At 31.7% G+C, this 72,089-nt stretch overlaps 4 protein-coding genes and 1 pseudogene across 4 annotated transcripts; 4 read left to right on the plus strand and 1 right to left on the minus strand.

The window, feature by feature from the left end:
* Window positions 1–13,581: 13,581 nt before the first annotated feature.
* On the plus strand, window positions 13,582–15,068 carry LOC129310734 (uncharacterized). The gene is made up of 2 exons (XM_054952653.1): window positions 13,582–14,169; window positions 14,265–15,068. Exons 1-2 carry the CDS (start codon window positions 13,582–13,584, stop codon window positions 15,066–15,068), a joined length of 1,392 nt encoding a protein of 463 aa, XP_054808628.1.
* Window positions 15,069–17,062: 1,994 nt separating this feature from the next.
* On the minus strand, window positions 17,063–20,032 carry LOC129310735 (uncharacterized). The gene is made up of 8 exons (XM_054952654.1): window positions 19,811–20,032; window positions 19,105–19,716; window positions 18,826–19,023; window positions 18,352–18,747; window positions 17,669–17,986; window positions 17,476–17,579; window positions 17,297–17,387; window positions 17,063–17,212 (listed from the first exon to the last, which is right to left on the minus strand). The coding sequence occupies exons 1-8, from the start codon at window positions 20,030–20,032 to the stop codon at window positions 17,063–17,065; spliced, it is 2,091 nt and encodes a 696-aa protein (XP_054808629.1).
* Window positions 20,033–27,697: 7,665 nt separating this feature from the next.
* On the plus strand, window positions 27,698–32,647 carry LOC129312176 (geraniol 8-hydroxylase-like). Its single transcript, XM_054954799.1, is given in 4 exon segments — window positions 27,698–28,458; window positions 30,364–30,497; window positions 30,500–30,622; window positions 32,022–32,647. Coding segments are annotated over 4 exon segments (1,572 nt in total). The 5' UTR covers window positions 27,698–27,764; the 3' UTR covers window positions 32,643–32,647.
* Window positions 32,648–61,058: 28,411 nt separating this feature from the next.
* On the plus strand, window positions 61,059–67,554 carry LOC129310736 (carnosic acid synthase-like; annotated as a pseudogene).
* On the plus strand, window positions 67,285–67,842 carry LOC129310737 (carnosic acid synthase-like). Its single transcript, XM_054952655.1, has one exon. The coding sequence runs from the start codon at window positions 67,285–67,287 to the stop codon at window positions 67,840–67,842; it is 558 nt and encodes a 185-aa protein (XP_054808630.1).
* Window positions 67,843–72,089: the final 4,247 nt, after the last annotated feature.

Consider the following 72,089-nt stretch of genomic DNA (forward strand, 5'->3'; position numbering starts at 1 on the left):
AAATACAATGATTAATACATGTTATAGATTAAAACCTTTTTCCCATTTTATCAATTCAAAATCATTTAACTTTTAAATCACACAACATGTAGTATCAAATTTACTTTTGAAAGCAATTTGCAAATAGTTTAATAAACTAATAAATAGAATGAATTATCAAGTTATCTCTATACTTTCATTACCAAAAAGGGTTACCCATGGTACCTTTTGTTCTTTTAACTTTAAATTGCTTAATAAACACTTGAGCCATAACAATTTACAAAGTTAAACACTATATATCAAATTTCCAAACTTGCACAATCATTTATTAGCATGATTATGCAAATCTAAACTTCTAACTCTTATCATAAGATAATTCTAAGTCGTAATCAATCTCTATACCCTCTCTATAATGTCTGCTAACTCCCATAATATCAATGTAGGACTTGTCACACTTTAAAACCTTCCAACTAAACTAAACCAAAGCCTAAAAACTCCACTAACTACCATTAAACTAGTTACAAACCCTTAATTTAATTTTCAATAACCTTTTTACTGCTATTAAGACAAAAATCAACCCTTTAAAACCTTACAATTAAGTTTCTCTATATCTCAAACTAAGAGAAAATAAGGTAGAATAGGAGAGTAAGAATGTACTAAGCTTACTTGGTAGACAATACATTAAAACAAACTCCCAAGTAGCTATAAATCCTTGCCCTAACAAAGCTTCCTTTTCTTCTTCTCCCTTATAAATCTTTTTCCCCTTTTCCTCTCTTTTTCTCAAGTTGATTCCTATGCCATGCTACAATGCGTGGCACAATATGAGCCACTTCTCACTCTAGCTCACCTACTCGATCTTGGATAGATGTACCTCCGTGTGATCTTGTTCAAGCAACTACCCAAGGACTTGAAATGTCAATTCACAGTCCAAAATCACAATCAAATTAATTAATCCACAAATTTACTAATTTATTCTTGATCAGTAATTAGTTTCTATTTAGGATGTCACAATACTCATCTTAAATTTTCTCAAGTCCAAATATATACACATGCCATAATGTCAATCATTTCATAATTTACTAATTTACATGTGATGTAAGGTATAGTTGGATTATCAATTTTAGAGCCATTTGAAGTACAAGTCAAATTTAGGCGATGAAGTTTAATGAGATGTTCAAGGAATTGAAGAAGATTGGTTCAGTTCTTTTGTAACAATTTATTTGATGGGAGTTTTTGAATGTTGTCATTAGATTATTTGAAAGAAAGACATATCAATTGTGGAAGCTTTGATTGGAACAATCCCAAGGTTAATGAGAAATTAGAGCAAAAGCAAGAATTAGAAGGTAGCAACTTAATCTTTTCCCTTGCATATGATTTTATCCTTGATTATGGTATGATTTATTTGAATTTTTGATGTCATGTGATATGAGTTGCTAAATGTTTCATATGAAGTTCTTCCATAGTACTATGATATGCATTTATGTCATCAAGTTCAGTAGTAAGTACATTGAATAACATGTCATAGTTGTTAGTTATGTTCAATGTTTAAATGGGTCATGCTATGTGTAATGATTATGTTGCAACTGATACTTTATGTCTCACTCCCAATTACTAACTATGTTATGTGAAAAGATAACAAGAACTCAAAGAAGTTCATGGCACTAGATTGCCAAGTTAAAGACTTATATTTTAAATCATATGTAAATTTATTTGAAATATGTAAATTCAATAAAAAACAATATTATGCATTCTTGATATGTCTAGAGTGATAAAGCATGATTTGAAGCTTTAGAAATCCCTTAGAGCTATGATTTATACAAATAAGTATCAAGCTATTTTGATGCAGGATTTTCTAGAAGTCTATTATTGTTCCATTAAAATGTTTATAGCAAATGGATTCTTTTGACCTTGATATTTTGTATGCATAATCTAGACATCATAAGCTCTCTAAAAAGTTCAAAATCAAATCAATTGGATCTCTATATCTTAAGTTATTAATTTTCCACAAGAAGGGTCAGTATCAGTCTTGAAAACAGAGCAACCTTAGGGAATGTATTTACTATACCATTTGTCTCCATTAAAGTTTTGTTTCTTATTTTTATCTTGTAGAGAATTTGTAAAGGTTTACAATAAGCCAAGAATCATATCAAAATCAATTTTTTAGAGTGAGTTATGAAGTTTTAAAGTTAAGGTATAGAGTTTGTCTAAGAAACAGAGCAACTATAGAAAAGCAACAGACTGTATTGTTTATCACAAGCAAAGGCCACAAATTTTTTTTTTGGTAAAGGATTCAATATTTTTCAATATAATTTTATATCATTATCATATGAAATTTCTAGATTTTGTTATGATTTTTCAAAGTTCAGCAAAAAAATTATGGACTTACTAAAGGAACAATAACCTAATGATTAATTTATAGATTTTAAGTTATGGGCTTCAATTTGTATTTTTTTTCTGAACCATATTACTCCAAATTACACAGGAAAAGAGTTAAAAGTGAGGTTTTGATAGTTGTCAAAATTTAAATGGATACTTGTTGATAAAGAAATAACACTTTTACAATTAAGCCTATCCTATTAGTTTTGTAACTTGTTAAATACCATGTGGATTGTCGTTAATTTCAAATTAGTTATTGTCAAAATCTAAATGGATACTTGTTGATGAAAGACTAACATTTGTATAATTAAGCTCATCTTATCAATTTTTCTAGCTCGTTAAAACTTAAATAAATTGTTATTAATTTTGAATAAGTTATTGTCAAAACCTTAATGGATATTTATTGATGATGTTGGAGATTGGCACTCCTTAGCATCAATCATGTGATGTTAGAGTAACGACACCTCAATTTATGTATGATAGGGGGAAACCATAGTTTGGAAGTGGAATAGGACGCCTTTGGCTAGGTGATCTTACTATTAAAGGTGAGCTCGAGCCATTATGAATTTGCACTTGGTCCAATAGAGCCTATGGTTTCAATTAAGGTGATATGGAGGCTTGGAAGGTGGAATGATCATGCTAGAGTAGAAATGAATCATAATTTTTAAAAAGAATATGTTGATTATGCTAAACGAATATTTTTGCATATATTAGTTTTACTTGCTTATAGTCATGCATGTTAATTGATAGATGTAAATTATTTTATTACTAAGATATTTATCTCACCCCGTGGTTATATTTTATACATGAGGGCTCTGGTTAGGGTAAGGGAAAGAAAGGGACCACCAAGGACTGAGGGCTATGTTTATATAGCTCTCTTACCTTATTATTTTAGTTTTGTAATGAATATGTCATGCAAATTATGCCAACTTAGGATTTCATACATATTTTAAATCACTTGTATAAGAATTGTGAAATGTGTGCATCTCAACCCATAATTGATGTATTTGTAATTAAATAAATGTGAACGACCAAAAAACTAGTACAAGTAATGTTGATATAATGCTGTGCGTATGAAAATGACCATAATTTGATATTGAGAATTAGATTGTTCCCTTTGAATTCATTGTAGAAATGGGAGATTTGATGGTCATTTTATGTTTGGGTTGTGATTGTTGTGGTATAATTGAGTGATCAGGTTATGTGTGGTTCATTTGAGTTGGTCAAAGTGATCTAAGGGCTATTGGCACTAAGTTATGAGTTTTTTATACCTTTATGTGTGTTATGGGTTGAAAATGAACCATTTTACATTTAGGTATCCAACTTTTAAATAGTTAATTATTTAGGTGTGAGACTAGATTCAATAATTAAGGGCTTGAAGAGCTATGAGTGGATACTTGAATCACTCATTTTGGATCTCAAACAGCAAAATGGTGTGCTCCAATATTGGATATGGAATGCTATCATGACAAATGTTTGCTATCATAATAGCAACGACGTGCTGTGACACATCTCACAGTAAGAACTATTGGTTCTCTGTGCCGTCCACCTTGGCAGATCGTGGTTTTGTTGGGCATGTTTAAATGCCTCTTTTAGGGCTTATTTGATGTGTTATTTGACCCCTTTTCCTTCTACTATCTTATTTAACTTATTTTAAACTATGATTTGAGCTCAAATGGCTTTTCAAAAAAGGTTTTCCCTAGCATCCCAATATTTTAAACTATTACTTCCAAATCCTTGGGTTATGATCACTTTTCTTAAGGATTTATAAATTTTGGTTATCACAATGATGTGTAAAAGTGTTGTCTTAGTAATGTCAAGGCAGGCATTAGATCTAATCTCTAAGCAATCACTTAAGACTTTTCTACTATAACACAAGCTTAAGTGGGTTCTTGCCACCACAATATAACTACAAGTTTAGTTTGGACATTTGTAAGTCTTTATATAACTCACTTCATTAGTGAGCTTCTTTTTCCAAGAGAATAACTTTTCTTAATTACTAAGGAAATCTTTCCCTCTCATTTACAATAATTTAAAATATGTAAATCACTCAATTCAAACTCTCCCTAAAAGTAATGATGAGTACAATAAAGCTCTAATACTTAAATAATGAAAATATAGATGATATTGGCTCAAGAACAATGATTTTCATATAATAAGAGTAATATTATAACATTCTAAATCTCAATCCAAAGAACTAGCTGCTAATTAGGGTAAATTAGTAATTAGTGGATTGATTATGGTTTTAGGTGTTGAGTTGTGTGAAGTCCCTGCACAATCCAAACTTCACCATTTGAATCACACACATCACAATACAATCACGATATAATATCAGAGTAATAACCCTCGATTCATTTTCGAAACACGGGATCTCAACTTCATAAAACATATGTTGAAATAAGAGGACTAATAAAAGCATAAACCTAATTCAATGACTAAAAGAGGCACAATATCTCTCCCTTAGAAAAGTGCAATACATTGTGGCTCACACTACTATGGGCCATAGCATGTGATACAAAGCTACAACTCTATTCTTCTCTATGTCATGCGCCTCAACGTGGCACACAATGTGCTACGGCACATATGATAACAATTTTTACTGTTATATGATAGCTCAAAAGACAAACATCCATCGCGCCCCATTTCCACATCTAACATCTGATTAGAGTGATTCAAGTACCCTCACAACATATTATATCTAATGAGATAAATTTAAACTTGATTCAATGTGGTCTGATCTAAAATTGGATACTTAGGTGTAAAAAGTTACTTTTTCTTTCAAAACTCACATCCTAAGTGCTTAATTTTCATTTCTTGTCTCATTAGGCTACTTTGAGTCTTAAACTAAGTCCAAAAAGACTACATACACCTGATTGACACTTTTAATCACATAAATCACAATAATTACTTAATTTGACCCTCAACGCCACATTACACACTTGTGGACTTATATGAGGCATAATACATACAACACATATTCACATAGACTTGTTTCACTTTTAATCACCTGACTCTTACATATGAGGCTCTACCTCACCATATGGTCAAGAATCACAACATACTCGACTCTTCCAAATAGGGCTTAGCCTTACCATTTGTGTCAAATTCTCATATATACACATAATTTCACAATCGATCAAATTCAATTAAAATAGGGTAGAAATGAAGCTTAGGGCTATATGATACTTACCTAATAAATCATTAGTTGAAGGAAACTCCCAAGCTTTAGATATTGCAAGCCCTAGCAAAGCAAAAGGCCTCCTCTTCAAACACATTTTCCTTCCTTTCCTTTTTGGTTTCATGAGCTATGACTTAGCTCTTAAGTAAAAATTTGTACCATGTACCACAGCGCATATAGCTTCCATCGTGGCGCATGGCATAATGAGGCCAATCTCAATTGTGCTTTCGTGTTTCACCATAAATTGTTGTTCTACCCTTCAATCCTATTAACATAACATTCAAACAATATAAAATACCAACTCAACATCCAAACCATAGTCAATCTACTAATTATTAATTTATCCCTAATTAGCAACCAGTTCCTTAGCTTGAAATCTAGGATGTTACAATTCTCCCCTCCTTTAAAGGAATTTTTCCCCCTAAATTCAATGCAACTACAAACTCATCTCATGAAAACAAATGAGCTTACTACTTCCTAATACTCTCCTCGGTCTCCTACATCACGTCATCAGGAGCCATTCCTCATCAAAACACCTTAACCAATTGGATATTCTTATTATGCAATTATTTCTCTTTGACATCTACTATCCAATCTAGCTTTGTCCAATATGTAAGATTCTCCTGAAGTTCTATCTCTTTTAGCTCAATCACACGAGATGGATCTAATTAATACTTCTTCAACTATGACATATGAAACACATCATATATCCCAGATAATGCCAAAGGCAAAGTAATCCTGTATGCTGCAAGACCTATTCTACTTAAAATTTGATACAATCCTATATATCGAGGCAATAACTTCTTAGCTCGCATAGATCTACCACTACCGATCAATGGAAAAACCTAGACAGACACATGATCTCCCATTTTAAATTCTAATAGTCAACATCGCTTATCAACTTAACTCTTCTAACAACTCTGGGTAGTAAGAAGCCTCTGCCGGATAAGTCTAATCTTTTCTATGGTCAAATCCATAATATCTAGACCCATCACACTTCTTTCACTCAACTCAACCCAGCACAAAGGCGATTTACACTTCCTCTATTGTAATGCCTCATACGGTGTCATCTAAATACTTGAGTGAAACATGTTATTGTAGGAAAACTCGGCCAAAGGCAAATGGCTATCCCAACTACCTTTCTATTCAAGGGCACATCATCTAAGCATATCCTCTAAAGTTAGTATTGTGCGCTCGCTCTGCCCATCAGTTTGTGGATGATAAGAGGTACTAAACCTCAACTTAGTAGCCATAGCTCTTTGTAATGCTCCCTACAACCTTAAAGTAAATTAGGGATCTCGATCTGAGACCATGTCCTTTAGTACATCGTGCAGTCTTACCACCTCTTTCATGTATACCTCTGCATACTTTTCTATACTACAGGTAGTCATAACTGGCAAAAAGTATACTGACTTTGTCAACCAATCCATAATAACCCACATAATGTCATATCCTGATTGAGTCCTCGATAGACCAAACACAGTGTGTTGAGATGGTGTCCTATTTCTTTTGAGGAATCTTTAGTGGTTATAGCATCCCTATCGATTTGTAATGCTCAATCTTCATGTTTTGACATGTAAAGCATTGGCTCACAAACTTGCTAACATCCCGTTTCATGCCTTGCCACCACCAATGCTTCTACATGTCATAGTACATCTTAGTCACACTAAGATATATCATATAGGACTGGCAAACCCTATAGTGACATGCCAGGGCACAAAAAGCCCTTCTCTAACAACTCCTTAAGCTGCTTCTTGGGCTTCACCAATTCTGAAGGAGCCACTCGGTGCTTTTAAAATAGGCTCAATATCAAGTACTAAATTAATGGAGAACTCCACTTCTCGCTCTGGTGGCAAACTCGATACCTCATTCGCAAACACCTCAAGAAACTCGTTCATTACCTGAATCTCATCAATATTACTATTGCCACTACCTTCAATTGTAGAGAATACTACATAGGCTTGACAACCTTAAAAAACTAACCTTTCAACTTGAACTACTGACAATAACCTTGGCTCACCGGTAGTTGTTGTGGAAACCACAGTTGGCATCGCATATAAACTAGTAGTAATATCATCTTTCTAGCTCAATTTAGAGTAGCATTATTCCCTACTAACTAGTCCATTCTAATGATCACATCTAATCCTTAAATAGGAATCAAGATTAGATCTATCACTAAAGTCTTGCCCTCAAAGCACAACTTGATTTCCTTGCACACCTTATTGGTCTTATCTAGTAATCCAAAGGGTGTAGACACCTTAACAACATAAGACAACCCATGCATAAGAAATTTTAATTCTTCACAAAGTCATGTGATATAAATGAATGAGTAGCTCTCGAGTCAAATAAAGCCTTAACTCTTTACTCACGAATAAAAATTATACTTGTGATTAAATTTGATGCTGTCTAAGCCTTCTCCCAGGTAACTGTGTACACTCAACCTAGCACTATTAATCATTTCTTATAAGTGCTCGATTCCTAAAGCATTTCTTCACAAAGTGACCTATGCCACCATAAATGTAGCATGCCTAGCACCTTCAAGGATGGTTCTTTCTACATATTGCACACACGAGAAAGCATGCAGTGCTCACGCGAGATGTAAGGTCAATAGTGATCTGACTCGATTGCTGTAGAGCTCTAGAATCTCTAGCCCCACTAAACCCCCTACCCTAGCCAATTATTCCCAGAGACTATAATCCTCTACCGACAACCCTCCTGCTTAAGAATCTTAAACCACTAGCACTAAAACTATTCTTCTTTGATATTCCTCCAGTTAGGCCTAATAGAGTGGAAAACTATCCATAATTATTTCTTCTCTTCTCGAAATCTACCTTTCAACCCCGTCTTGCAGTTATACAAAGTCTGTTGCAGGTTTCCTCATAAGTAGCTCTCCTAGTAAGGTAATATATCTTTTATATTTAGGTCACATCTTTTTAATCAACCTCTTAGCTCTTTATTTAGTGTCATCCCTTTCGTGCTGGTAAGACATGAACTTGGAAAGCTAGTTAAACTTCTTTATAAAAGCTTCTTCATCCATATATTCCTACTAAAAGCATAGAATTCTACTTCCTTCTCATCTTGAAATGCCGTAGGGAAATGATAATTAAAGAACCTTTCTTTAAATTGCTCCCAATTGAGTCAATTACCACCAGAGGGTCTTATCGAATGCCACCAATGTTTGGCATCCTCTATTAATTGCACTATAGCCAATACTACTTTCTGCTCAAAGGAACACGAAGTAACCTTGAAGATAGTCTCCATCCTCTCAACCCAGTTCTCTGCATCCCCTCTCTCATGTTACCATTAAAGGTTGGAAAATTCAACCATGAAAAAGTTCTCTAAACTCAATCCATGAGAATCTCTTGATCTTCCCTATCGGTCACTAGCCTACTCCTTAAAGCATAGCAGGTTGTTGGCCTACTCAACTATATCTCAAATTGCTGCTTAGATTCTAACCTATCTTTAGTCTCAGGCCTTGCCTCTTTCTCTGGCCTCGGCTCCTCGTGATCCCTATTACGATTCAGGGTATATGGTCAACTAGACTTCATTGAATGTCTAGCATTACTTTCAGCATTCATGCCATAATCGAGTCATTACCCTAAGGCTATTTCAATGGCACCTTTGGATCTTGCACATCTGAGACATTTTCTTACTAAAATAATAAAAAATAAAATGAAAATTAATAAATAAAAATTAATTCAAAAATTCCCAAACTTATTCCTTAATATGAGTCTTCAATTAGAAAAATTTAAATAGAAATCTAATCCCTAAATGTGTGCTTTGATTTGAAATATTAAAAATCAAATAAAATTAATCATAAATTATGATTTGTTGGGATTCAACCATTAAGAATGGAAGCCTTAATTTTCATCTATAAAAGGGAGAGGAATGTGGTGGATTGAGAGAGAGAGAGAGAGAGAGAGAGAGAGAAGAGATCTTAAGAATAGAGTTTGTTGAAAAGGTAAGGAATATTTTTTCTTGCATCATCCTCACTCATGATAATATGAGGTTAGAGATGACCTAAATAGGATAATATCAATTATTCATTATTCTATAATACTCTAAGGAAAGCCAATCCTCTCGTACTTGTGATGACATATGTGATCCTCAAAAGTGTTAAAGGTTGAAGGGTATAGGATTAATAATGATTTAAATTATCCTTTTGATTTCTATTTTCCTCCTTCGAAAATTCTTGTATGCCATATATACGTCTTATTGGTTCCTTTCTTTTCTCACTCATTCTTTATTTTATTTTTTTCTTCTTTATCACCTTCCCCACCTCTAAATCTAATTTTACCAATGTGTATCAATCACTTATGTGTGTGTCTTGTATGTGCATGCCTCCTTCTCTATATGTATATATTTGTATGTGCTTCTCATTCCTCTCTCCTTTTAGTTTTACTTCAATATTCCCTTCATTAATTTTGCTTCCTTTATCTTCTTATTTTTTCCCTCTCGTTTCCTTTCTGTTTTCCCCCTTCCACCTCTCAATCAGCTTTAACCATAAGTATTTAAATCAATTTTTTTCCTCTATACCAAGTGTGGCCTTTCATTCGTGTAGGTAGAAGAAGAGAAAATAATATATATATATATTTTTTTTCTAACATGCACACACACACAAAAGTACATGTTTTGACCATTCACTTCTTTTGTCTGTTGCCTATAGCATAAAGATTGAAATATTCCTCAAGATTGTTACAAAAGGTGTCCCAAAGGTTTGATCCCTTGTTTTCTTTCTTTTCTTTTCATTTTTTTAGAGCCACTTATACTATTGTACCCTCCTTTAACACACACTACACCAATATTTGATTTGAGACTTTTGTATATGTGTTTTTTTCTAGTCATACTATATGAGATTTTTAGAGTCTCCAAAGGTAACTAATCAATTGGCATGTAGTGTGTGGCAGTAGGTTGCCTCAAGCATAATAATCATGGTACTTAACTTGATTTGTTTAAAATCCATTTAAAAACAACAACAAGAAGAAGAAGATATTTTTTGTTATAAATGAATAGAATGAAAAATAATTTCTACGCCGTATGAGGTTTTGAAAGCTCCACATATATAAAATACATTAGTTTATGTGTGAGATTTTTAGAATCTTCACATGAATTTCAATCTAATTTAAAAAAAACCATTTCTCATATAAGAGAATAATTCTTTTTTATAAATTAAAAGATACAAATCCAATTAAAAACTTTTAAAAAAATAAAAAATTTATTTCATAAAAAATGCTAACAAATTGACATACATTTTTACTCTTGAACTACATGAGTTTTGATTCCTCCAAAAGGTACGTAGGTCTTAGGATCTTATTTTAGGTCAAGTTCAACTTGTACATAAATAATATTTTTTATTTAATTTTCTTCTTCTTTTCTTTTTATTGTTTTTGTTTTGTTAAGGATAATTAAATTTCATTTTAGGTCATATTAATTTTGTTTAGTCAACTTAGAGTAACCATTCTTATAGATAAGTGATGTGAGATGCCTAATATTTTCCCTACATATAATCAACTTCCAAACCCTATTTTGGTTGTTGTAGACCATTTTTTAATAGGTTTCCACAATTATCCTTTTAAAATTTTGGTTATGACTCCTACATTTATTGATTTCCCTTTTTATGGAGATCGCAATCGAAGTGCAATAACATGTAAATTTTTTTTATAGATTATTTGTTTCATAATAAACTTTTGTTATTAATATTATTAATATAGTAAAATTTACTTGTCTTAATTTAATTAGATAAAATATATTAGATATGTAAGAATAAATATATAAGTCTTACCATTTATACAAATAATTAGGTTAGATTTCTTAGAACATGTGGGAGTGGACCAATAAACGTTGGTCAAATTGGTGATGATTTAATATATAACTTACAAGTTTGTAAGATCAAACTCTATTATAAATGTGAGGACCTTGTTAGTATGCTATTTGTAAATATTTTTATAAGTGTTCTTTGAGGCTAGAGATATATCCTCACTCTCACTCACCTACACTTTAGTTGAAAATTTTTCATTAAAAAAATGAAAAATAGAAGAAGTTGTAAGCAACTTTTCAATTCAGTTCATGCAAGTGCTTCTATATTACATCTTTTTCAAATCGAAAATGCCAATTACATTGTACACAACAAATTCTAATTAAATCCACCAGTACACACTAAATAATTTGCCTCCTTATATTATATTTGTTGATAAGGTTTTATCTACAATCAATTAAATTCAATGCCCATCAGTTTCGTTCGTTCATTGAACTGAATAAAATGTCGATGAATTCCACGGAAACTTTCAATCTCCCTTATTCATAAATAAATCATGCTACAAGTCATAACAATTTCTGTATAAAGTGCCATAAATACCATTTGCTTTAAAAATATTATTATTATTAATAGTAATATTAAATAGGAAATGCATATTAAGTGTCATGCATAAATAGAAAAATATATTTTTGGAATTTCATGAATATATCAAAATGTATCTATAGTTAAATTAAGACATGTGGATCTTCTATATATAATTTATTCTATAACAAATTCATGTTATTAATACTATTATGGGTAAAGGGTTATTTTTTATCTCTAAAGCGTACATGAAAGATCAATAAAGACCCTACTCAACTTGAAATTATTTCGGGAAAATGACAATTAAGTCCCAAAAGACCAATTTTATACCAGTTAAGTCCCAACAAATTCTAAAAGGCCAATCAAGTCCCATGTTATTTTTCCCCAATCAGAATTACAAAGGAAATGATGAAAATGCCCCTATGAGTAAATATAACATGTACACTCATCATCTCCAACATTTCCCTCCCGATTTGTCTCTTTGCCGCCATTAATGAGAGGTGCATGTAAGAGGTGGAGCTGTATGTTGAAGAGTACCCATTCCTGAAACAGAGTTATGCTTGGAAGAGGTGGAGTTGTCTTAATTATTGACTCAAGAAAGCTTAAGGTTTTGTGCTGGTGCATGTAGACAGGTTTTTTTTTTTTTTTGCAAATCCTTTCATCTGAACAAAAAGGTTTACTCCATGAAGGTCTAATTTCTTGCAAAATGGCTTTGGTAAGGAAAAAGATGGAACGGTTTTCTGCAACTGAACATGAAAGAAATTTTTTTATTTGACGTTATAAAATATTTGGCATGAAGATTCGACATTTTGCAACTGAAAGTGTAAGAAATTATCATCGAGTGTCCATATTTTAAGATGGAACACTGTCACTATTTGACTGATGCGAAAATCACTTATGTCAAAAGTAACTTGTTTCTAAGTGATATATTATTACATTTTATTTTGTTTCTTGTAGGTTGATATTATTGGGTACGATGGAAAGTAGTTGTGTAAAGGAAATTTTTTGTTATTTTCATTTTGGTGGAGATATTGTAAAAGATATGCATGGGACAATGCGTTATGATGGGGGGAGCTGTAATGGAAGAATGATTAGAGAAGGAATGTCTCTTGAAGGACTTGTTAGATTGATTTCATCATGCTTAAATTGTAATTTAAATGGAATAGAGTTGAAGTACAAAGTAAAATTTGATTGCAATGCTCTTTTAGACCTTAAAGATGATGAAGGGATAAATCAATTAATGAAATTGAATGATAATTTTGCTCATGTGTACATAATTGGGAAGATACAGCAAAGTACAGAGGCAATAAGAGATTCAACTGATGGGTAAGTTTTTTTAATAGTTGCATAATTAATATTATGCTAATATAAATATGGATGGTAGTAATAAACATGATTTAAATGAAAATGCAGAGTAGGATGTTCAGCTGAGAATTCACATGCTACACAAGATCTTGAAGTTCTACCATGTGCAATACAAAGTATCCCAACACCAATGCCTGAGCTAAATGCAATAAAGTGGAAGGATTTGCTAGTAGGACTTGGGCAAATTTTTGCGAGTGCTGATAATTGTAGACAAGCAATCTACAAGTATAGTATTGCACACGAGTTTGAATATAAATTTGTGAAGAACAACACAAATAAAATAATTTCAGTTTGCAAGGCAAAAGGATGTCAATGGAAGATAACAGCATATTCATTAAGGAAGTCTATGCCCTTACTTCGTGTAACAACTTTCAAGAATGAGCACTTACATTCTGCCCAAGAAGACCTTGAAGTTTCTTACAGTACAAGGTGCACACTGACTTCGTCTATAATTGATGACATAGTAAGGTCTAATGTGGAAAAAAGACCCAATGAAATCAAAGCTAACATATATAGAGACTATGGCATAAGTCTAACTTATCGTCAAGCTTTAAGAGCGAAAGAGAGGGCATTGGTGGAAATAAATGGGCTTCCTGACCAATCATATATGCTTGTTCCTTGGTTGTGTAATAGACTAATGGAGACTGATGCTGACACTGTAGCAAAATGGGTGGCTTCTGAGAACAATAGATTTGAACGTTTATTTATTGCATATGGTTATTCCATTAAAGGATTCTTGCTTGGGGCTAGGCCTATTTTATATGTGGATGGATGTTTCCTCAGTGGTCCTTATCAAGGCACCTTACTGGCAGCTTCAACATACGATGTCGATAATGAGTTGTTTCCATTAGCTTTTGCAATAGTTGGGAGTGAAACTCATGATGATTGGACTTGGTTTCTTCAAAATATTAAAGATATCCTTGGTTTGCTACAGGTAACTATTGTTTTGATAGAAATAATGCTATTATTGGTGCTGTTAGAGCCATATTTGATGGTGATAGACATGCATTTTGCTATCGACATGTTAAGGAGAATTTTAGCTCTGAGTTTAATAAAGTTTATAGGGGAATGGGAAGGAACAATAAAGAAGAGGCACTAAAGTTGCTTGATTACATAGCTTATGCAAGGCATGAGCACGAATTTCATATAGCCATGGAAAATTTGAGGATGTTCTCTCCACAATTAGCAATATGGGTAGAAAATCAAGGCGATGTTGATCGGTGGGCACTATCGTTGTTCCCATTTCGAAGATGGGATAAGATAACAACCAACTTGGCCGAATCATTTAATGCATGGATTCTTGAAGAGAGAAGGCATAATATATGTGTTCTTATAAATGAGCACAGAGACAAGTTGAGCAAGAAATTTTTTGCAAGTAAGGCAGCCATGAGTAAGTGGAAAAGCATAGTTGGTCCCAATGTTGAAGCAAAGTTGAAGGAAAATATTTTGAGGGCAGAAGTTATGATAGTTCAGCTGCATGGCTCACATATTGCATTGGTTCGGACACCGTGTGGAGATGTATGTGTGAATCTGATACTAAGGGAATGCACATGCAAAGTTTGGCAAATGTCTGGCATTCCTTGCCCACATGCTTGTGCAGCCATTAAAAAAGTGCATGGTAATGTGTATAGCTATGTCAAGGAATGTTATCTTCGTAGCTCACAAGAGAAAATATACAGTGGCATTATGCATCCTGTTGAGACCCATGACATGCCAAAGCCAAATGCGTTGACAGTGTCTCAGCTCATGAACCAAACCTTTTTGCTGCCTCCTAGAACATCTCGACCAGCTGGCAGACCTCGTCATGTGAGGATCGAGTCTCAACATCAATAAAAGAAGGTTTATCATTGTTCTCGCTGCCATGAAGCAGGTCATACAAGGAAGAGGTGTAGAAATTCAAATCCAAGTTGATGTTATTGTAAATGGGTTAACACATGAACTTGGATTTGGGTGACATAAACATAATGGTTGTTTTAGGGGTTTTTTTTGGCATATAGCAGCCCTTGTTTTGTAAATCTAAGTTGATGTTTCTATAACATGAGACTAGATCAACTTGGATTTGGTTGACATGTATAGGTTTATGTAGATATATATTAGTAGTATTAGGGGTTTTTTTGGTACATAGCAACCCTTCATTTGTAAATCCAAGTTCATGTCTTGATGTATGTGGACAGCTGATATGTGCAGATGCATTAGATGAATTAATACATGTTTCTTACATGAACAGTTCATATCTTCTAGTTCGACGATCCAAGATTTCATGTACGAGTTGCCAATTTTTCGTAAGGAATTTGCAAAATTTGGCGTCTAAATTGCAAAATACTTCCACGAATTCAATAGTTCTTCGATCCAAAATTTTGAGTAGTAGTTGCAAATTATTTCTAAGTACATTGCAAAATTTGGATTCTCATTAGCAAATTACTGGAGCTTTGTCCTAAAGGATTTAACTCTCCAACGAATTTAATAGTTCTTCATTCTAAAATGTAGAGTACCAGTTGCAAATTGTTTCTAAGGGCATTGCAAAATTTGGTTTCTCACTTGCAAATTACTGAAGCTTTGTCATAAAGGATTTAACTCTTCAACGAATTTAATAGTTCTTCGATCCAAAATTTGGAGTACGAGTTGCAAATTGTTTCTAAGGACATTGCAAACTTTGGTTTCTCACTTGCAAATTACTGGAGCTTTGTCCTAAAGGAGTTAACTCTTCAACGAATTTAATAGTTCTTCGATCCAAAATTTGGAGTACCAGTTGCAAATTGTTTCTAAGGACATTGCAAACTTTGGTTTCTCACTTGCAAATTACTGGAGCTTTGTCCTAAAGGAGTTAACTCTTCAACGAATTTAATAGTTCTTCGATCCAAAATTTGGAGTACCAGTTGCAAATTTTTCTAAGGGCATTGCAAAATTTGGTTTCTCACTTGCAAATTACTGGAGCTTTGTCCTAAAGGATTTAACTCTTCAACGAATTTAATAGTTCTTCGATCCAAAACTTAGAGTACCAGTTGCAAATTGTTTCTAAGGAAATTGCAAAAGTTGGTTTCTCACTTGCAAATTACTGGAGCTTTGTCCTAAAGGATTTAACTCTTCAACGAATTTAATAGTTCTTCGATTCAAAATTTGGAGTACCAGTTGCAAATTTTTTCGAAGGAAATTGCAAAATTTGGTTTCTCACTTGCAAATTACTGGAGCTTTGTCCTAAAATAATTACTTTGTTGAGAATTCATTACTTACCCCACCCAAAATTTTGACACACAGTTGCGACATTGGTTATATATAATTGATTTGGTTGCTTGTTCAGCTTGCTTGATAGTCACACCAAGTGTTTTATTTAGAAAATTGCATGATTCATTTGTTACATTGAATTGGATCACCATATGATTAAAGTAATATAAATAGCAGCCCGGCTGTATCAATTGGCAGGAAAAACATGTTATTTTAATTTGTTGAAAATAATAAGTATTAATTAGTACCTATGATATAAAATCCAAATGGAGGTGTTGGCAATCTTGTTTACACAAAATCATAATTCAGTTAGGTAAAATGCATGTATGTGACCAAATTTTGATCAAATAACATGTTTTGGATACAAAATTAATCAAGCATATCCCACAAAGGCCAGCCTAAGTTTGCAGCCAAAAATTCTATTCTTATACGCCCTGCAATATATTGGTAAAAATATTCTTATAAGCCCTAAAATTTGGATACAGCTTCAAATTCAATTGAGCATATCCTCACTTGTACAAATTACATAGTCAACCTTCAGCTAAAACACGTGAGGGAAAAAATTAGAAGAGGCAATTTCTACAAATCAGAATGGTGAAAACATGTCACAGCCTAAAAATTAATCTACACTCCTTTCCTGCCCTCTTTGGTCGATTAGCTGCTGAGACAGAGGCAAATACTTCGTTTCTTACTTCATTTCTCGTGTGATTTACCAGCCACCACACCACATCCACCCTAAACTGTCTCAGTTGTTCCTAAAAAAACATAAAGAAAGTTTAAGTTTCACATTGATAATTGGAAAAAAAAAATTAGAAAGATTATGGATCACATATACATACGTTTGAAAAGTCCTCCATGGTCAGTCCTCCTTTTCTTCTTCTACCATCCCATTTTGTACAGTACTTTATGACATATACCCTACAATCATCTCTACAAATATGAGCAATTAAGGTAAGGCAAATTGTCTACTAGAAATGAATACATTAAAAGGTACTTGTTTTCATAGATAGTTACTTACACATTACTTTGTTTGGGAAGTTCTTCAAATATCATCTCCATCTGAAAATCCTCTCCATATTTCTCCGGGTCACATGCTTGTAACAACTCAATTATGCTAGTTCTCTACAAATAGTTCCAGAGTTAGATAACCATTCCCATGTAAAAATTTAAGTCACCTAAAGTAGTTATGCAAAAGTACTAATAAAGCATACCATAAATCCGGCCATCATCTTCTTCTCTTTAAATAACTTCCCAGCCAATGAATCAAGGATGAAAAATTTGTCATTTTTCAAATCAGCACAATAACAAAACCAGTGATTGAACACAAGCATGGGCAAGAAGAGGTAATCACAATTTCCAAGGTTATATCCAAGTTGATCGGGCATGAGCATCTTTGCATCCTCAAAGACAGACCATCTTAACTTTTTATCCCTTAGGGTGGCCATAAATTCTGAATCAAATATGTACCTCCATACCTTCCCTTCATGAAGTTGCTCACCAACCATCACTTTTGCGACCATGCTCATGACCTACAAGGATCACATCCAACACTCAATGTGCTATCCAATTAAGCAACTAATGAATTAAAACTATTAGACATACCGCTGTACTTATCCATTTTTTAGGACCAAGACTTTGGCATTCGGCCCTAGTTAAGTAGTAATCGTACATCTCAACGACACACCTACCAAAAAAATGTGTTATTATATCAATCATAATGCACCATGATTATCGAAAAGTAATATCACATTACTTACTCTTCACCCTCTACTTGATTGGTCTACCTAGTGCAATATTCATATATTTGTTGTTCTTTTGTAATTCTCCCTTGTATTGGTTCTTTCAAAAAAGGTGACCAATTTACCTCAACCCTTTTCCTCTCAGACCTTCAAACCATTAGCCTTTCATCTATTCTCCTCCTCTTCTTACCATCTTGTCTTTCATCACTTTCTTCCTTACTATTGGAGCCTTCATCTTCATCTTCTTTAGATCCAGCTCTAGCTGCAGTTTCATGTCCATCGTCATCCTCATCCTCATCCCCATCTTCATCCCCAGCTTCATGTGCATCTTTAGCTTCGTCTTCGCCCTTGTCTCCATCTTCATTATCTTCAGCTTCATTTTTATCTCCATAGTCCTCTTCCTCTACTTCTTCTTCGCTTGGTTCGCCAACCCGCATGATAGCTTTACTATCAGATATTTGAAGCTGGTTAAGACTTTGTTGCAACTTCAGCACTTTACTTGCAAATGTATTATCATATTGCAAAAAGTCTTCATATATCTCCCTCACATCCTAACCAAGTTTCAACACCAAGCTTATTAAGTAAGTGAAAACCAAAACATAGACAATAAAGTATAAACATTTATATACCGGGTGAGTTATCGTTGCAAGTGGAGGTAAAACTTCAGACACTTCATTAGCCTGACCACCGTAAAGAATACCATGGATGCTTTCTTTTTCCAGCTTAACCCGTTTCTGCACCATGTGTTGGTTCCACAAATGCATCACAGGCGTTCCACTATCTATTGACGGTGTTGGGCCTAATGGAAAGTGGTGCATGTAAAATATCTGCACCACAAGGATAATTATAATCTAATCAATAACAAATAAACTGGAACAAAATATAGAAGGATTTCAAATAGACTATACCAGTAAGAAAAATAAGCATCCTCCTACATTCTTCTTCTTTCGTCCACTCCTTAATGCTGTCTTATAAGTCGAAATTTCTCTAATAAGCTCCGACAACACAAAAGATGACCAATCATATTCTTGAACATTTTTCTTCCCACTCAAACTTTTAATACTCCTCATACAAACAGTTGTACTTGTTGTGGGACAAAGAAATGTTCCTAAAGTGAATAACAAAAAAACCGTTTCAAAATTTTTTTCAGCCTTGCCGGATATTACCAGACTCTTCAACTCAGTGAAGGGTTTGCCAAGATAATTCTTCTTTAATGCTTGACATGCTTTGCTGTCATCATCTAAAAAAATAACTTTCCCACCATAAGGCACACCTAAGATAGTGTGCACATCCTTTCCATCAACACTTAATTTCTTCCCTCCAATTCCAAGTGTTGAGGTTGGTGTGTCAAAAGCAGCAATTACTTGTTCACATAACTCTCTGGGTAGTTTATTAAATTTAAAATCCAAGAGAGATTGGAACCCCATTTTCTTGACCTTAGTACATAACCTTTTATGTTTGGATATGTATTCCACAACTTCCTTGAACTGGCCAGGAGAGCAACGCGTATTAAATGAAACCTACAAATCAAGAAGAATAATATAACACCATACAATGCATAACAACCATACTGAAAAACCTCATTAATTTAAAATAAATACAAGTTAGTAATACCATTGCCGTGGAACAAGATGCTGATTCCTTGCCTCGTCCATCTAACGAAGCCATGTTTCTATATCTTTCTTGTTCAGCATTTGATAATTTTCGCCAACTTTCTCTCATTGAGTCATTAGCTTCTATAAGACCACTGAATCTTCCTTCATTTTTTTTAAGAAACTCTTTCTTAAAGTTGTCGTATCCAAACTTCTTTTTTGTTGTAGCTTTCTTGTTGTCCATAGTTTCTTAGTTCTTTGTGCCCTAACAAACAAGCTTCCCACCTAATTATCACCGATGCAAGTCCCAAAAAAAAACACTGGTTAAAATTAAACCAATAAATTGAAAGAAAGTAAGCAGAAACAAGCAGAATTTCATTAATAAAGCCTAACAACTTTGCTCATGGTCAAAGGGCACAACAAACATGCATGTCCACAAGAAGAGAGAAGCTGAACTTTTGCAAAGAGAAATTGAGAAAAACACAAACAAGTTTTGGGCAATAAAGATTGCACTAACAAAACCTAGAAAATTACCTTCTTTTCTTTGACAGCTAAAAAAATGTCTCTTTTTGTAATAAATTCCCAAAACTATTTCTTTTTACGTTAAATTCCTAATCCAAAAAAGGATCTTCAGTAGGATAACCACTCACAAGAAACAGGCATAAAAAACCCACCTTAAGTTACAGGGAGTGGGTTTTTTTTATGTTGGTGGGGGGAGAGGCTGGGTCCAGGAAGAAAGAAGATAAATTCACTGAACTACTCATGAAAAAACAAAACAGATTAATACAGATACATCTGTACGGAATTGCCCAGAAGAAGTGAAGCAGATTGAAAATTTATTTCCACCCATTGAACATTAAAATATTTGCATGCATTGGTGAAGAGAACTTAAATATTGTCAGCATTTCCATTGATTGAAACATTATTTGCAAAGAAGAAGCACAATAGATTTGCACAGCCAAGCATCAGTAAATTGTGCACTGAAATGAAAATCATTGCTCCACACAAATGTAATATCTAAAGAGAACAACTATAATCACGTCATTCAGCCCATTATGCCCAATTCCTTCAAATATCATTGAGGATTCATACTACCCAAAGTCTACTCAGATCAGGTAAATTTCTTTATGGTCAAATCAGTAGAACGGAAGTTTCTTTTCTTGATCATCCCCATAGGCATTCGATTTCTAACATCATTAATCCCTTAATCTTCAATAACCCTTCTACAACTTCTACCAAATAATCAACAACACTAGTAAGCATTTAACCACCATCATTAACACAACTCTTCTTACAAAATTAAAAAAAAATCTTAATTATCATTTTGTCTAACAATTTCCCTTTAGATGTTGCACAATTTTAATAGGTAGATCAACTTTACAATTTATGTACAAACATAAACTTTCTTAGGTAGCATAGATAACTCCTCAAGGTTCTACTATGAAAATTAAACAATCTCATTTTCATCAACTTCTTTCAAGCCTTCCTACAAATACCTTGAGAGCATTTATCATTGACAAATTTGTGAGATGAACAACTAAGCAATTCCAACAACTCTCAAGCTTTTACTTTTATTAACCAAATTTAGTTCACTATCATGATAGAATAACATCAAAGATTAACACTAGTAAGCTTTTACCATTCACTCTGCAGTCTCTATTGTCATCTGCAGATCAAATGAGAGGTCCAAATATTCTAAACTTAGCTGCACTGGAACAGACTCGTTTACTTGCAAGTGCATTGGCACAAAATTGTGACCCTAAATTTTAGGTTTACCTGCTTCTCATGACTTCAATATTTTAGTATTTCTTGGGCATGTAAAACATGTCAATGGAAATATTCAAGTCAGAGCCATTGATTCTAAATTTATGTCAAATTGGAAAAGTTTATCTTAAATAAATGTCGTAGGCAACATTGTCTTCTTCTTGATAATAGTTAAAGGTATAGTCCGTGTTTTCATTGTCATTGACCATTTGTTTGCCAAGCTCTTGCAATTTAATTCATCAAACAGTGTTTAATATCTTATGCGAGATTAAGATAACACGATTGTGGATCAGCAAGTAGTTTACGATGAAAGGGAAGAGGAGAGCTTCAATCTTTTACATACACGAGAAGAAAGCAGACCAAACTTTTAGCCAATCAGCCAATACACATACACAAGCAGGACTTCAACAACTGAAAAGGAAGGAAAAAAAAACTGAACATGCATATACACACACCTCTAATAGCGTGAAACAGAGCAGGAAAGAGGAAAGGATTCAGCTACTTCCACCAGAAAAAAATAAACGCCCAGCTCAGGGATCTAGGTCTTCAAATCCTAACAAACAATAAAGGCAAAAAAATACAATTTAGGCATATAAATCCAAACCTTAACAGAAAAGACCTCGCCCCTGGCTCTCCGTTGCCGTTATCGCCAAAATGTTGGCCCTCGCCACCGATTTTCCCTCACCTCTGTCACTGCCGCCAACGTTTTCCTCTTCTCCTTCAAGTGTTCAACTCTCAGTTGCCGGCTACGTGTGCTGCCCCCAGAAAAATCACTCTCCCCTGGCCCAACCAAGCCCTCGTTCACCGTATGGATCAAAGAATGTAGACCTAGAGAATAGAGCTTCGCGTCGCACAAAGACTCGTTCGGGCAGAGAAGAAAATGAGCTTTTACTTGAAGAAGGGTGTTTCGGTCTTTTCTTGTGACATCAAAATACCACTTAAGGACCTTGGGACTTGATTGGCCTTTTAGAATTTGTTGGGACTTAACTGGTATAAAATTAATATTTTAGGACTTTATTGTCATTTTCCCAATTATTTCTACCCGTCAACTTAAAATATTTAATCTTTTATCACCCCCAACATTAAGGTAGCTAGCAGTTTCATTATGTGGGCCCACATATAATTTTTTAAAATATTTTTTATTATAAAATATTACTTGTAGGTCTCACATTAATTTTTTTAATATATTTTTTCATAAATGTCCTCTACTCTCTCTCTCTCTCCTCTCACACCTCATTGATCCAAACAATGCATTGCATAGGTTTATTTTTAACACAGAAGTGGCTAGGTCCTTCGCACGCATTGACAACTTTGCAACTTTGCGGGAGATTATTTGAAAACAATCTGCCATCTTTTGTTAGGGTCGAACCAAAATAAAATTACTATCTAACGCAGCTGAATTTTCAAATAGTGCCAAACACTCTTGTTGCGACATCATTAGGAAATCCATAGATTAAAAAATTTCCTTATTTTCCTGATGGCGCACAGCTTGGCTTTCATGCCTTGGTCTTCAAGCACAAGCAGTAAAACTATCTCTCTTTACTCCTCATCAACTCTTGGTTCGAGAGCTTTGAGCGCTCATGAACTCCAACCACACCTGATCGTCATCTTTCTTCATATTTTACTTGTCATCAACTCTTGGTTTGAGCTTTAAGCGCTCATCAACCCATCAGCTTGCTGGTGCAGATTATGAACAGCAACATAATGATATGCAGGGCATAATCTCTCTCTCTCTCTCTCTCTCATTCCCTCTGTCCCCCCAGTGTCTCCTTCTCTAACCCCTCTCTCCCCCCACTCTGTCTCCCTCACACACATGCACCTTCTCCTCTTGAACATGCATGCATGCATGCAAGTGAGTCCTCGAGAGCATGCCTAGGAGAACATCGGAGTAGTCATCAGATTTTTTGTTCGTGGGAATCACCATCTCTGTTTCTAACATAAAAAACAAGGGAGAACAGGACCCAAGTCGATGAAGAACAACGGATCGATAGCCCTGTTCCACAACTTCAAGCCATCTCATAGAAGCTGCTTATAATCGTCGTAGTTGTTGGAGTGGAAGATAGGAACGCCGACCTAAGTACAAGCGTAGCACTTGACAAAGTTATTGTCCATGGTGTCTTAGGAGCTGTTGACTGATAATATGTTAAACTAATAATCGCAAATGTCCACGGCACGGCCAATAAGTGTGTGAGGAGAGAGGACGATGAGTATGTGAGGAAAGGGGGAGATGGAAGATGGAGAGCGAAAGTAGGGAGGAGGGAGAGAAAGAAGGGAAGGAGAAGCCGGGGGGGGGGGGGAGAGACGGAATGAAGGAGAGAGAGGAGAGAGGGATAGGGGTATTTTTTTTTTATATTATAAAAAAATGATGATGCCCACAAAAAATATTAAAAAACTTAAATATGGGATCCTCATAACGAAAAAATTGGGAGAGTTAACACCAAGGCACAGTAGCAATATATTTGTAAGGGATAAAATTAACCTCAAGTCAAGTTTAGGATTTTTGTTGAACTTTCGCATATAGTTTAGGGACAAAAATGATCTTTAACCCTATTATTAATATATTAAAGGGTTAAAATATATTTTTATCCCTAAATTTTTTTTCAAGGAGAAATTTTACCCCTATACTCATAAATGGGGTAATTTTATCCCTGAATTTTTTTTTTTGAGGAGTGCTAGACATCTTATAGAAAGATTTCTTTGCTACTCGAAAAAATGGTTCAAAAGAAAAATTGCCTCACTTATGAATATAAGAGTAAAATTGCTCCACAAGAAAAAGTTCAAAGGTAAAAATGCACCTTAACCTTACATTAAACTTCACATATCTTAATTTGATTTGATAAAAGTATATTATGTATAAGGTTAAATGACAAGTTTTCTCCTAAACTATAGGTCTACAGGCATTCATAAACTCATTTTTGGTATAATATTTCTCTTTAACTTTTTTGGTCATTACTAAAAAAAATGGTACAATTTTTCCCCATTGTTAGCAAATGGTTAACCTTATCCATGATAGGTAAATTATAAAAAAGAACTTCAAAAATTTTACCAAGTAAATGTTTTTAGCCTTTTTCTGCAATGTTTTTGTCATTGTCTATAATTTTGGATCCTTTTATGTAATTTTTTTTCTTCTTTTTTATAAGTTGTGAGTTTCTTTTCAATAAGTTTTTAATCAACTAATGGTTAAAGCTAATTTTTGTTAATACTAAAGGTAATATTGCATCACTTTCAAAGGTTAAAGGGGAACATTGATCCAAAAATAAACTTAAGATCCCATGCACTCTTGGACTAATAGTTTAAGAGTAAATTATCCCTTAATCCTTATATATGACTAAGTACCTAAGTCTTATCATCTTCTCTTTTTTGATACTATGAGTCTTATCCTTTCTATAAGGGGGAAAAAACTTATATACATAGTCTTACCCTTAAGGCCTTCTTATGTAGAGAGAAAAAATTACACTAATTTAATATTAAACTTTTTTATAGAACAAAAAAATTCAGATGAGTTCGATCCTGGTGGTACACCAAAGTAGGATATGCTTCCAGAGTCAAAGAGCATTTATAGAGATACTTACATATTGCCCACCAATAAGGTCCTCGCATATACAACAAGATTTAATTTCACAATCTTGTAGATTATAGATCAACTCCCTATCAGCTAGATTAACCTTTGTTAGTTAATACTAAACCTTGTTAAAGGAGCATAATAACTAAATTTAGCTAATTTTCTTAATATGTTTGAATAATGCTTTTTCACCAATTTTATTTTTACAATTAAATTTTTTTCTTTTATATCTAATATAAAGATTTGAATAGTCATCTGATGATCAAATATTTATTATTTTGATTTTGATATTCCAAAATAACATTATTAACATTAATAAAAATGAAATAAAATAGAACAAATTGATTTCCACATATAACTAATACGGAATTTGTTAAGATACATGAATAACTGGGCCTGACTAATAGACATTCAAAATAGTATATTATGATATGATTATCTTTTAAAACAATATATTAAAATGGAAATGACTTATGTATTTAATCTCATATACTTAATAATTTTTATCCAATTAAATTAAAAAATATGTAGAATACATAATGTATAAAAAATCACATACCTTAATTCAATTATATGAGACTACATAATAAATATCTAATTGTTTGTTTATTTAAATTTACTTTCAAAACATTTGTCATTACTACATCTATTTAAAATATGATAATTTACTCTTATATTCTAAAACAACATTAAAATAATACAAGTTATTTCACATAAGAATTATATGTTTATCTATAGTTTTCAAGCGTGGAATGAATGGTAAAAGCAACTAGCTTTCTGTTGACAAATCACGATTGAAACACTAAAAAACAAGCTTGATTTGGCTTGTTTGGTTATAAGATTCTCTAGGGTCAAACTTCTTCCAAAAATAGGCAAGTTTCATTTCAAGCGTGGATTATTTTGATTCAGGCGTGGAACATGGAACATCACCAATGCTTCTCTAGGATCAGACTTCTTCCCAAAATGGGCAAGTTCCTTTTCAAGCATGGATCACCCTAATCTAGACGTGAAATGCCACTTATACAAACTCGAGCTAATACTCTAGGACAATCCAAGTGTGAGCACAAACTACACTCACGCTTGAATCAAAACACAGAAGTATTTCCAAAACACTTCCCACACTTAGATGCCAAAGTACACGTGAATCACTCTAATTCAGGTGTGGAATGGCTCATAGTGTAGTGTCTAACCTCTATGGTCTAAGTCAAGCGAGATTTGTTCTACTTCAAGATTGAATATGATCCTTAAGTACTTATATGCACTTAGGGTAGTCAAAATAGACATGAAACTTCCCAAATCTAGCGTGGATGGCACAACAGGTTTAGGTGCCTTTTAAAGATTTGACACTTAAGTTTAAAAAAATTATGAGTCTAAGATTGGTTCTAAATGGATGCATTATTACCATTTAAAGCTATGTGATTAAACTTTTATAGTTTTCATATTGAATTAAAAAAATTAAAAACCTATTTATGCTAAGTCTTTTCTTAATCTTCATACTCTTGGAGGTTTTACCACTTCAATAGTTCTTTAAGTCTACACAGATAACAAATATATCTCTCTTGATTTTGTGATCACCAAAACACATGGTTGAACAGAAATAATTAAAAAAAAGAAACCAGAAAAAAATTCAAAAATGAAAAGGAAAAGGAAAAGGAAATTTTCAACGTATGCCCCCTTAGGTTATATGTCAAAAAAACCTACAAGACAAGTGGATTTTAAAATGAATTATGATGAATTGATCAATTTCATATATTTATGATATGAATTTTTTTAATTGCATGATTTAGAATTTCTCAATTCTATGTAATTTTTTTAAAAAATTTAATAATAAATAAATAGATAAATTAATTTATTTAACCCACCAATCTATAAAAATAGAGTTGAGTTACTCCCTCCGTTCAAAAATATAAAAAAAATTTTAAGGAGTTAGATGTTCAAAAATGTAAGGCATATTTAGTCTTTCAAAGTATAATCATTGCCTTTTTTCTAAAAATACCCCTATTAATAATGATTTTATATTTATTATAGAGTATTTAATAAAGATAAATACGAAAAAATAGGATTAATTAAAAAGTAGATAACTATTTTATTGAAGTAAAATTTGATCAAAAATATCTTACTTTTTAAACAAAAAAAATAATTTTTTTAATTCATATAAAAATAAATATTCAATTCATATTTTTTCGGACCCCCAAAAGACCAACCCATATAGTCCCCTAGCGATCAATGATGATATTTATAACGTTCACTGGGCCCGCAAGTTGAAGAAATTGCGAGGACAGCTTTGCTCTCTTTTTCTTTTTCTTTTTCTTGGCAAAAACACCTTTACTCATGTATTTACACACTACACGCACTTCCCGATTTATTCTGATTAAATCAAATAATGTATTTTTGGGTTTTCGTCACCTTTATATATTTGTTGTTTAAATTAAATAAAGGAATTTTAATTACATCGCAAGTAGGCAATGCACGTCGCGCACGCAATCTCTCGCAACCATTAAAACAAACTAGACTAGGATATTATTTGATAGCCTTTCTTTTTCATTTTCTTTTTCATTTTTTTTTTGGGATGAAATTATTGATAGCCCTGCTTCTTATTGTCTTTTTGACTATCTCTTTGCTTCAGAGTTGAGACATCTCAGTGTTCAGAATGATATCTCTCAAAACCTTGATTCAAAACCTGATGGATGCCATAACCCATTTGGATTTTTTCTCGTTTGTGTTTCTTGCTTTCTGGGGCATTTTTGCAGTCACTTGGTATGCATGGCTTTGCTTCAACAAGCGCGACGGCTCCGACACACCGCCAGGTCCACCAGGCCTTCCCTTGATCGGCAATCTTCTATCTCTCGATCCTGAGCTTCACAAATACTTCACCTCTTTGTCTCAAACCTACGGTCCCATCTTCTCGCTCCAACTTGGTTCCAAATACGGCGTCGTCGTGTCCTCCCCTTCAATGGCTCGTCAAGTTCTCAAAGACCATGACGTCATTTTCGCCAACGGCGACGTTCCGGTGGCCGGCAGGGTGGCGACCTACGGTGGAAGAGACATAGTTTGGACTCCCCATGGATCTGAGTGGCGAATGTTGAGGAAAGTGCTTGTGCAGTGGATGCTCAGCAACACTAACTTGGATTCCGTCTACGTGCTCCGTCGCAAGGAGGTTCGGAAAACCGTGGGCTATCTGTACAGTCGGTTCGGGTCTCCGGTGGATGTTGGGGAGCAGATGTTTATGACGGCGTTCAACGTGGTCACCGGCATGGTATGGGGCGGGACGGTGGAAGGCAATGAGAGGGTTACTGTTGGAACAGAGTTCAGGGAAGTGGTGGCGCGTGTGACGGAGCTATTGGGGAACACTATAAAAAAAAAAAAAAGATTTTCAACGATGATACTAAAAAGATGTCGCTGAAAGTGTGACAAGATATAGTCGCCGTTGATTGTCAAACTTTCAACGGCGACATTCGATATCGCTGCTAATTGTTAACATTTTTTAAAATATGTTATAATGTTACAAGTTTCAACGGTGACTTTTTAATGTTGCCATTGATTGTCAGCATTTTTTTATTTGTTTTAAAAAAATTATGTTGCAAGTTTCAACGGCGACTTTTTAGTGTTGTCGCTGATTGTCAGCATTTTTTATTTTTTTAAAAAAACTTATGTTGCAAGTTTCAGCGGCGACATACAAGTCACCGCTGAAAGTCGACTTTTAGCGACGACTTTTTAGTGTTGTTGTTGATTATCAGCATTTTTTAATTTCTTTTAAAAAAATTATGTTACTTTCAGCGATGACTTTTTAGTGTCGCCACTGATTGTCAGCATTTTTTAATTTCTTTTAAAAAAATTATATTGCAAGTTTCAGCCACGACATACAAGTCGCCGCTGAAAGTTTACTTTCAGTGGCAACTTTTTAGTATCGCCGCTGATTGTTAGCATTTTTTAATTTTTTTTAAAAAAATTATGTTGTAAGTTTCAACGACGACATACAAGTCGTCGCTGAAAGTCAACTTTCAGCAGTGACTTTTTAGTGTCGTCGTTGATTGTCTGCATTTTTATAATTTTTTTACTAATGTATATTTATCAGTATTTTTACTATTTATTCTTAGATATTTTTTATATTATAATTATAAATATAAATATTAAAATAAATAATATAACAACCTCAAGAAGTAAAAAAAATAAAATAAATAATACAAATTATATTGTATCAATTATATTTATAGTTTACTTTAAAACAAAATAAATAATATAATTTATAATTTTATAAATTGAAAGAATTAAATTAAAGTATTTAAGGATAGTAATGATATTTTATAATATTTAATATTTAATATATATGTGTGTTTGTATAGTTTAATAATATGTGTGTATACATATATATATATATATATATTTAATTATGCAATAATAGACTACAGGTTCATTCCAGCTCAATGGCAAAATGGTTGGACACAAAAGGAAGAAAGACAACTTTCAAAATGAAAATATAAATTGATGACATGATGACATATGGCGTGTGGTGAGAGCGACACATGGAAGTGACATGGGGCCACGTGATGTGAGGTGAGGGGCGACACATGGAGGATGACATGGCGTCGCTTGGTGCAAGGTGGGCCCTATGTGGAGGGTGACATGGCACCACGTGGCGTATGGCGAGAGCGACACATGGAGAGTGACATGGTGCCACATAGCATTAGGTGGGGTGCCCACATGGCATTAGGTGGGGTGCCACATGGATGGTGACGTGGTGTCATGTATGTAAGTGAACCAACATTACTTTTCAGCGACAACTTTTTGGTAGCTTCAGCAGCGACAAATACTTAACATTCAGTGGAAACAGAAATAGTTGCCGCTGATGCGTGGTTTTTGCGGCGACAATTATCGCCGCTGATTCTCAACTTTCAATGACGACTTTTATTATCGTCGTAGATTGAATCAGCGACCAAAGCTCTCGCAACGACATTGTGGCGACTTTTTATCGCCGTTGAAAACTTTCAATGGTGACTTTTTGACTTTTGGCGGTGACAAATGTCGTCATAGATTCTCAACTTTCAACGATGACTTTTTTATCGCCACAGATTGAATCCCGATAAAAGTTCTTGCGACGACATTGTGGCGACTTTTTGTCGCCGCTAAAAACTTTCAGCGGTGACTTTTTGACTTTTGGCGGCGACAAATGTCATCATAGATTCTCAACTTTCAGTGACGACTTTTTTATCGCCACAAATGTCACCGCTGAAAGTCAATTTTTTTGTAGTGGAAGCCAAACTTGTCGGACTTCTTTTTTGGGTTGGCGAGGTTTGATTTGCAGGGAGTAGAGAAGCAGATGGGTTTGTTGGCTCAACAATTCGATCAGATCTTCGAGAAGATGGTAAACCAACAGAAAAGAAGATGAACAAGGATCAGAGTGGCAACGGAGAAGAGAGTATAGATTTTTTGGATTTCTTGTTGAAATTGAAGGATGATGAAAGTTCCAAAATACCGCTCACAATGGCTCACATTAAGGCCCTCCTCATGGTATTTTTCCTCATCTATTTCAATGTTTTCATATGTTTAATCATAAGAAATATTTGATATGATTGTCTTAATATTGTTAGTGGAAAAATCAATTACTTATTTATATACATGTCATTTTAAATAATTTGACAACAAAAGACATTTCATTTTAAAACATTGACTAAACACGTAGAATAACTAGATATAGAGATGCCAATTAAGATCGGAGCAATCCCATAAAGCTTGATTATATCTCATAACTCTATTTTGATCAACCTGATCCTAAGGGTCATATTTTTTATTTTTTAATTTAAAAATCTAAAAAAAGTATTTAAATTTTTAAAAAAATTATTACACATAACATTAAATCTATAAAAATAAATTTAAGTATAATAAAAAAATATCACAAAATCAACACTGATAACTATCAAATTTTGCTATTATTATTAGCGAAATCTTAATAATTTTCAATGTCATTAACATCAATATAATTTCATCCTTCTTTTTGTGGAGCCTCAAAAGTGGTTCCACAAAGTTATTTCATATAACATATTAGTGTAGTATTTAATTTTTATATTAAAATTTAAAAAATTATAAAATGATTTAAAAGGACCTGCCCTTTTACTTTAGGACTTAAAAGGGCCTTCCTTTTTAAGTTCGGATTATCATTTTACAATCTAAAGTGGCAGCCCTTATTTTTTATTTACAAGTGATAAATAATGTAGTTTTTATCTCAAATCTAGTGTAGTACATAAAAAAATGTCTTATAATAAATTGGGGAAATACAACAATAGGTCCTTATCTTTTAATTGTGTTTTTTTAAAATTCCTATAATTTTCACTATTCTAATCCCTTTAATTTGATCCGTTTGCAATGTTAATCCTTATAGTTTTAAAAATGTACATAAGAATCATGAGATGGCGCCATTGAAATTTATTTTATTAGTGAGGTGTACTTAACTATTTTAACACTCATTTCCTGATGTATACTTAGTCATACATTCCTCTCTCACATTTTTTTGTTCTATTTGCAGTTATTGTAGCCAGATTCTCTTTCATTTGTCTCCTCCATTTTGTTTAATTAAGTAAAATATAAAATAAATTAGCTTTTTCCCCTTACTTTTTATTTTCAATCAAACCCGGTCAATTTTTTTTTCATATCAACTTATGTTTACCATGACAAATTAACTCTGTCAATGACAGCTCATGGTCTTTATTTTATGCATTTTAAAAATTATAGGGGCAAACATTTGAGACGAATCAAACTAAAGGGATTAGGAATAACAAAATAAAATTTTAGGAATTAAAAATAAAATGCAATCAAAAAACAAGCATATATTGTTTTATTTTATTTATAAATTAATACAAGGTCATATGGGGAGGTGGTCTAGTTTATTACTAATTACTTTCCATGTGAACAGGACATCGTAGTGGGTGGGACTCACACATCTGCAAACACAATTGAGTTTGCAATGACTGAAATTATGTCCAATCCAGACATGATGAAAAGGATCCAACAAGAATTGGAAAGCGTAGTGGGAAAAAATAACGTAGTAGAAGAGTCTCATATTCACAAGCTTCCATACTTACATGCCATTCTAAAAGAAACTCTAAGGTTGTATCCAGTTATTCCACTGTTAGTTCCTCATTGTCCAAGTGAAACTACTACTATAGGAGGCTATACAATCCCCAAAGGTTCTCGTGTTTTTGTGAATGTATGGGCAATACATAGAGACCCTTTTGTTTGGGACAATCCTTTACACTTTGATCCTTCTAGGTTCTTAGATTCACGGTTGGATTTCAGAGGTAATGACTTCAGTTATTTACCATTTGGGTCTGGACGAAGAATATGTGCAGGAATAGCCTTGGCTGAGAAGAATTTGTTGTATTTTGTTGCAACATTAATGCATTCATTTGATTGGAGAGTGCCTCAAGGTCAAAAGTTGGATATCTCTGTTAAGTTTGGCATTGTGCTAAAGAAGAGAACACCTCTGATTGCTATTCCCACACCACGATTATCCAACCAAGCTCTTCATGAGTAGATTCAAAGTTATTTGATTCAAGGTGTGAATAATCATGTTCACATGAGAAAACTTGTAAACCACATAATTGATTCTCCAAACAATATATATTGCATCTTATTGAAATATTCTTGATTCATTATGATCCTGAAATATGATACCCTCATGAACATATCACCTCATTAGGACAAACTTGGGTAACAATGTATTAGTCATTATAATTTTTGTAAGAAATCAAGATTATAAATGGTGATGAGATTTGATGAATTTGACTTGCATATCGGTTGCACGTTTTGCTTGTTTTTATTAATTCCTTTTGTCAGCTTTGTATTATTCTTTTTATATTTTTTTTGGTATTATAAGTTTGTTCCACACATGTATGGGAATCACATATAGTATCTTGGAGATAGCGGTGAAAAGCATGTATTAAGCTAATGGTCATTAATTAATACGAGGCAAACTATCCATATTAATTATATTTTTTCAATATTATCATTATTTAAACTCATTAATTATGAGAGAATAATGTAATGGAAACTTGAACATTTTTCATTTAAATAAGAATAAAATTAAAATTTATTCTACTTTTCAAATAAAGTTAATAACGCAACTGTCTTTTCTTAATTTTTTGATGAGATAGTGATTTATAATAGAGACGGGAAAGAATATATGTTAAAAGTTAAGTTGAGATAAATTTATTTGATTTGATTGAGACTATGCTTTCTCTACATGGCTGAAGCACAAATGGCAAGGCTCTGGGATTACAGCCAAGTCCCAAATAAAGGATTTATTAATAAATAAGTGTGATAAATTTGCTAAAAGATAGTAAAAAGATCAAATTATCTCTTACCTATCAAAGAAATTGATTATATATTCACATGTTAAATTTGAATAACTAATGTAAAAATTGAGAAGATTCACTTGCAATCCTAAGAGTATTGTTCTCAAACTCACAAGTTGACTCTTCAAGTTTCTTGTTTTTAATATACGTAACTTATAAAATTATAACAACTTGTTCATAAACTCAAGTTACATGCAAACTTAACTAAACTAGCAAGTAACTAGATTAAACTTGCTAAACTTGTTAATTTTTTACCAAATTGAGTGAGTAACTTGGCTTAGAAAAATGGTAAGACCTTGTTCAAAGAAAAAAATTCAAAAAGAAAAAATAATATTAATAAAAAATAAGAAATATAAAAATAAATTGCCCTATTTTAAAATTTCTTTGTTGAGTATGATAATCTATTGATGTAGATGAATTTAATTTTAATAATTTATATTTGAAATACATATATTTAAATAAAATTATATATATTTATATTTTGTATTTTAATTATTTAATTATATACTTTAATAAATATTTATTTATAAAGGTAACCTCTTACAAATTTATTATCCAATTTTATATCATTAACAAAAGTTTACTTAAATTGGTGAGTTTGACTTGTAAATTCAAATGTAATATTTGAATAAAGGAAAATTTAGTTTTTTTGAATATGTAAAAATGACACTTATAGACCTTAATTCTTTGATCATTAAATTCATAAATGACCTTCTATTAATTATTTTAATAATTAAAAGTAAAAATATTTCAATTATAAATAACACTATTAAAAAATGAAATTTAGTGAGGGATAATGTCATTTTCCCTCTCTAAATTACATTTTAGCGAAAGATTTTGTTCTTTATTAAATTTGTAGCTAAAAAAGGGCTCGTTAAATTTAGTGAAATATCATATTTCTCTCACTAATTAGCTAAGAATTTAGTGAGGGATTTAACTCATCACTAATTTTTAGCAAGGACCACATCCCTCGCTATTCAAACTTTGATAACTTTAGCAAGGGATTAGTCTCTCACTAATTTGTTGCTAATTTAAAAATAGTGATGTCACATTATTCGTTATGTGTGCATTAACTTATAACATGTTACTAATAACCTCATGCCTCAACAATTGTCATGTTACCTACCATTTCATGCCCTATCACCTATCACATGTGCGACAATTTATGATTTATCATTTTTCACCTTGCTTCATGTCACTTGGTCCTTACTATGTCACATATTCATTATGTTTATACTAAAACTAAGACTTCAATCTTTGACTTCCTACTTTCCAAACCTTATACTCTTCTTTTCTACCAGTTAAACTAAAAAGTACCCACAGTCATTATATGATAATTAAATATATATTATTTAACTACATAAATATATCAAATAATATATTATAAAAACACACACACATATTAAATGAATAAAATATTAAATATTAAATAATTTTATTATGGATAGTTTAGTTAATTTTAAAATTTAATTTTTATTTTTAAATAAAAATAACTAAATAATTAAAAGTTATTGCCAAAAGTTAACTTTTTTTGTAATAATTAGTTAGAGATAGAATCCCTCGCTAATTTTCTTATTTTAAAGAGAGATTGATAGTCCTTCACTATTTTCTTCATTAATTCTCTTATTTTAGAAAGGAATTGACAGTTCTTTGCTATTTTCCTAACTAATTTTAAGTTGATATACACAAATGTGTTTTACCGCAAGTGTACGGTTAATAATTAATAAGTGGCAAATCAAGGTCGAGAAAAGCAAGATATGAATTTGATTTTTGCAAAATAAGGATTAAAATTAGAAAAATGCACTAAAATTAAAATTTCAACAACCACAACAATTAAGGCAACCTAAGGTGGCTGATCCCTTCTTCAATTCATAGAGAATGTAATTACCCGATTAAATTTACTTAATATTAATTTGTTAATCTAGAGTATTAATAGGAATAATTATCTTTTGATTAATTACACCCCTCTCTTGAATTAATATGCTATTCCTAACATAATTACCCAAGAGGAAAAAATGCATAAATCCACTCTAATATGATTATATGGGTTCAATAGGTATATTCCTATCCTATTGGCAAATTAGAATAAATTTTAATCCTACATTACTCAATCTAATGATCTAGTTTAGATTTTCCTCTTCCAAGGAAAAATCTAAACCCCCAAATTCACACTCAATGGTGATCAAGCATTAAGTAGACAAATAAGCACAATATTAAGTAAACAAAACTAATATTAAGTTCAAATAAGTGATCCAAACATGCTTTAATCTAAGAATCAATTCATAGCTACACCAAATTAAGAGAAAATCAACCACACATGGCTTCCATGATAGCAAAATCTGTAATATATATAGCAAAGTAAAGAAAAGTAGGAGAAAAAAAGCTTAATTGGAGCAATCTTGAGTGAAACCCTTGATTTTTCACTAAACTCAAGCTTTTCCAACCATTCTTTAGCTCTTTTTCTCTCTTCCTGAACGTTTTGTAGTTGTTGGAGGTGAAGAATCCTCGAAAATGAGGTGTCCAGGCCCTAAAAATTTGTTGTGAGTCAAAACTGTGTGTTTTATTAAAATCGCGTTTTACTACAGCGAATATGATCTGTTCAGATTTTCTTTTCAGATTTAATTTGTTTGACTTGGGCTCCAAAATTCTCTTCTTTAGGCCCCCAGATTGGGCCTCCCTACATGCATAAAATCTAGAATAAATGATAGAATTGGTCCACTAACTTCTAACATATATTCAAGCCTATTTTCACACACATTCATCCACTTAATTATATTTTTGCTAACAAAATTCAAATAAATGACTTTTAATTACATTAAAAACACCAATGAATTTAATAAAATATTGGAATTTATCATAAGTCAAGCAATGAAATTAACATTTCTCACTAGTTTTCTCACTAAGTTGGTATTTTAGAGAGGAATGACGATCTTTAGTTAAATTCTCTTATTAATTTATATTTTTCTAATAGTATAAAGACCATAGTCTTTTTTGGCATTTTAATATTTTAAGGTCTTTAATTGATAATGTATTTACAAAGTTCCTCATTGTCATTTTCCGTTAAATTTGAATCAGTCAGTCAAATGATTATATATATATATATATATATAAAAAGATGTCACTTGCATGTACCCATAAACTTGACAATTTTTTTTGGGCCAAGATAATCAAATAAAAAGACCACTTGGGCTTCCGGCCCAAATAAAAAGAACGAAAATTGAGTTGGAAAATTGTGTAGGGAATTTGAACGCACGAATCGATTGAGCCTCCATTCTGTGAATGTTACCTTGAGAGTTATTTTACTAATTTAATTTTAATGGCATACCTTTTTTTTTTTAATTTTTGATCAGTAAAGACGTGTCTAATTTTTAAACCATTGCTTTTTTTTTTTTACCCATAATTTTTGAAACATTGTTTAGGAATAACTGTTCAGGACTAATAAGTAAGCTATGGCCGGGGAAAAAAAGAGTAATAAGCACGAAATTAAAGTCTAGCTTAAAATTTATCCAGAAACTTGATCTTATCAAAGCAACAAAATAAGTCTTCAAATTTTAAAAATATTTATTTTAAAAAAACCTCAAATTTTAAAATTATTCCTTTCCTACATTTTTAGAAAATAGACATACTTATATTTTAGGGAGAATTTTAATAAAGAGCTCTTGACTAACTTATTTAAATTCAAATCCTCTAAATTTTTAAAACTTCATCACAGTCCAAGAGTATTGATTTGATAATAAATTTCAAAAAAAATGATAAAATTGTCCCTCCTTTAAATTAACATCAAAACTTTTCTACTTCATTTGTTAATTACCCTACTTCATTTATTTATTTACTAATAGAATGTTGTTAATTGCACTACTTAACTTGTCTTTATTTTAAATGTTTAAATTATTTTAAGATAACTTATTGATTCCTATATTGTATATTATTCATTCACTTATGGACTATTGTTAATTGCTTTATTTTACTTGTTCATTGCCAAATTTTTAATTGATTTCATTCCAGAGAATTAAACAAATAAAGTAAGGTAATTAATAATATTTGGTAAGTAAATGAATGAGTGAAGTAGGCAAGTTCTGATATTAATTTAAATGAAGGACAATTTTACTATTTTTTTTAAACATTTAATATCAAATCAATACCCTTGTACTATAATGAAATTTTAAAAATTTAATGGTTAGTTGGCTATATCGTAATTTCATAGTACCCATAATATATCCTAATTCTAAATATAAGAGTTAGCTGGCTGTTTATTTTGGTCATAAAAATAAAATTTCAGTTCTCTTTGACCCTCAATTATTTTTCTCCCAAACTATCGAAATATTTATATTCTTGTACAATATATAAGATATATTGGCAATTAGTAATGCTGCAATTTAAATTATTAAAAGGAGATACATTTCAGAAAAATCAGCACACATCTTTATACAAGAGAAAAATTTATAGTTAAGGTGCTTGTTTCTTATTAGATCAAGACATATAGATTTTTTATAGATTATTTATTTCATAATAAACTTTTATCATTAACATTATTAATATAGTAAAATCCAGTTATCTTAATTCAATTAAATAAAAGTATATTAAATGTATAAAATTAAGTATATAAGTATTACCTTTTATACAAATAATTAGATTTCTTAGAACAAGTGGGAGTAGACCAATAAAGATTAGTCTAGTTAATAATAATTTAATTGATATTCTACATGGTCTAAGATCAAATTCTATTATTAATGTGAAAACAATGTTAGTAAATTGTTTATAAATACTTCTATAAGCATTTTTTAAAGCTAAAGATATACCCTATTTAACTCACGTAAACTTTAGAAAGCTTCCATAGAAGAAAAACAAAATGGAAAAGAGAAGTTGTAAGCAACTTTTCAGTTCAGTTCATGTGCTTCTATATTACTCTCTCATGTCCTATTTATAAGTCACTTTTAATATATTTTACTAAAATCAAGAAAAACTTTAGAATTCATTTAACTTTGTTTTAAAATTTAAATTTTCACCTTTACCCTTAATAAATGCTCTTAAATTTCATTATTGATAGTTTTATTTAAAGTATTTAATAAAGATAAAAAAGTAAAAAGGAGTATTGAGAATTGACAAGTGCCCTATAAATAGAACAAAATTTTTTTTCTTTATCTATCCTATAAATAAGACTAGATGAGTACATCTTTTTCAAACTGAAAATGTCAATTACATTGTAGGTAATAAATTTTTGATAAAGTTTCATCTACAATCAATTGAATACAATGCCCATTAGTTTCGTTCATTGAATTGAATACAATGCAGATGAATTCCATGGAAACTTTCAATCTCTCTTATTCATAAATCAATCATGCGACAAGTCATCTCAAATTCTGCATAAAGTGCCATAAATACCATTTGCTTTAAAAATATTATTATAAATAATAGTAATATTATATGGGAAATGCATATTAAGTGTCATGCATAAATAGAAAAATACATCTTTGGAATTTCATGAATCTATAATTAATTTAATAATCGATTTGAATAACTATTTTCATTATACCTTTTTCATAACAATCCCCTGATATCTTTCCTTTTATGATTAATAAAAATACAATTTTCTTGGTGTTAAGAAGGGAAGTAGACGAATTTTGTTAACTTATTAATACTATACTCTTTTATCCGCGTCTGCATTTCAATGTTACCTTAGGTCATTTTTCCAAGAAACTTCACACATTTTTAGAAGCATTAATTACTTGTTTTCTTTATGATAAAAAAAAATAATTTCCTCACTAAATGGAAAAATCTTAGCCGATCAATTTAATATTATAATATACTTTCTTCATCTCAAATTATAAGATACTTTTAGAATATACTCCTTTCATTAAAAAATATAAGGCATTTTTTGAAGAGTTAAATATTAAAAAATGTAAGGCATTTTTAATTTTTCGAGATGTAATCACTATCTTTTTTTCAAAAGTGCCCCTATTGATAATGACTTTATATTTATTGCAAGGTGTTTAATAGGGGTAAATATAAAAAAAATAGGATTAGTTAAAAAGTAGGTAATGGCTTTATGGGGGGTAAGATTCAGTTAAAAATGTCTTACATTTTTTAACAAAGGGGGTAGTTAGCATCCTAAAATATAAAATACTTTGACAAAATTAAGGTTTCATTAATGAAAATTTTCTAATATTATCTTTGTCATTATATTCTCTCCCTGTAATATTCTTTCATGAATAGAGTATTAAATAACGGATATTTTTTAAAATTTATATTTTTGTTTTCAAAAAAAATTGTAAAGTATATTTAATGAACTTTATTAGTTTGCATAATTTTGTCTGAAAGTGTCTTATAATTTGAAACATAGAGGGTACTTTTAACTTAATTACACTCCCAATGAGTTAATTAATTGACTTTAGAATTAGTAATTATACATTTTTTTTTCATGTTTACCTCTATTTAATATAACATCTAAATTAGAAAAGCTTATTGATTAGATTTTGAATTAAGAGTATTTTTATGAGAAATTTTTAAGTAGATCAAGTGTGTCACGTCATTTGTGATCTATCTAATAAAAACATGATATACAAATGGCATTAAATATAAATTAAGTCTAACATTCATAATAGTAGAGAGAGAAAAGACAAGAATTAAATATGCATTATGTTATTGTAATACCCTCACTGATAGTATCATTCAATCTTCCACGCAATTTTACGAACAATTTAAAATGATTTTCTTTGAAAGGGTTGGGATTCCAACAGAAAGTATTTGAAAACCAATTCATTGAATTACTTATGTTATAAAATATTACACAGCGAAAGCACTTCATTTATGTATGCAAGAGTCAACAAGGAAAAGGATTCCAAACAATAAAACTTAGTCAAAACAAAAGCCATACATTGCGACTTGTGCCACATACACCACAGCATGTGGCATCCAAGTGCATTTTGACCAATTTAAGTCAAAATTCACTAATTAAGCATCACCATTACAAACCACTAGTCATTACCCACTTTTAGGGCCTTGACCACATCCAATTGGATAAGTTACATCTGATTGAGCAATCACATCTACAATTTCACACAGATATACACATTTGGCCTCTCAACTACCTATTTCACACAAACTTGGGCTTCATTGATTCATTCACATAAAATTTACACTATGGCTAAACTTGCACACCTAACATACATAATACATTTTCACACGCATATAACAATACTAGTATAAAATTTGTCTTTTATAGAGGACTTTTAACACCGATTCAAAGGCACCTATTGTTGAAAGTGAGTTGGTGGAAATTTTGTAATATAGAAAGGACTTTTAACATTAAGTTAAAAATAACTGCACTAGAAAAAACTTTTAACAATGGGTATAAAGTCACCCAATATTAAAAGCTTAAAAAAATTATAAAGACTTTCAACAGCTTGAAACCATAGACTTTAATGGACCAATTACATATTAACTCAAGCACACTTTCAATAGTAGAAACATTAGGTCAAAGGTATTTTATTCTACCTTTAGACTATGATTTCCCTCATCACACACATTTGTGATAGAGGTGTCGTTGACTTCTAATCGTACCCTAACAGGCATTAGAGAGTTGCCAGACTGCCCAAATATCCTATGGTAACAGTCGCACTATATCACCACACCAGATGTCCCATGGTACTAGCTTAATATAAATTGTTACTCAAATGTCTCATGGTGCCAGCTCGACCATATGGATTTATTCACTCGCATCTCTACACACACACACACATCCACATATATCCAAGGCAAACTCCCAACCCCTATGATCATTCTTTTCACATATAATTCACTACTTTGCCATAATTTACACACTTCACACACACACACACACACACTCTCTCTCTCTCTCTCTCTCTCTCTCTCTCACTCACTCACTTTGTTCAAAAAGTAATAGTTATTCAACAAACTTCTCAAAATCACTTTACATGCCAAAAACCATTTGCAAAACCATGTGTTGAAAACTTGCAAACACTACATGCATAATTACTCATTTAATTCTATACATTTATAATAGTTAATAAACATAACAAACTATATAATTACCTCAACTCTTCTGTTTTGAAGAAAGGTTACTTGTATCACACTCTTTTACTCTAAGTTTCTTTTGCTATTTCAATATGTCACACATGAAAATCTACACAAAATTGGCAACCATAGTCAATTATCTTATTAACTAAAAGTGCCAATTATAGAAACTAAGGATCTAAACATTATCACTTCCCTTAACCAAACCCATTTCCACCTTCCATAACCAATTACCACTAGATACAAGTACTATCACAGTTACTATCAGATCTCTCCTATTTTCCCCTATTTTAATTCAATCAGTTTGAGCCTACAACTTTAAAGCTTTATCGTTTAGACTCAAACTAGTCACAAAGTCCTAATTTAATTATAAAGAATGATAGGGTAAGAAATTAACTCCTTAAAACATTCAGATTCAATTTCTCACTAATTTAAACTAAGAGAAAATAAAGTAGAATCGGAGGTTAAGGCAGTATGAGACTTACTCAATAAGTAATAAGTCAAAAACGTCATCCTCACTCTCAAAATTTATCGCCCTAGTAGAGCTCCTCTTCTTCTCTAGCATTAGTCACAATGGGTAGCACAGTGAGAAAACTCCTCACCGTGCTCACAAACTTTACTTCATAATGCTATTCCTTTACTCCAAACTATTCACATAACATCCCAAATAGTCAAAATAAAATTCCACCATCCAAAAATTCTAATCTCAATTAAATTACTAATTCACCCCTTAATTAGCATTAATATAAGGATCAAGAATTCATGATGTTATAGTTCTCCCCTCCTTTTAAAAATTTTATCCCCAAAAGTGAAATAACAACTGATACACACATACCTAAAAGGAACAAATGAGGGTGTTGCTACCTCATCTTGACTTTTGTCTCCTAGTTTGCATCACTAGGAGTCATACCTTTCTAGAACACTTTTACCAATCAAATAGTCTTATTTCTTAACTTCTTATCTTTCACATCTATCATTCGTTCTGGTTTATCTTGTAAGTCATATTCTCTTGTAATTCTACATCTTCAGGCTCAATCACATGATAAGGATCCATTGGCATTTTTAGAGTTGAGATATATGGAATACATTATGAATCTCAGACCATTTTGGGGGTGGGGCATTCCAATAGGCGACTAGTCCGATCCTCTCTAGAACTTTGAATGGACCCATAAATTTAGGAGTCAATTTTTTGATTCTGTTTGACCTCCTAATTCTCATTATGGGCGTAACCTTCAAAAACACATGGTCACCTACCAAAAACTCTAACGGTCTTTTTCATCGATCGGTATAACTCTTTTACCTGCTTTGAGCCATCAAAAGTTTTTGCTTTATCAACTCAATTTTTTGCATCGTCTAGTCCACAATATCAGGCCTTATTATACTTGTTTCACTGAACTCAATCCAACACAATGATGATTTACACTTCCTACTAAGGGTACTGAAAATTGGACCAGTCATTGAAGTAGACAAGACATTGGGTCCAGGGTTAGTGGTTCAACCAGGGGTCAAATTAGAGTCAGACTGATCATAATAAAATAATATAATATTCATTTATAAAAATCAAATATCAAAATATAATTGAAAATTAAAAAATATTAGGATTCTAGATTTAGATTATAATCATTATATATCCAGGATGGAAAAAAGCATATAATAAAAGTTATTGTGAATCTAGATATGTGGAAATGGAATCTGAATAATTAGCGTTAATAATAATATTTTAAATATTATTTAATTTAGTTGAGTGATATTTTGATTTTTTTTATAGCCTTTGAGTCGTAATTGTTTTTTCTTTATAATATCAAAATTCAAAAATCACAATCCTAATAAAAGTGGAGGAAACGTAGGTCAGTAGAGAAATATAACTTAGGCTAAAAGTTAAAATTGGCATTACATCTAAGTCTATTGAACTCCTCGTCCTTTTGTTCGTGCCAAGCACAGACATCTCTAGCCCTCTCAAGTCTCATCTCAACATTTATCTTCTTCTTATCTTTTTCCTGAAGAATTCATCTTCCTCAAATCATCTTAATTGCCAATGAAATTGTAGACTAAGTTGAAAACACCAAAAGTTCATGGCTTTTATATCTAGTTTCTCTACTTTTTCTCATTTCTCCTTCAACAGTTTTTCCTCAAATCTTCTTATCACATCTTCCCTTTTTTTCCTTCCTTCTTCTTCATTCCTTTCCTTCTAGTTGTTGGATTTTTTTAAATTTCTCCCTCCCCTTCCTTGTGAGAATTTTTTTAAAGAGGGAAAAAAGAGAGAAAAGGCCTTAAAATGACATTATTTTAGGTTGTTTAGGAGAAAAAAAGGTAACCCATCCAACCCATCAGGTTAGCTGGATTATCCTGAGTTAACCCCGAGTTGATTGGGTTAAATTGGGTTAGCACTTGACTATTTTAAATGAAAAATTGAATCAGGAAAGAGGCCGATTCACGAGTTAAATGAATCTGTCCAGTCTTGCATTCAATGCTTCCTACCATAAAGAGCCTCATATAGTGCCATCTAAATAATAGAATAGTAGCTATTATTATATGCAAACTCAACCAATGATAAATGACTATTCTAGTTGCCACACAACTCTAGTGCACAGGACCGCAAGATATCTTTCAAAGTCTAGATAGTCTACTTTGTTTTCCCATCAGTCTGAGGATGATAAGTAGTACTAAACTTCAAAGTAATACCAATGGCTTTCTATAATGCTCCCTATAGATGTAAACCTTAGGTCATGATCAAAAACTATATCCTTCGATACATCATAAAGATGTATAATCTCTTAAATATAAGTCTTTGCCAACTTCTCTAAAGAATCACCAATCTGAATGGATAAGAAATGACCTGACTTGATCAACCAGTCAACAATCACCCAGATAGCATCAAGCCCTAGTTGGGTTCTTGGCATTCCAAAGATAAAGTCTATGGAAATACTATCCCATTTTTATTTGGGTATCCCTAAAGGTTACAGCATCTTAGCGAGTCTTTGATGCTTGATCTTAACTTTATGATAAGTCAAGCACTGTGATACAAACTCTGTTACCTCTCTCTTCATTCCTAGCCATGACCAATGGTGCATCATATCCTAATACATCCTCGTAGCTCTTGGGTTAATGGTGTATTTACTATAATGAGCTTCACTCAATATCACCTTCTTTAAGTTTGCATTACTAGCCATACAGATTCTATCTTGGTATATTATCATTGAAGTTAAAATCTCTGGCCTGATTTGATTCAACTTCTTCTTAAATCTTAAGAAGATATTCATCTTCTAGCTATGCCATTCTCAACTCTCTCTAGAAATCACTACTGATAACAGTAGTACATGCACCAACTAAAGCCTTCAATGGTGTGTCTTGTTGAGAATCTATAAAAGACTCCATTAAACTGTGCTCTTGCACTATTAAACTAGCTATATGTAGTTCCTTCCTGCTGAACTCATCCGCAACGATGTTGGCTTTACTAGGATGGTATTTCAACTCAAAGTTATAATCTTTGAGCAATTCCATCCACCTTCTCCACCTCATATTCAATTCTTTATGATCCACCAGATATTTCTAGCTCTTATGGTCGTTGAATATATTAAACACTAAGCCATATAAGTAATGATGCCAAAATTTCAAAGCATAGACTACAGCCATAAGTTCCAGATTATGAGCTGGGTAATTCTCTTTATATGGTCTTAATTTCCTTGATACATAAGCCACAAGTTGCTTGTCTTGCATAATCACACAACTCAAACCTTTTAGAGAAGCATCAATATACACCTAATAAGGTAATCTCAGATTCAGAATCGCCAATACATGTGCAGTCATCAACTTCTCTTTGAACCTCTAAAATGCAGCTTCATATTTGTCATCTCAAATAAAAGGCTGATCTCTATATGGCAACTTCATCAAGGGAGAAGCAATATGAGAAAAACTTGGATAAACCATTTGTAATATCTAACTAATCTTAGAAAACTTCATATCTCTGTAACTAAGCTAGGTTTCTCCTACTTTAACACAGCATCAACTTTGTGTGGATCAATAGAAATTCCATCTACTGATACCATATGACCTAGAAATTTGACTTATCTCGAACAAAAACTCACACTGAGTTTATCATACAGCTTATTCTCTCTCAGAATCTAAAGAACAATCTTGAAATGCTTGGCATGTTGTCCTCATTTTCAGCATAAACTAGAATGTTATTAATGAAAATCACTATAAACTAATCTAAATATAGCCTAAAAATATGGTTCATGTAGTCCATGTATATCGTAGGTGTATTAATCTGACCAAATGGCATGACAAGGAATTCATAGTGCCCATGACATGTTTGGAAAGCGTCTTTGGTACATATTTTTCACAATCTCTCAATTGATGATACCTGACCTCAAGTCAATCTTAAAAAAGACTGAGACTCCAGCCAACTAATCTAGCAAATCATCGATCTTGGGCAAAGGGTACTTATTATTTACTGTCACCTTGTTCAACTGCCAGTAGCCAATATATAACCATATATTGCCATCCTTCTTTCTCACAAACAACACCAATGATCTCCAGGGCAATACACTTGGTTTGATAAACCCTTATCTAATTTCTCTTCAATTTGCTTCTTTAGTTTAGCTAATTTTTTATGGTGAAATTCTATAAGGAGCTTTAGAAATTGTTCAATGTCAGGAACCAAATTTATTAAGAACTCAGTTTCCCTTTCTAGAGGTAATCCAAACATTTCTTTTGAAAATACCTCAGGGAATTCACTTACCACTCTAATCTTTTCAATACCCCCATCATACATATTGCTGGCTGCAAAGATCACCATGTAAACACAATACCCTTGCTTAATTAACTTCTCAACTTGATGACTGATAAAAATTTAGCCTGCTCACAACCAAATCCTATTGCTAATACTAGCAAAAGAAACTGGCTTCCTGGCACAGTTTAGTGCAACGTTATTATCTTTTAGCCAATCCATGCCTATAATCACATCAATCCCTTTCATGGAAATACAGATCAAATCTATTACAGATACCCAACCCTCATACACAATTTCTACTTTCTAACAAGCCTTACTAGTAATATTCAAGGATCCTGAAGGGGTAATCACTTTGATTAATACCATTAACTCTTTTAACTCTAATTTCTATCTATTTATACATTCTTTTGAAATGAAAGAATGTGTAGCCTCAAAGTCAAACAATGCTTCTATTCTATTACCATAAATAAAAATTACACCTTTGATTAGATTTAGAGATGCATTGGCTTCTTCTTGAGTTAAAGCGAAGACTTGTCCTAGAATTTTTGACCACTACTCTGTCGCTTCTATTCCACCCTTTGGACAATGTCTAGCAATGTGGCTTGGCTTACCACACTGGAAATAGGACTAGTACTTACTTGCATGAAATCTGCCAATATATTATATTGAGGTGATCTATCCATTGCTCAAAGTAGGAGTTGGTTCATTATAAGTTTGCCTTGAAGGTTGCAAAGCCTTAATTTTAACCCTGGTATTATGCTACACTGAACTCCTCTACATTGACCAGGTCTGGGAACCTTTGGTAAAACTTTTCCTCCCTGAAAGCTCCAAAATTGCTTGAGTTGTAGATGGGCTTCTTTAAAATACCACCTGATGGACCCAGAGAAGATATGAGCCTTCCCATACTGTCTTTCTTCTTTTTAGATTTAGCTTCCTTGCCTTTACTATAAACCATTCTCAGCTTATGACACATCTTTTCATAAATGGTCACATTCAGTAAAGAAATTTGTTGCAATACTCCAAACCATCTTTCCTAATAACCTTTTTACTTTCCACCTGGTATCATTATGGTGTTGTATATAAGTGGAGTAGACTGATAGATTATTGAACCTTCTAATAAACTCTTCTTCATCCAGATCCCCTCGCCTAAATGGGTGGAATTCCTCTTCCTTTTTGGTATGAAAGGAAACTAGGCAGTAGTAGTCAAAGAACATTTTCTTGAAATCTTTCCATGCCCATTTCCCACCATTTCTTGGCTTCTTCGACTAGATGTACCATAGCTAGGGTTACCATTTGTTCTAAGTGCAAGTCACTACCTTGAATATGGTCTCGAGGTGCTCAACCTACTATTCAGGCTCACCCTCCTTCATACTGCCATCAAATGTCGATGGACTAAATCTCACAAAAATCTTTCAAGCTTGGTCATTGGATAGATCTACAATAACTCCTACTTCCTGTCTACTACTTAAAGCTTGAGAAAACTCAGGTCTACTATGAGCTTCTTCTAGAATTGGTCTATCTTAACCTTCCCTTTCCATCTGCCTAATCTCAGCCCCTTAACAATACATCATGGTCTTGCACTATTCGTCTAATGTCAATCATCATATCTCTCAACTCTTCCAGTAAAACATCTTTTCTATTCCCTTATTGAGGCTAATCTAGTTGAACCTCTAGTACAAGCTCACCCTTAACTGAACGTCTCGATGCTTGAGTAGCCCTCGAAGCCCAAGTATCTCTTTTTATTTTCTCCCCTCCTAAGGATGGAAATAAAAGAATGGTAAGCAAAAGGAAAGGATGGTGTAATGAAAAATATATAAGTTGCCAGTGATAAGAAGAATGCAATAAACAAGCACGATAATAGATCTTAAAATGCAAGAAATTGATACCAACTAATTGTAATGCCCACACTAATATTACCATTCAATCTTCTATGCAATCTTATAAATAATTTTAAACTATTTTCTTTAAAAGGGTTGGGATCCTAATAGAAAGTATTTGAAAACCAATTCATTGAATTACCTATGTTATAAAGCATTACACAGCAGAAGCATTTCATTTATGCATGCAAGAGTCAACAAGGAAAAGGGTTTTAAATAACAAAATGTAGTCAAAATAAAAGCCATGTGTCGCAGCTTGTGCTATATACACTGTGGCATATGCCACAAAGGTACTGGTTCACACTTTGTGCCATGCATTACATCACATTGATACATGCATCATAACATATATAAGAGGTTCTACTATCAAAATAACAGTTTCTGATGCGAACTTCAGGTATGTGCCTTTTTCACATCTAATGTCCGATTGGAGGGATTCAAGCGCCTACACAAAACTTATTTCAAAATATAACCGATGACACTAGTTTCATTTCAATCTAATATTCCATTCAAAGGTTGGACACCTAAGTGAATTTTCACCTATTTAAGTTAAAATTCACCACTTAAGTATCACTATTAGAAACCACTAGTCATTGGCCACTTCTAGAGCCTTAACCACATCCAATTGAACAAGTTACACCTGGTTGAGCAATCACATCTACAATTTCACACATATATACACATTTGGCAGCTCAATTGTACATTTCACACAAACTTGGGCTTTATTGATTCATTCACATAAAATTTACATTATCACCCATTTCACACCTAACATAAATAATACATGTTCACATGCATATAAACTCATTCACTAGCCCATGTTGTCATTTTTACCACATGCATATGTATATATTGATAATAGGCTAGTACATTAAAGTCATACACACTTACATTCATTGGTTCATGCACAATATTTGTTCCTATAACAATTTATATAAGTTCACAACTTTCACTACATGTATTCATTACAGCAATCCTTTCAATGGGTGCTAGCGAGAAATCTCTATCTTGGCCCAAATCCTTGCTTTTGCACCACTAATGTTAGAATCTAAAAAATGTAATTAACCACAGGTAAAATCAAAATCTCAGTAATTAAAATGGCATATTAAATGTTCATTAACATATATAACCACATAAAAGTAAATAAAACCAAATAATAGTATATATATTATTTATAAACATAGTTTTCCTCATTCTAGTCAATTTCACACAATTACAATCATTAGCATGATCCTCCATCCATCGATCCTTCAAAGCTTCCTAACTTAAAACTATAGGCTCTAATGGACTAATCACATATTGACCCGAGAACACCTTCAGTGGTAGAAACACCCAACTAAAAGTATTCTATCCTACCTTCGAACTATGGTTTCCATGATCACGCACTTGTAATAGAGGTGTCGTTTAGTCCTAACTCCACCTTAGCAGGCACTAGGGAGTTTCCAGACTACCCAGATATCCTATAGTAACAGTCCCAGTATATCACTGCACCGAATGGCCCACGATGCCAACCCGATATAAATTGTCGTACTGAATATCCCATGGTGCCAACTCGACTATATGAATTTATTCACTCACATCTCAATACACACATCCACATAAACCTAGGGTGAACTCCCACCTCTTATAATCATACTTTTCACACATAATTTATCACTTGCCAATATTTACACACTTTACACACACACACACACACACACACACACACTCATTTGGTTAAAAAAAGTATAGTTATTCAACATACTTCTCAAAATAACTTTACATGCCAAAAACTATTAGCAAAACCATGCAGTGAAAACTTGCAAACACTACATGCGTAATTAATCATTTACTTCTACATAGTTATAATAGTTAATAAACATAACAAACTATATGGTTATGTCAACCTTTCTATTCTAAAAAGTTTACTCATGTTACACTCTTTTACTCCAAGTTTCTTTCACTATTTCAACACATCACACATGAAAATATAAACAAAATTTGCAACCAAAGTCAATTATTGTTTCCCTCCCTTTTCTCAAGGTTTACTGCCCAGGTGCCCCTAATAGGATGGAGAGTGGGATCCTTTTAAGCCCAATTTAGTCAGGACAGGGTACCAATGTTACCTACTTCTTTGCTTAGTAGGAGAGGTTGTGGAATTATCCCAAGTGGGTGCGCGATATGCCATGCCCCTTGGAATTTGATTATTGGGATGGTTATACTACTAGCATATCCTATCTTGACTAAATTAGGCTCCAGAGGTTCCCATTCTCTACCCCACCAGGGACACCTGGGGGTAAACTTTGAGAAGAGGGAAGGCGAACAATTATCTTATTAACTAAATGTGCTAATTATAATAATTAAGCATCTACACACTATCATTTCCCTTAATCAAACCTATTTCCACCTTCCATAACTAGTCTCCACTATATACAGGTACCATCATACTCATTATCAAATGTCTCCCATTTTTCCCATTTTAATTCAATCGATTTGAGCCTATAGCTTTAAAACTTTATTGTTTAGACTCAAACTAATCACAAAGTCTTAATTTAACTCCAGATAACCTTTTTATTACTATAAGGTGAGAAATCAACTCTTTAAAACTTCTAAATTAAATTCTCACTAGTTTAAACTAAGAGAAAAGAAAGTAGAATTAAAGGTTAACGTAGTATGAGACTTACCGAATAAGTAATATGTCCGAAATGTCATCATTCCTCCTGAAATTTGTTAACCTAGCAAAGCTGCTCTTCTTCTCCATTCTCTCACACTCTTCTCTTTGTTTCTTTTTATTTTTCATGAGTTGAATATGTTCTTATCCATCAAAATTCTATACCATGCACCATGGTGCATCTAACATTAGCCATGACATATGGCACAATGAGAAAAGTCCTCACTGTGCTCACATGCCTTGCTTCTTAACACTATTCCTTCAACCCAAACTATTCACATAACATCCTAAAGAGTCAAAATAACATTCCACCATTCAAAAATCATAATCTCATATTAAATTACTAATTCATCCCTTAATTAGCATTAATGCAAGGATCAATAATTCAAGATGTTACAGTTATAAGAATAAAATCAATTAAAATAATGCCACAACATATTTTATTTAGATAACTTAGGAATTCTAATTGGATAGGCCACAAATGACATAGCATGCCTGGTCTACCTAAAAATTTCTCATATTTTTATAAAAATATCATTAATTGCACATTGAAAGAAAAAAATGCCTTATATTTTTTTAACACCTTATCTAAAAAATGCCTTATATTTTTTAATAAGGAGAGAATATAAAGGTTCTTATTTTCAATTAAATCAAGACATGTGAATCTTTTACAAATTATTTATTCTATAACAAACTCATGAATTCATATTATTAATGTGTTAAATTCTACTTGTCTTAACTTGATTGAACAAACGTATATTAAGTATATATGACTAAATATCTAAGTCTTACCCTTTCTAAAGAGAAAAAATTATATACTTAGCCCTATATATTTTATTGTGTTTATTTCTAATTAAATCATGACATTATTCTATAACAAATTCATGTTATCAATATCATTAATACATTAAAATCCACTTGTCTTAATTTCATTTGATAAAAGTATATCAAGTGTAGGGTTAAATGATAAATTTATCCCTAAACTATAGGTCTAAAGGCATTCAAAACCTTAAACTCATTTTTAATACAATGTTTTTTCTTTAACTTTTTTTGTCATTACTAAAAAATGGTGCAATTTTTCCCTACTATAAGCAAATGTTTAACTTTGTCCATTAGTTGATAAATAAATTATAAAAAAAACTTCAAAAATTATAGAAAAGGATGAAGTAGATTTTCTTGGTCTTTTTTTTGTAATTTTTTTGTGATGGTCTATAATTTTGGATCCTTTTATGTAATTTTTTTTGGTATTTGTTGAGTTCCTTTTCAATAATTTTCTAGTCAATTGACAATCAAAGTTAATTTTGTGTTAATGGTTAGGGTGACATTATACTATTTTTAAAAGTTAAAGAAGAACATTGCACCAAAATAAGTTTAGAATACCATGCACTCCTAGACTAATAGTTCAAGAGTGAAATCATCCTTTAAGCCTTATATATGAATAAGTACCTGTTGACATTTTCTCTTTTTTGATACTATAAGTCTTATCCTTTCTAAAGGAAAAAAACTTATATACATAGCCTTAATTATGTAGAGAGAGAAAATTATACTAATTTAATATTAAAATTTTTTTATGCAAAAAAGTTCAGACGAATAGGATCCTTGTGGCAAACTAGAGCTAAAACATGCTTCCAAGCTCAAAAAGCACTCATAAGATACTTATAAATCATCCACCTATAAGTTTCTCACATTGGTTGTGAGATTTGATATCACAATCTTATAGATTATAGAATAACTCTTTACTAAATGGATCAATCTTTGTTAGTTAATACTAAACCTTATTAAAGGAGGATAATAACAAGGGTTAACGTGTCTTTTTACCTTGAACTATTTTTGAAGAGCGCTAGGTATCGATGTGAGAAACTTTACCCTATACTAATAAGTGAGGTAATTTTGCCCTTAAACTATTTTTTTATAAGCAAAAAGCCCCTTCTATTAAATAATTGTTAACTTTGTCATGTTTTGCTGATGTGGCATGTGTGTGGGGTTCACATGTAATATTCTCACTCCACCAAACACATTTAACCAAAATAGCTCTTGGTAATTAAAGACTTAACTCAAAAAGGTGATTACCAAGTTTTAGTTCAAATTCAAGGGATCTCAAGTTTTTCATAATCACAAAGAGTTTCAAACAATCAAGATCTCTTGTGTCAGAGTAAAAATAAGTTATAGAAGCATGGGATACTTCAGAGGAGTGAAGAAATTAGAAACAAGTGAAAAATAACTTTTTAATGTGTGATAAAGTAGTGTGCCGTGACTCATGCACATTGTGCCATGGAGTGTTTCTCTTTGTGCCACACACCACGGCTCAGGCGCCTTGCACCACGGCATGTTGCATGAAAATTCAACTGATTCTACTGTCATTTGACAACAAAATTGGGGAACTTCTAACGCACCCCAATTCCCCGTCCGATATCTGAATGACGTGATCTAGGTGTCTATAGAAAGCTCTTTACATGAACTAGCTAATGGCATGAGTTTTACTCTCAAAATAAGTCACATTAGGAATTTAGACATCTAAACACATTTTAACAACTTTTCACCACTTTCACATAAAATGGGTGTCCAAATCCCTCCACAAGTGTCAAAATTTTTTTTCTAATACTTAGACCATGTCCATTGGACTTAAGACTACCGGTACAACACATCAAAAGCACTAAAAAACTTAGTATAACAAAAATTCACTCCGCAACCCTGTTTAGCCAAAAATAAAGGGGGAGGCAAATTAGCATTGCATAATATCTAAATCAATCAAAACTTGTTCAAATCATCATTTTTATACTTGCATAAGTATTTTAGACCTATAACATATATAACTCAACATACACAAATATTCAAGGCCCAAAATAGAAATTTAACATTTACGACAAAAAAAATAGTGCAAGTGAGATGGCATGCAACCTAAAATTTACATTTATATACTATTACACAAAATAATTCTAAGCCAAAGGCATACAAGAGGAATATGCTAATTCCTAGCCTCTTGAGCCTTCTCCCTCTTTGCATCAGAGCTAGAGCCCGAAAAGTGTTAAATGAAAGGAGTGAGTCTAGCCACTCAGCAACCAAGGTAAAACCTACCCTATACAGTTATATATCAATTATAAAACAAGCACATGCATAAGAAAGTAAAGAAACCAAGTACTTAAAACACACTTACACAGATTATAACTCATCCTTTTTCATCAATAACATCCTTGTCTCACATATACTAGGTATATTGTCACCATATTCTTAGATATGTGACATGTCCCCCTTATTCACATGACTTGCCATAACTCAACACATGTGACACGTCATTTATTTACTTAGGCAATGATCAACTAACCTTATATCCTCCTTATTTTCTCAGATTGAAACCATGGGCTATAATACTAAATAGGGTTTCATTTATGTGATTGGACTACCTAAGCTTACCAATCGTGAGGTGTGACTCAGCCAAAAATCATATGACTCACTCTCAGATCATGGCTTCCCTCACTCTCAAATCTCTGAGGTGTCTCATACCTTAGGCTATTCTCCTCATTGAATCAGTGGAGATAGCTAGGTTCTAGTCCCTTAACAAACTATGGGATAGTCCCTTAACAAACTGTAGAACAAGGCTATACCCTTTGTACCGACGGGCATCTTAAATACCATATGGATTTCTCTACCCCAATCCCTATACGAACTCCTGCCACTGGTCATGGCATAATCAATACTAACTCATTTTGATATTTTCATTTTCTTTTACTCATTATCACAACAATCACGTTAGGCTTACGACCGTGCGCTACCCAAGTATGTATTCTCATCATTTTCTTAACATTATTCTCACTTATCTCAAAATCCACCTCTCATTTACACATAATTACCTATACACATCATCACATTCATTTTCTAAAAGCATAAGCATATTCGTAGTTCAGAAATCCTCTTAACTTCACATTTTGCTTTTCAAGCCAAAAATAGCATTATGCATGTTCGAATTTTCAAACACTCATTGGAACTAATACATGGTTTCACATTGAAAATCAATTCCATGCATGTTATATTCACAAATCACATTTAATAATCAATTAACATATAACTATCCAAAGTAGGGTTCCCTCGATTACCTTAAACCGTTGAAAGGTCAAAAGTTTATCCCTTAATGTTATAGCTTCCAAGCTTGAATTCCAATCCAAATGATTTTCCAAGAGCCAAAAACTACAATCAACCAAGTTGGATTTCATCAATATTGCCAACTCAAATATTAAACCCTCAATCTCCACTTCTATATTTCATTTTATTTCATTTTTATTAAAATTAATAATGTTATTTTGGAATATCATAATCAAAATAATGAATATTTGATCATATGACTATTCAAAGTTTTATATTTTATATAAAAGAAAAAAATTAATTGAACAAAATAAAATTGGTGAAAAAGAATTATCCAAACATCTTAAGAAAATTAGCTAAAGTTAATTAGGGTTAAGGTGTATTTTTATCCCTAAACTTTTTTTAAGGAGCATTTGGCTCCCTATACTAATAAGTAGAGTAATTTTTTCTTTAAACTATTTTTCCACGGAGCAAAAAACGCCTTCTGTTAGTTAGCTATTAACTTTACTGTTTTCTACTGACATGATATGTGCTTAAAGCCCATGCACAGTATATGTAAGACTCTGACATTGTAGTGTTAATTTAACCCCCTACCCTTTTTTTAACTTTGAGTGGTAGTCTCCCTAAAGTCTTTTGTTAGGAGCGCTAGGTACCTTAAAGTTTTACTAAAATAAAATTTAATAAATACTTCTAAAATATTAAATAGTTTAATACTTAATAATTTACATATTATTATTTATAAATATTCATATAAAATTTATAAATGATTTTTTAAAAAATATTAATAGCTCAAACTAGTTTTTTTTCATAAATTTATAGATGATTTGTTATTTTTTTATATATCGATGTCCGAGTCTCTCCAAAATTGTTACACCTTTCGTGCGAGTTGAAACTTACCTATATTTTTAATATTAGTTAAGTTCCTTAAATTTTTAGGTAGTTCTCTTTAATTTTTTTTTGTCAACTAACGATCTTTCTTCAAAATATTGTATCACCCAAATTAAATACTTTTTGTACATTGTAGTGTTAGGGGCAAAATTAGAAATATAACAGATCAGGACCAATAATATGCCAACAAAAACAGTTTTTTTGGAAGATATTGCTTGCCCCATTAATGTGCCACAAAAAAGTTACTTAATAAGAGAATAATGAAGAGATGATGGGAAAAAATTCCTCCATTAATTTGGAGGTTAATTCCTTTAATTTTTAATAAAAAATTACAAAATATCAAAAATATTAAAATATTAAATTGAGTTGTGTAATATTTTGGCAAAAATTGTTAGTTGATTAAAAAAATTATAGAGACAAACCTATAAAATTTAAAGAACTCAATCAATATAAAAAATGTAATCGATATATAAAATATTACAAATCATCTATAAATTTTTGAAAAATTTGTTTGTGCTATTAATATTCAAAAAATAATTTATAAATTTTGGAAGAATATTTATACATAATAATATTTAAATTATTAAATATTATAATATTTAATATTTTAAAAATATTTAATAAATTTTATTTTGAAAATACTTCAAGGTGCCAGTGCTCATAAAAAAAGAGTTTAGGGGTAAATTAGCATAAAGACATAGTCAGAGTTTTCCTATCACTGTTTGTGGTGTAACATCCCAATTTTAATCCCTTGATTAATTAAACCTAATTAGGATAATTAAGTAAGTTGAGATGGCATGTAGCCAGGGAGGTTTAATAAACATATTTGATTGCATTTCAGCCTAAATTACGGGTCTGGTATCAAGTTGGGCCACCCAGGCATCAAAAGGAGAAGAAAAATGAAGAGTGATATTGTTGTGCCACATGCCGTGGCATAGAGATCATCCATCACGATGCACAGACACTTCAGTTATGAAGGAGGACCTCTCTGTACCATACGCCGTGGCGCATTGTGCGCCAGCCATGGTGCATGTCATTTTCTATAAATAACAGTCATTAAAATAAGACAAAAATAGAGAAAGAAAAGAGGAACCAGAAGAAGCATGCTAAGCTTTGTTAGGGTTTGATAGTAGAGGACATTGGGAGTATTTTAGAGACTACAAACACCCAAGGTAAGTACCACACTCCTTAATCTCTCCACCTCTGCCACAGTTATGAGTTTATGGTTAGGGTTTGATAGTAGAAGTGAATTTTCAGTCCATATAAGTTATGGGTCCAAATTTATTAACTCAAATAGAGCTAATGGGAATAGATTAGAGTATCTAAACCTAGGTATAATAAATTTTGGTGTCTTGGGTTATTGGGCACCATTAATATTGAAATATGTATTTAATATGGGTGGTTGGAAGAATGTGATACCATTAATGGGTGTTTAATGGCTCATTAATGCTATTAGGGACTAAAGATAGATAATAAATCTAATACATAGACTCAAACTCTTGTAGAGTGGACTTTGGACAATTTAAGAAAGGGAAAATAACAATCAAGGAGCACAGGAGGAAATTTATATCAATCAATGATCACTTGTTGATATGGGTTAGTATTTTATCAGTAAGTATCCATTCAGGTTTTAACAACAACTCATTTTAAATTAATAACAATCCATTTGGGCTTATTTTTCATTTAGGTTTTGATAATAATTGGTATTTGATTGATAAAAATTTTCTCCAGCACTCCTCGATTGCTATTTTCCCATAAAACAAATTGACTTCCAAATATAACTAAAATAAAATTTTTTAAGATACATGAATAACTTGGCATGACTAATTGACATTCAAAACAGTTTCTCATATTGAGAAATTCTTAGGTAGACCGTGTGCACCACATTATTTATGGTCTACTCAATTAGAATATTACAAGTCATCTAAATAAAATCTTACATGATGTTATTTTCAATAATTTTATTCTTGTAATAGAATGCATAATTAATTTATTACATTTTCTCTCTCTATTATCATTGATATCAAAATTCATTAATATTTAATACAGTCTAAATTTCATATTTTTATTAGACAAACCACAAATGATATTGTGCACCCGATCTACCTAAAAATTTCTCATATTATATATGATTTTCTTTTAAAAATATATATATTAAAGGGTTAAGGTGTAATTTTTCCCTTACACTATTCTCGGAGGAGCAATGTTGCCCCCAAACTATTCATCGTAGCAATATTGCCCATAAACTAATCAAATCTAAGCAATGTTGCCCCTGCCATTAAGAAGTCTGTTATTGTAGGTAGTAAGATCCACTTTTCATGAGTTAAGCTGTAATTTTACCTTTAAATTATTCTAAGCGAAGCAATGTTGCCCTCATCATTTAAAAATCATAACATTAAATAAAAAGTTATAGTAATCTTAAATAAAATAATATTAAATGTATATATAAAAATAAAATTATAATAATATTAAATGTATATATAACTTGTCAAATATAAGTGAATCTTGGTTAAATTAGATATGAATAGACTCAAAAGTATCTGCATTTACACCTATAACTACTGATATCTTTATAAAAAAATAGTCTCAAATCATATTTTATATATGTGAATTATTAAAAAATAAACTTAACTTTTAGTAAGATCTAACTTTTGAATTTTCCTATTTTTAAAATTTTTTTAGCTTTTTTAAATATCATATTTAAAATTGTCCAATTTTGTAAAAACTGCTCTGATTTCAATTCAACTTCAGTTTCTAGCATAATAGCAGCTTAGCTCTTGTCCAATTCATCTCAATCATGAAAATAATTTTTTAGTTCAAATCAAATCATTAATGATAGCTCCAGTTAATAGTTATAGGTGCAAATATAGATACTTTTGATTCTACTCATATTTAATTTAACCAAGATCTACTTATATTTAATAAATTATAAAATTATAATTTATACTATTATTAATTTATGACATTTTATTAATATACTATAAATTTTTTTCTTATATTTATTTTATATATACATTTGATATTATTTTATTTAATATTATTATAATTTTATTTTTATTTAACTTCATGATTTTTAAATAGTGAGGACAACATTGCTCCTTTGAGAATAGTTTAGAGATAAAATTACATTTTAACTCATAAAAAGTGGCTTCCACTGGCTACAGTAATGGATGTTTTAATAGCAAAGGCAACATTGCTTCGATTTAATTAGTTTAAAGGCAACATTGCTCCTCTGAGAATAATTTAAAGGCAAAATTACACCTTAACCCTATATTAAAATGGAAATGACTTATATATTTAATCTCATATACTTAATAATTTTTATCCAATTAAATTAAAATATATAGAATAAATAATGTATAAAAAAGCCACATACCTTAATTTGATTATATAAGAATAAACAGTAAATATCTAATTTTTTTGTTTATTTAAATTTACTTTTAAAAAATTTTTCATTACTACATTATTATTTTTTACCAGCCATTACTACATTCTATTTAAAATATGATAATTTATTCTTATATTCTAAAACAACATTAAAATAATATTTGAGTTATTTATCATAAGAATTATATGTTTATCTATAGTTATCAAGCATGTACCTAGCTTTTCTATTTAACCAATCACGCTTGGAACACTTTAAAACGAGCCTAATTTCGTTTGCTTGGTTCTAAGTCTCTCTAGGATTAGATTTCTTCCCAAAATGGGCAAGTTCCATTTCAAGCATGGATCATCCTAATCTAGGTGTGAAACCTCACTTATGCAAAGTCAAGCTAATACTATATGACAATTCAAGTATGAGCACAAAGAGCACTCAAGCATGAGCCAAAACACAAAAGCACCTCAAAGACACTTCTCATACCTAGGTGCCAAAACAAGTGTGGATCTCTCCAATTCAAGTGTGCAATGACTCATAGTATAGTGTCTAACTTTTATGGTTTAATTCAAGTGAGATTCATTCTAGTTTAGCTTTGAATTCCTCTAAGTCTTAACATGCACTTAGGGTAGTCAAAACACGCATGGATCTTTCCAAATTGAGCATGGAATGGCATGATAGGTTCAAGTGCATTCTAAAGATTTGATATTTAAGTTCAAATGACTTATGAGCCTAAGATTGATTCTAAAAAAAATGCATTCTTACCATTTAAAGTTATGTGATTAAGCTCTTATAGTTTTTACATTTAATCTAAGAGAAGAAAATAAATAAACCTTTTTATGCTAAGTCATCTCTTGATTTTCATGCTCTTGAATGTTTTGTCACTTCAGTAGTTCTTTAAATATGTACAAATAACAAACACCCCTCTCTCTTGAATTTATGATTATTAAAACATATGGTTGAACAAAAATAACAAAACAGAAACCAGAAAACAGTACACAAATAAAAATGAAAGAAAAGGAAATTTCCCAAGTTTGCCCCCTTGGGTAATTTCTAGGAAGAAAAAAGCATTAGAAGAAACAAGGAAATTCACGTATGAGAAAACCAAACTTAAGGAGCTAATGTCATCTATTAGAAGGGCCAGATCGAGTTGAAAAAATAGACCTATATAAAAATAAATTTTTTCTCACCCGAACCAAATAAGTGGTGAACTAAGCCTTGATGAAATAAGGTTAGCCCATTTAACTTATATTATTTATTAAAAAGTAAAAAATGATGGGAGTTTTGTCACATAAAACCCTAAAAGACATGTAAATTTTAAAATGAATTATGATAGAATTGATTAATCTCATACATTTATGAGATGAATTTTTTTAATTATTACATGATTTAGAATTTCTCATTTATATATAATTTTAAAAAATTAATGAAAAATAAATAAATGAATAGGTATATTGATCTATTTAATCGATCAATCTACAAAAATGGAGTTAAGTTAAAAAAAATTAATTCATATAAAAAAATAAATTAAATTTAATTCAATTCTTTTTTTTTTAACCCCAAAAGAGTAACCCATATAGTCCTCTAGTTATCAGTGATGATACTCCTAACGTTCCCAGGGCTCGCAAGCTGAAGAAATTGCGAGGACGGCTTTACTCTCTCTCCCCCCCCCCCCTTTTTTTTTCCGGCAAAAGCACCTTTACTTATGTATTTAAACACCAAACGCATGCCCGATTTATTCTGATTTAATCAAATAATATATTTGTGGGTTTTCATCATCTGGATATATTTGTGATTTAAATTAAATAATGACCCGTGTCGTTCAGTTTCCTGTGAGGATTACCTCCTCGTGCCTTTTATTAATTCCTGGCGTTTGGTTGCACCTCTACAAAGGAAAGGAGATTACATGATGGCTACCTAATTCTCTTAAAAGCCGGCATCCCGATTACATGATTAGGCCGTATGAATAACGATGTAGACCTCTTGCAATCGTTGAGAAAATACATTTTTGCCCTTAAAATGTCAAGCCAATATGTCGACCCTTCCTCCTTCTTCCTCTCCCCTACCTACTCTCCATCTCTGCCAATGACATCGGCGAGTTGGCGTCCCCCACCTTCTGCAGCAACATTGGGTCACGAAGATGGTGTGATATGGGTCTAGGTTCAAGGAAGAAGAAGAAGGTCCTAGATTTCTAATAGAAAAGAAGTGGCAAGATTTCGATTTCAAATTGAGGTTTAAGAAAAAAGAAGATGGTGCTAGATTCATGGTGGGAAGGAAGAGACAAAATTCTGACGTTGGCCTTGGTTCAGTGAAGATGATGGTGGGGATTCTAGAAGATGAAGATGAGGAAGGACTTTTTTTTTTTTAATGGATAGTTTGATCATTTTATATTTTTTAATATTTTACTAAATTAAAAAAATAAATTTTGTCCAGCTGTTCCTAAATGCCTTACCAAACAAATGCTATGTAATTCCCGTTACATTCACTATCTTTCCTTGTATCAAATGAGTCATAAAGGAGTTTTAATTATAAAATATTAATTATTTAATTCTTGTAATTTTAATTTAGTTATAAATTAATTTTTAAATTTTAATTTATTATAATTCAGTTTCTAAAGTTTTGACTCAGTTATAAATCAGTCTTTGAAATTTACCTCTTATAATTTAATCCTTAAAATTTTAACCTCTTAAATATTTATCCTTATATTTTAAAAAATAAAATTATCAAAATTAGAAATATATCAAAATTTATTACAAATATTTTAAATTATTAAACCCTTTTAATCTTTGTAAAAATTATAAATATTAAAAGTTTAAAATAACTTTAATTTTTATACTTTTATCTTTTAAAATATAAGGATAAATATTGAAGAAGTTGAAATTTTAAAGACTAAATTATTACAGAAAAAAATTAAGAGACTGATTTGTAATCGAGTAAAAATTTTAAAAATTAAATTATAAAATATCAAAATTCAGAGAATGATTTACAATTAAATCAAAACAACAAAAATTAAATAATTAATTTTTTCTTTTAATTACATCACATGCACCCGTACGAAATCTCTCACTACCACTAAAACAAGCTAGACTAGGATATTATTCATAGCCTTTTTTTTTCAGGAAAATGACAATTAAGTCTCAAATAATCAATTTTATACTAGTTAAGTCCTAAGAAATTCTGAAATATCAGTTAAATCCTTAAATGGCATTTTAATATAATGAGAAATGACTGAAACACCTTATTTGGTTGGTGAAATTTTGAAGTTGCTTCAGTAATTTATAACTGAGACACCAAATTTTGTAACTTCCTTACAAATAATTTGTAACTCCTACTCAAAATTTTGGATCGAAGAACTATTGAATTCTTAAAAAAAGTTTTAGGACAATGCTCCAGTAATTTGCAACTAAGACACCCAATTTTGCAACTTCCTTATGAATAATTTACAACTCCCACTTGAAATTTTGGACCGAAAAACTATTAAATTCTTAAAAAAGTTATTGTTCTAGGACAACGCTCCAGTAATTTGCAACTGAAACACCTAATTTTGCAACTTCCTTATGAATAATTTGTAACTCCTACTTGAAATTTTGGACCAATGAACTATTAAATTTTTAAAAAAAGTTATTATTTTAGGACAACAATCCAGTAATTTGCAACTAAGACACCTAATTTTGCAACTTCCTTGCGAATAATTTGCAACCCCTACTCAAAAATTTAGATCGAAGAACTATTGAATTCTTAAAAAAGTTATTATTCTAGGATAACACTCTAGTAATTTGTAATTGAGGTATCAAATTTTTTAACTTGTGAATAATTTGTAACTCCTACTTGAAATTTTAAATCGAAGAACTATTGAATTTTTTTTAAAAAAAAGTTATTATTCTAGGATAATGCTTTAGTAATTTGCAACTAAGACCCTCATTTTTTCCACTTTCTTATGAATAATTTGCAACCCTACTAAAAAATTTGGATCGAAGAACTATTAAATTCTTAAAAAAAGTTTTTATTCTAGGACAACACTCTAGTATTTTATAACTGAGACATCAAATTTTGTAACTTCCTTGCGAATAATTTGCAACCCTACTTGAAATTTTGGACTGAAGAACTATTGAATTCTTAAAAAAGTTATTATTTTGGGACAATGCTTTAATAATTTGCAATTAAGATACCAAGTTTTGCAACTTTTTTACAAATAATTTGCAACTGCTACTCAAAATTTTGGATCAAAGAACTATTGAATTCTTAAAAAATTTATTATTTTAGGACAACGTTTTAGTAATTTGCAACTGAGACACCCAACTTTGCAACTTTCTTGCGAATAATTTGCAACTCCTTCTCAAAATTTTAGGTAGAAGAACTATTGAATTGTTAAACTTGCAAAGCTACTAAATTATTTTAGGACATGGCTCTAGTAATTTACAATTAACATATCAAAATTTATAACTTCCTTACGAATAATTTGCAATCTCTGTTTCAAATTTTAAGAAGACACTTTTAGTGATCACAAAAGATATGAACTGTACATATAAGCTACATGTATCAATTCATCTCATGCATCTACACATATTAGTTGTCCACATACACAAAAGCATAAACTTGGATTTACAAAAGATGAGTTGCTATGTACCAAAAAATCCCCTAATACTACCTATATATATTTACATAGACCTATATATGTCAACCAAATACAAGTTGATCTAATATCATGTTATAGAAACATCAACTTAGATTTACAAAAGAGGAGTTGCTATATAACAAAAAAAACCCCTAAAACTACCCATATATGTATGTCACCCAAATTCAAGTTCATATGGTAACCCATTTATAATAACATCAATTTGGATTTGGATTTCTACACCTCTTTTGCGTATGACCTACTTCATGGCAACGAGAACAATGATAAACCTTCTTCTGCTGATATTGAGACTTGATCCTCACATGATGAGGTCTGCCAACTAGTCATGATGTTCTAAGAGCAGCAAAAAGGTTTGGTTTATGAGCTCAAATACTATCAATGTATTTAGCTTTGGCATGTCATAGGTCTCGACAGGATGCATAATGCCATTGTATATTTTCTCCTGTGAGCTATGAATATAAGATTCCTCGACATAGTTATACACATTACCATGTACTTCTTTAATGGTTGCACAAGCATATGGACAAGGAATGCTAGATATTTGCCAAACTTTGCATGTACATTTCTTTAGTATCAAATTCACACATACATCTCCACATGGTGTCCGAACCAATGCAATATGTAAGCCATATAGCTGAATTATCATAAATTATGTCCTCAAAAATTTTTCCTTTAACTTTGCTTCAACATTTGGACCAACTATGCCCTTTCACTTACTTATGACTGTCTTATTTGCAAAAAATTTCTTGCTCAACTTGTCTCTATGCTCGTCTATAAGAGCACATATATTATACCTCTTCTCCTCAAGAATCCATGCATTGAATGATTCAGCTAAGTTGGTTGTTATCTTATCCCATATTCGAAATGGGAACAATGATAATGCCCACCGATCAACATTGCCTTGATTTTCAACCCATCTTGCTAATTGTGGCAAGAACATCCTTAAATTTTCCAAGGCTATATGAAATTCATGCTCATGCCTTGCATAAGCAATGTGATCAAGCAACTTTAGGGCCTCTTTCTTGATGTTCCTTCCCATTCTCCTACAAACTTTGTTAAACGTAGAGCTAAAATTCTCCTTGACATGTTAATATCAAAATGCATGTCTATTGCCACCAAATATGGCTCTGTAACATCCTATGTAGCATGTGAATTCACAGCTGAACATCTTGCTCTGCATTTCCATTCAAATCATGTTTATTACTACCATTCATATTTATGTTAGCATAATATTAATCATTCAACTATTAAAAAACTTACCCATCAATTGAATCTCTTGTTGCATCTGTATTTTGCTGTATCTTCCCAATGATATACACATGAGAAAAATTATCATTCAACTTCATTAATTGATTTATCCCTTTATCATCTCTAAGGTCTAAAAATGCATTACAATCAAACTTTACTATGTACTTAAACTCTATTTCATTTAAATCACAATTCAAGCATGATGAAATCAATCTAACGAGTTCTTCAAGAGACATTCCTTCTCTAATCATTCTTCCATTACAACTCCCCCCATCATAATGCCTTATCTCATGCATATCTTTTACAATATTTCTACTAAAATGAAAATAACAAAAAAAATTCTTTAAATAACTACTTTCCATCTTACCTAATGACATCAACCTACAATAAGCAAAATAAAATGTCATAATATATTACTCAGAAACAAGTTACTTTTGACATCAGCGATTTTTACATCAATGAGATAGTGACAATGTTCCATCTTAAAATATGAGTACTCAATGATAAATCATTACACTTTCAGTTGCAAAATGTTGAATTTTCATGCCAAATCTTTAGAAATGTGAAATAAAAAAAACCTTTCATGTTCAGTTGCAAAAAAGCATTCCATCTTTTTCCTTATGAGTGTCATTTTGCAAGAAATCAGAGCTTACTTGAGTCAATCTTTTTTTTTCAAATGCATGAATTTGCAAAAAAAAAAAGCTTATCTAAACACACCAGCCAAACAAACTCACATAGGCAAAAAATAAGAGCTTACTTGAGTTAATAATTAAGGCAACTCCATCTCTTCTACGCGCAACTTTGTTTCAAGAATAGGTATTCTTCAACATGTCTCTCCACCACTCACATCAGCTCTCATTAATAGCGAAAAAGAGTTTGTTCAAGAGGGAAATGTTAGAACTGATGAGTGTATATATTATATTTAATCATAGGGGCATTTTAGTCATTTAGACTATAACTCTGATATGTGAAAAAAAGTATAGGACTTCCTTGACCTTTTAAAATTACTTGGAACCTATCTGAATTTAATTATTTCTTTTAGAACTTGATTGTCATTTTCGCTTCTTTTTCTCGTTCTTTTTTTTTTTTTTTTTGGGGGGGATGAAATTATTGATAGCCTTTCTTCTTATAGTCTTCTTGGCCATCTCTTTGCTTCGGAGTTGAGACATCTCAGTATTCAGAGTGATACCTCTCAAAACCCGATGGATTCCATAACGCATTTGGATTCTTTCTCGTTTGTGTTTCTTGCTTTCTGGGGCATTTTCGCAGTCACTTGGTATGCATAGCTCTGCTTTAACAAGCACGACGGCTCCAACACACCGCTGGGTCCACCAGGCCTTCCCTTGATCGGCAATCTTCTATTTCTCGATCCTGAGCTTCACAAATACTTCACCTCTTTGTCTCTAACCTACGGTCCCATCTTCTCTCTCCAACTCGGTTCCAAATACGGAGTTATCGTGTCCTCCCCTTCGATGGCTCGTCAAGTGCTCAAAGACCATGACGTCATTTTCGCCAACCGTGACGTTCCGCTCGCCGGCAGGGTGTCGACCTACGGTGGAAGAGACATACTTTGGACGCATGGATCTGAGTGGCGAATGTTGAGGAAAGTGCTTGTTCAGTGGATGCTCAGCAACACTAACTTGGATTCCGTCTACGTGCTCCGTCGCAAGGAGGTTCAGAAAACCGTGGGCTATCTGTACAGTCGGGTCGGGTCTCCAGTGGATATTGGGGAGCAGATGTTTATGACGGTGTCCAACGTGGTCGCCGCATGAGATGGGGCGGGACGGTGGAAGGCGAAGAGAGGGTCACTGTGGGAACAGAGTTCAGGGAAGTGGTGGCGCGTGCGATGGAGCTATTGGGGAAGCCAAACATGTCGGACTTCTTTTCCGGGTTGGCGAGGTTTGATTTGCAGGGAGTGGAGAAGCAGATGGGTTCGTTGGCTCTGCAATTTGATCAGATCTTTGAGAAGATCATAAAGCAATCATATAAAATATTAAAACAATCATATGTAATTGATTTTGCAACTAATAATATTAAAACAATCATATAAAATATTTCTTATGGTTAAAAATAAATATTTGAGACGAATCAAACTAAAAGGATTAGGAATAACGAAATAACATTCTAGGAATTAAAAATGAATCGCAATCAAAATACAAGCATCGACTGTCTTATTTTCTTTATAAATTAACACATGGTCATGTGGGGAGGTGGTTTAGTTGATTACTAATTACTTTTCATGTGAACAGGACATTATGGTGGGTGGAACTGACAAGCTGCAATCACAATCGAGTTTGCAACGTGATGAAAAGGATCCAACAAGAATTGGGAAGCATAGTGGGAAAAGATAACGCAGTAGAAGAGTCTCATATTCACAAGCTTCCATACTTACTCGCTGTTCTAAAAGAAACTCCAAGGTTGTATCCAATTCTTCCACTATTAGTTCCTCATTGTCCAAATGAAACTGCAACTATAGGAGGCTACACAATCCCCAAAGGTTCTCGTGTTTTTGTGAACATGTGGGCAATACATAGAGACCCTTATGTTTGGGACAATCCTTTACATTTTGATCCTTCCAGGTTCTTAGATTCACAGTTGGATTTCAAAAGTAATGACTTTGGTTATTTACCATTTGGGTCTGGACGAGGAATATGTACAGGAATAGCCTTGGCTGAGAAGAATTTGTTGTATTTTGTTGCAACATTAATGCATTCATTTGATTGGAGAGTGCCTCAAGGCCAAACCACGATTGAAAGTTATTTGATTCAAAATGTGAACAATCATGTTGACATGAGCGAACTTGCAAACCACATAATTGATTTTCCAAACAATATATATTGCGTCTTGTTGAAATATTCATGATTCATTATGATCCTCAAATATGATACCCTAACGAACATGTCACCTTATTAGGACAAAATATGGTGGCAATATGAGTCATTGATTATATAATTTTTGTAAGAAGTCATGTTTATAAATGGTGATAAGATTTGATGCATATGACTTGCATATGGGCTGCATGTCTTTGTTTGTTTGGTGTAATTTCTTTTGTCTGTTTTGTATTAGTTTTATTTATTTATTTATTTGATCTTATAAGCACTACAAAAAAAAAACTTTTGGTAGTAACTTTTAACGGTGACAAAAAAAGTCACCACCAGATATCTACATTTGGCATCTACAATTAGAAGTTGCCTCCAAAAGTAAATTTTTAAAGGCAACATTTAACTGTTGTCACCAAAGATTCCCTTTTAGTGATAACCTTTAATTGTTGCTGTCAAAAGTATTTTTATAAAAAAATAATTTATATAATTACTTTTAGCGGTGACAAAAAGTATTTTTATAAAAAATAATTAAAAATAAATATTTATGTAATTACTTTTAGTGACGACAAACCGTCGCTACCAAAAGTATTTTTATAAAAAAATTTAAAAATTAAAAATATTTTATGTAATTACTTTTAGAGGTGACAAACAATCTCCATCAAAAGTATTTTTATAAAAAATATTTTAAAAATAAAAATAATTTATATAATTACTTTTAGTGGCACAGTTGTATTTTCATAAAAAATAATTAAAAATTATTCTTATAAAAAGCATAATTACTTTTAGTTGAAAAATTTGTTACCACTAAAGGTATTTATATGTAGAATAAAAAATAAATAACATTAGAATATTAAAGTTATGCATAAATATTAAAATGTTAAAGTCCTATAGATATTGTAAGATGCAAATGGTATTACAAATTACTTGACAAATTGCGCACCTGATGTTTGGCTTAGTATACATATAGTATCTACTCCATTTGCTGAACTCTACTGTACATCACTACAGGATTATTTAAATAAGACGCTCTGTGTTTGACAGTTATTTAAAATAAGCAACAAATAGAATAGGTGAAAAATAATTGACAGGTTTTAAAATTATGGATGAAATTATGTATAAACTTATTAAAGTTTATTTATTTTAAATTGCAAAATTATTGGGAAGTATTCTATATTATCTTTAAATTGACTCTGTTAAAGAGACTTTAATGAAAGTCCAAACTAATTTAAATCAAGTCAAGACAAGATTCCTTCTATTTTGATTATGCAATATCCATGTAAACTAATATAATACATACTTATAAATAAATTATATACTTAATTATTTTTATTTAAAAATAAAAAATAAAATTTAAAAATTGGTAAAAATGTTTATAAGAAAATTATTTAATATTTGAAAATTATTCCATTTTAAGTTCATTTTCCTAACAAAAATAATATTTTATTAAAAATATAATATATACACACACACACACACACTCATAGAAATTATTTTAACATGTTAATAAATGAAAATAAAATATAATATATGTATATATTTTTAATAATATATTATTTTATATATGTGTATGTAATTAAATAATATATACTTAATTTTACATATAATAATTACAGGTATATTTTAGTTCAATTGGCGAAAAAGGAAAATTTAAAGCTTAGGAAGTGGAGGTCAAGGATTAAAATCTTGGCTTAAGCATATTTCACAATGAACATGTGATGTGGCATGTATGGCGAGTGCTGTGGCATGGGAGGTGCACACGTGGTAGATGATGTGGCACAAGTTGTCAGTTGACATGGTATGAGGAGGCGCAAACATGGTATGAGATGGCTCTTTTATTTTTTATGAAAAAATGACTTTTGGTGGTGACAAAAATTTATCACCAAAAGTCATCGTTAAAGGTTTTTAGCATCAACTTTTCATTTCCAAAAGGTCACCACTAAAAGTTTAGTTGTTAATAGTTTTTAGCAATGACAAACATAGTTGCCACCAAAAGTATACTTTTAACGATGACGATTGTCAGCGCTAAAGGTAAACTTTCAGCAGTGACAAAGGTATACTTTTGCCACCAAAAATATTAGTGACCAAACTTCTGGTGGAGACCCTTTTAGCAGTAAAAAGTTACTACTAAGAACCTTTAATGGCAACTTTTGGACTTGTCGCCTCCAAAGGTCATTTTTTGTAGTAAAGTTAGTCTCACAAATGCATGGAATTAGATATAGTGTCTAGGAGATATTGGTGAAAAGCATGTATTAAGCTAATGGTCATTAATTAATATAGGGTTAATGAGCATTTTAGATCCTGAAGTATTATGTGAAAAGTGCCCTAAACCTTGGACTCCAAAAATGTGCAAAATGGACCATAAACTTTTAAATTCGTAGCAAATTACCTCCCATTGTTAATAGACCCATAATGGTGTTATTGTTCACTTAGTGAAGCTTAGTCAAAATGCTGATATGACAGTCCTTGCTGATGTGTCATTTGCTAATAAGCACTGCAGACCCTAAATGATTGGGTTAATTTAGTTTATATAATAGTCAATATTCTACACATAAACAATTAGGTTAATTTTCTTTGAATTTTCAAGTTTAAGGTCCAGGTAATAGTTTAGGGTTTGTGGTGCTTATTAATAAATGACACATCATCAAGGATTGCCATATCAGCATTTTGACTGGACCCCACTAAGTGAACAGTAATGGTGTTAAGAGTCCATTAACAGTGGGGGTAATTTGCTATAAATTTAGAAGTTTATAGTCCATTTTGCACATTTAAGGAATTCAAGGTCTAGTGCACTTTCCGTGTAATACTTCAGAGTCCAAAATGCTCATTAACTCATTAATATAATGCATGCCCTGTGTATTAATTATGTTGTCCAATACTATCCCTATTTAAATTCATTAACTACAAGGGAGAAATGTAATGCAAATTTGGAGTAGAGATAAAATTAGAAGTTTATTCCATTTTTCAAATAAAGTTAATAGCTTAACTGTCTTTTTTTTTTAAATTTCGGTAAAGTAGTTGAAAATGACTTATAATATAAGTTGAGGGGAGTGTATGCTAAGAGTTTAGTTGAGATAAAGTTATTTAATTTGATTGAGACTATGCTTTCTCTAGATGGCTAAAGCACAAATGGCCAGGTTTTGGGATTACAACCAAGTTCCAAATAAAGGATTTATTAATAAATAAGTGTCCTAAATTTTCTAAAATACAGTGAAAGATCAAATTATCCCTTACCAATCAAAGAAGTTGATTGTATATTCACATGTTATATTTTAATAACTCATGCAAAAATTGAGAAGATTCACTTGCAAACCTAAGAGTCTTGTTCTCAAACTCGCGAGTTGACTCTTCAAATTTATTATTTTTTAAATATTTAATTTATAAAATTATGTCAGCTTGTCCATAAACTCGAATTAGATGCAAACTTTGATAAACTGGTGAGTGACTCAATTAAACTTGTTAGTTTTTACCAAATTGAGCAAGTAACTCGACTTAAAGAAATGGTAAGACCTAGTTCAAAGAAAAATAAAATTCAAAAAGAAAAAACTATTATTAATAAATGAAAACAAGAAATACCAAAAATAAGTTGCTCTATTTTAAAATTTCTATGTTGAATATGATAATCTATTAATATAGATGGATTTAATTTAAATAATTAATGTTTAAAATATATTTAAATCAAATTATATAGTCAAATTTTGTATTTTAATTATTTAATCCTATATTTATTGACTATTTGTTAATAAAGGTAAACTCTTATGAGTTTATGATCCAACTTTATATTTTGGATAAAAGTTTACTTAAACTTATAGTATAACTTGTAAATCCAAATATAATATTAGAATAAAGGGAAATTTAGTCTTTTTGAATATGTGAAAAATGACATCTATAGACCTTAAGTCTTGACCATTAAATTCATAAGTGACCTTCTATTAATTATTTAAATAATTAAAAATATTTTAATTACAAATAAAACCATGATTTTTTTGTATTTTAATATTTCAAGATCTTTAATTGACATTAATATATTTACAAAGTTCCTCAATGTCATTTTCCTTTAAATTTGACTCAATGAGTGAGATAATTATATTTATATATATATATATATATTCGGTATGTGTTTGTATATATATCTCTCTAGAAAGATGTTACTTACACACATAGGCTTGATAAAATTTTTGGCCCAAAATAATCTTATAAGAAATGTGAGATGGGCTTTCGACCCAAGTAAAAAGAATGAAAATTGAGCTAGAAAATGATAGAGAATCTAAACGCACGAATCAATTAAGC

Source organism: Prosopis cineraria, unplaced genomic scaffold, assembly GCF_029017545.1.
Source record: "Prosopis cineraria cultivar Desert tree isolate PC_DT_omini unplaced genomic scaffold, ASM2901754v1 PC5, whole genome shotgun sequence".
NCBI lineage: Eukaryota > Viridiplantae > Streptophyta > Magnoliopsida > Fabales > Fabaceae > Prosopis > Prosopis cineraria.

What these genes read in the sequence shown, in the direction of transcription:
- LOC129310734 (XM_054952653.1), top strand. Translation starts at nt 13,582, where the DNA reads ATGCCCTTACTTCGTGTAACAACTTTCAAGAATGAGCACTTACATTCT. An exon ending in ATATCCTTGGTTTGCTACAG is followed by an intron (nt 14,170 to 14,264) that starts GTAACTATTGTT and finishes CGACATGTTAAG; the next exon opens with GAGAATTTTAGCTCTGAGTT.
- LOC129310735 (XM_054952654.1), bottom strand. Translation starts at nt 20,032, where the DNA reads ATGGACAACAAGAAAGCTACAACAAAAAAGAAGTTTGGATACGACAAC. An exon ending in GATGCTTATTTTTCTTACTG is followed by an intron (nt 19,024 to 19,104) that starts GTATAGTCTATT and finishes CTTGTGGTGCAG; the next exon opens with ATATTTTACATGCACCACTT. An exon ending in AGATGATGGCCGGATTTATG is followed by an intron (nt 17,580 to 17,668) that starts GTATGCTTTATT and finishes AACTATTTGTAG; the next exon opens with AGAACTAGCATAATTGAGTT.
- LOC129310737 (XM_054952655.1), top strand. Translation starts at nt 67,285, where the DNA reads ATGAAAAGGATCCAACAAGAATTGGGAAGCATAGTGGGAAAAGATAAC.